The sequence below is a fragment of the Pseudorasbora parva genome, chromosome 9, assembly GCF_024679245.1.
Source record: "Pseudorasbora parva isolate DD20220531a chromosome 9, ASM2467924v1, whole genome shotgun sequence".
Lineage (NCBI taxonomy): Eukaryota > Metazoa > Chordata > Actinopteri > Cypriniformes > Gobionidae > Pseudorasbora > Pseudorasbora parva.
Genome location: NC_090180.1, coordinates 46,729,594 through 46,801,682, shown reverse-complemented (window position 1 = coordinate 46,801,682; position 72,089 = coordinate 46,729,594). Strand labels below are relative to the sequence as shown.

At 36.8% G+C, this 72,089-nt stretch overlaps 4 protein-coding genes across 6 annotated transcripts in view; 3 read left to right on the top strand and 1 right to left on the bottom strand.

Annotated features, from left to right (window-relative positions):
- The window catches only part of rab11bb (RAB11B, member RAS oncogene family, b), a 10,769-nt gene extending 8,236 nt beyond the window's left edge, over nucleotides 1–2,533 (bottom strand). Inside the window, exon 1 of the mRNA XM_067452855.1 lies at nucleotides 2,302–2,533. Within this exon, the coding sequence (XP_067308956.1) occupies nucleotides 2,302–2,341 (40 nt within the window). The 5' untranslated portion in view covers nucleotides 2,342–2,533. The remainder of the gene's footprint in view (nucleotides 1–2,301) is intronic.
- Nucleotides 2,534–18,612: 16,079 nt separating this feature from the next.
- LOC137089784 (cortexin-1) lies at nucleotides 18,613–22,443 on the top strand. The gene is made up of 3 exons (XM_067453353.1): nucleotides 18,613–18,676; nucleotides 20,166–20,375; nucleotides 20,485–22,443. Exon 3 carries the CDS (start codon nucleotides 21,291–21,293, stop codon nucleotides 21,558–21,560), a length of 270 nt encoding a protein of 89 aa, XP_067309454.1. The 5' UTR covers nucleotides 18,613–18,676; nucleotides 20,166–20,375; nucleotides 20,485–21,290; the 3' UTR covers nucleotides 21,561–22,443.
- Nucleotides 22,444–32,171: 9,728 nt separating this feature from the next.
- Nucleotides 32,172–52,493, top strand: cers4b (ceramide synthase 4b). The gene is made up of 11 exons (XM_067452867.1): nucleotides 32,172–32,560; nucleotides 33,879–34,049; nucleotides 36,571–36,688; nucleotides 40,032–40,150; nucleotides 41,203–41,260; nucleotides 42,758–42,808; nucleotides 44,504–44,596; nucleotides 46,939–47,067; nucleotides 50,087–50,193; nucleotides 50,420–50,576; nucleotides 51,879–52,493. The coding sequence occupies exons 2-11, from the start codon at nucleotides 33,880–33,882 to the stop codon at nucleotides 52,086–52,088; spliced, it is 1,212 nt and encodes a 403-aa protein (XP_067308968.1). The 5' UTR covers nucleotides 32,172–32,560; nucleotide 33,879; the 3' UTR covers nucleotides 52,089–52,493.
- A 700-nt stretch (nucleotides 52,494–53,193) lies between these two features.
- uba52 (ubiquitin A-52 residue ribosomal protein fusion product 1) lies at nucleotides 53,194–59,278 on the top strand. 3 transcript variants are annotated; one of them, XM_067452852.1, is made up of 5 exons: nucleotides 53,194–53,307; nucleotides 54,730–54,839; nucleotides 54,954–55,040; nucleotides 58,920–59,022; nucleotides 59,111–59,278. In XM_067452852.1, the coding sequence occupies exons 2-5, from the start codon at nucleotides 54,737–54,739 to the stop codon at nucleotides 59,202–59,204; spliced, it is 387 nt and encodes a 128-aa protein (XP_067308953.1). In that variant the 5' UTR covers nucleotides 53,194–53,307; nucleotides 54,730–54,736; the 3' UTR covers nucleotides 59,205–59,278. The 3 variants fall into 3 exon arrangements, with proteins under 3 accessions (XP_067308953.1, XP_067308954.1, XP_067308955.1); XM_067452853.1 differs by having other exon boundaries at nucleotides 53,277–53,323; XM_067452854.1 differs by having other exon boundaries at nucleotides 53,297–53,328.
- The last annotated feature ends 12,811 nt before the right edge of the window (nucleotides 59,279–72,089 follow it).

The following is a 72,089-nucleotide window of genomic DNA, read 5'->3' as shown; positions in this document are numbered from 1 at the left end:
TATAACGACTTTTGGAAAAGGAGCTAGGACCGGCAGCTCATTTGCATTTAAATGGATAAAAACAAAAACAGCTTTTTTGCTCACCCTCAAAAAGTGACAATTTTATGCTATAAAAATGATCTGTGGAGTATTTTGTGCGTCACACACACACACTCTGGGGACATCTGTGGTTTGTTAACATCTTGTAAAAAGGGGTGTTATAGGACCCGTTTAACATCAAGCACGTCCCGCTTTTTATATTCTCGTTCATGCATTTCATCACTCTGAAGTGTCAATACTACAGTACTATATGTTTACATATCCCCAATATACACGATATAGCAAAATCTCTAACAATAAACATTTATAGCGTTATAACCAGGGCTACATTAACACCCGCCAGCCCGCCATATGCAGGCCGATTTCAGCTGTGGCGGGTAAGGCAGCCACTCCCACAGCCAAATGAAATGGAATCGCCAAGACCGTCATATCACAAAATTACAATTCAATTACAATTTTTTTACAATTAACTTGCAGTTAGTGAAGGCATGAACACAGTTGGTTATGGCTTAAGTATACGTAAACTGGGTAATAACTGGATATGTGTCAGAATATTACGTCCATGCATTCAGCAGCCAAATGTATGCATATTAAATAAACCTACTATCTGAATATATATATATATATATATTTTTTTTTTTTTTTTTTTTTTTTTATATATACTATTGTTTTTGTAATTTGCTCATTTGCTTCTTTGTTCTTTTATATAGCCCACCAAAAATATCTCATATCATATTAACTCTATAATCTTCCAAATCTAGTCAAATGACTAAAAATCGGGTAATTTAAGCACGCCAAAGTAAACTTTAATCATATAAAATGTAATTTCCAAATACCAAAATTGTGGCCATGTAGTGAAAATGCTGAGTGGCTAGTAACTAGGGCTGTGCGATATTGAAGAAAAATGCGATATGCGATATCTTGTTAAATAATGCGATATTCGATATGCGATACGATATTGCAATTAGTGTGTAAAATCTATTTTGATTATATTTAAAAAAAAAAAAAAAAAAATTTGTTTCACATTCTTTCTGGGAAAAGAAAGCATCGCTACAACTTCTGAAAGTGACCAGCTGTGTTTTAGCCAACATTTGTGTCACACATTGTTCATTGTTTCGGTGCATGTCAAACAACGCGAGACCGCAAGTTATTGTTTTTTGCAAATTATTGCGTTTAATAACCCTTTTTAACATCAAGCAAGTCACATAAGTAACAGTAATGTGCCCAGTCTATTCTCTGCTCAATGTGTGACCTAAAATGTACACTTTTCACAATGTTGAAGTAGCCTATTAAAATCATTCACATATTGCGACCCATTGCGATATGCATATTGCGATATGTACATTTGCGATATTTCGATATATTGCACAGCCCTGGAAAACTACTAGCCATAGTGGCTGTTGAGCAAAAAAGTTAATGTCAAGCCCTGATTATAACAATACATATAATAGCATCTAAAATTAGGGGTGAATTCAGGTTGTTTGGGACACTTTTTCTAACAATTTCATTGGCAAAAAGTGTCCCAATCACCCTAAATTCACCCTATAGATCACTGGCAAGTAACAAGTGAATTTTTAACTTTTTCAGCTCTCTCCCTCTCTCTCCAGTCATTTGTTTTCAAAAGCTTTCTTCTTCTGAAGGCCCATCACTCAAGCCTTCTCCAGAACATCTGTTGTGTTAAAGCGCAGGTGAGCTGTGAAGGCGTTTGCATTGATTTCCTTCAGCTCAGGGTGAGTGAGATGTCATGAGGACTGCCTGCTGATATCCTCGTGTTGTCTTGCTAGGAAGTCGAGTCGAACTTTGTTCCTCGCATTATGCTGATCGTGTGAAAATCGAAATGCAATGTAACATTTTTAGCTAACACATCAGCTGGAGCAGGGAATATCTCAATGTGGCCTAATTATTATCATGCGATCCTAAAGCAGTGCAGAACTAAACACATTCACTATTAACATTAAATCACTTTTAATCCTCTTTTTAAGGCTCGTATCTTTAATGCATTTCCCATAATTTAGGCCCAGATATCCATATCACAGCCGGTGTGAAAGCATCCAGGCCACCACAAACAGATGTTTTACTGATCGATGGATGTGCATTGATGCCTCTGCGGGCGTTGCTATGTCAAATCCAGTCAGTTATATATGGATGTTTTTTTAAGGCTGTCATCGCATGAGAGCTTCACTGACACAAAAAACTCTATAGGTCTGAAACAATGCATGGATTATGAATGATTGACTCTGTATGAGGGAATGCAGAATTTACCTTTGAACAAGAAATCGTATTCATCATCTCTGTTGGCCATTTTAGAGAAGCCCACTCCGTCCTGTAGTCCGCCCAGAAGGAGGTAAATCAGGTGGTGTTGTATTGATAGCTCAATGCAAGAAGAAATAATCAAATTAATCCTAAAGACACACAATGCGCCAGTGCTGCTGCTGTCACACCGCAGGAAGAGCGATCTGCTCGGTCTGCATTAGGGGAGGAGTCCCGCTGATCATGACCGCGGCTCCCAGCAGAGGGCGCTGTAAACACTGCTGTTATACACGTGCTGTATGGCAAGCCGAATTAGCCCTAACATGTTCCCAGCCATGGGCGTCGGAACCAATATGTGTGTGTGGGACAACAAGACCCACCCACTTTTTACGACCAATGATATGAACCCACTCACTTTTGTCTCTAATTCAGCACATGTCTGTTTACCTACAGCTAACCGAGAAACACGTATTATTAACCATGTTAGATGCTTTATTTCCACTTTTCTAATATTTTCTCAATTTTTATTGAAAATAAATGCCTTTCTGTTCTGATAAGTGATGTAAAAAGGGAGTCGAGCAAGTTCGACAAAAGGCAGATCCGAACCTCTGATCGATTCGCGTCTAAACTTGATGCCATCCATCTTACCCCTACACCATAGCCCCCGTAAATAACTCAGTGATTTCTGTGATTTTGTCTGGCCCAATCAATCGTTTAGTAAACGGTGGTATATTTGTATTTAATGTAAATGGAATCTAATGTTACTCCAAAATAAACCACCTGGCCTGACAAGCTAGACCCACCTCAAGATGTTTGGTGTTTGGTCTGTAAACTCACCATTGACGGCTCAATCCGAGGGGTGGATAAACGGTTGTCTTTCTAACCCCCTTCTGCACGCGACAGGATAGAGCTACACCAACCAGAGCAACGAAGGTGAAGCGGAGCTAGCTGACAGATTAAACATTCGCCGTATCCGGTCGGCTAAACTCCGAACACATCTTCCCTTCTTAAGAATAACTTCAGTGCCGTTCTTTGTTATTTTCTCAGAGAAAAGCTTAACTCTAAGTCGCGGTCAATGCTGATTCGAAAGACCGCGTTCGCCAGTTTCTGTTTTTTCAGTTTTTTTACTAGAAGCACGAGCATGCGCAACTCGGCCGTCGTCATTATGTTAAGCCCCGCCCACTGACTTTATACACAATGTGATTGGCGCGACCAGAGTTTGGTGTTTACAGCTCAGAAGTGAATTGAGAGTTGCTAGACGACACTCGCGGCAAATTAGGTTTGCTGCCGCTAGGGTGCGTCTAGATTTCTAGGCTAGGATCCACCCACTTTTTATTTGCCTCCGACGCCCATGTTCTCAGCGTTACTCATCGTAATTGCATTTTTACTAGTAAGAATTCAGTTAAACAGCTCTAAAATTAAATTCTTACTTTCTTAAATTCCAATAAGAGAGCTCTATAAATATTTTTTTATGGCAAGCCATTTTAGCTTAAATTTTTGCAAGCTCAATTCGTCGTAATTGCATTTTTACTAGTAACAATTAAATTATAGATCCATCTGATTTTAATTGTTAGTAAGAATTCAATTGTAGAGCTCTGTAATTAAAAATGAATGTGTCAATGGAGAAATATGAGTAGTAAAAATTAATTTGTAGAGCTCTCTAATCGAATTATTACTAGTAAAATTGCAATTACGACGAGAAGCGAGGGGACAATTTCAGCTAATGCTGATAATTTCAGTGTATACACTACCAGTCAAGAGTTTGGAAACATTAAGGTTTTTTTTATGTTTTTGAAACTAGTCTCTTAATCTCACCAAGACTGCGTTTATTTGATCAAACATACAGCAAAAAAAAGTATTATTGTGAAATATTTTTACAATTTAAAATAACTTTTTTCTATTTGAATATATGTTAAAATGCAATGTATGTGATCAATGCTGAATTTATCCTTATTACTCCAGTCTTCAGTGTCACATGATCCTTCAGAAATCATTCTCATATGAGGATTTGATGCTCAAGAAACATTTATTATTATCAGTGTTGAAAACTGTTTTTGCAAAATAGCAACAGTTAGAAACTATACAATATTGTTAGTGAAAAATCCATTCTCTTAACTGACTATCTATTATAAATTCAACAACTAGTCAAAATGTATCACAATAAATATAACAGAACATGATAAATTCTAGTAAATGTGGTCATCGTGAGTTTAAAAAGCTTGCAGGAGGATGTTTTCCCCTCTTTTCATCATTCATTTTAGTGTATTTTTTAGATCCTGTTCGACTTTCTCTGTAGTGTTTTACTACATTCTCATAAACATTCAAATGGGACAGACATTTTATTATCAGCATCGCAGAGGAATGGCTCGTGCAAATCTTAACACTTTTGGAGCCATTTAATTAAACAATTGGGCTTCAGTAACAGTCATTGCACAGATAATTGAGCCGTTATAAAAGTGAGAAGTAGCAGATGCAAGAAAAAGTGCAGGTACGCTTACTGCCTCACTTCGAGCACTGATGCTGAGAACATTTTAAGCTACCACAGCTTGCCATAATAGTGCATTCATAATGCTGTCCTAATTATGGTAATTAGGCCTTGGAGTGTACACACCTAAAAAAAAAAAAAATTACATAAAATAAAATAAACAGAATAGAATACAATTTAACTTATTTCAGCTCATTTACTTTAACTTGAATAACTAAAGCATAGTACACTACAAACAATATATACATATTAAATATAGGCTAATGGACAAAACACAACTAAATTAATAAAATGTTCACTAAATTAAAATGAAAATAGATGTAAAAATAAAAACTATTTTAAAATATTAATAACATTTTTGGCTATTAAGATTTTTATTCAAACTAAAAAAATAAACTTTTCTCAAATAGGACACATTAAAACGGTTTCTATTGCATGCACCATTTATTTTGCTACTTGATGCTTTTATCTATTTTTATCTAAATATTTTTGTTTTACGCTTATTTTCGCAGATTTTCAGTATTAAAATATGAAAATCCATCATGAAAATATTATTGCATGTTTTAAACTATACAATAACTAAAATACTGAGGGAAATAAACATGCACATCACAAAAGAAAAAAAAAAGATTATGACCATCCTTCATTTCCACCAACAATAACTCTTAATGTAAAGTTTACCAAGGAGACGATGGGCTATGCAAGGATGAATATGTGACGTGAGCTGTGAAGAAAATCAAGGCAAACATTATTTAAGCTGAACATTTTTAGTGTCAGTCAAACGGTTTTGTCAGATTATGCAATAAGTGTGGAAAATATTATTTCATTGTGTGTATTAATAAGTATTGTGTGTATATATAAAATGTTACGAAATTATCCTTAATATAAAAAGTTCCAAAAATCTCAAGCGTTGGAGGAATCAGAGGCCAGGAGGAAATATGTGAGCTAACCTTCCATGACCTCACCGTTTCCTGTGGCAGACAGGAAGTGAGGTGTAACTGCTGAATCAGCTTCCCAGCAGTGTGAAGGAGACACATATATAATAGATTAACATAGTTAGATATTTGGGTGTTTGGAAATTGGTTTTTGACATTTTCCTAGAGCTAGAAAGCTGAAATGCATGAACCCATTCAAAGAAATCGTCAGCTGGAAAGTCCATATTTTTAGACAGCTTAGCAAAATTTGGATGGAAAGTGATGTAAGATATACATTCTGTGTGTTTCCTGAGAATCAAGCGTCAGCGCTACAGCACTGTAAAAAAAATATTAAACAAATATTAAATACTAAACATTTGAGTTAATATAATAAAAGAGATTTTGTATTAACTTAAAATTTTAGGTTCAGTGAACTCAAAATTTGAATGCACCCCTTACTTTGTAAAGTTGAAACTACGAATAATAAATTAACAGTGTGTAAAAGTCCATTAATTATATAATTCAGAATTCTATTTAGATTGTGCTTTAGGGAGATGTCCTGGAGTTGAAGAGTGTTCCTAATAAAGAAGTTATTGCATTTCTTATCTAATACATGAACATAGTTAATTGCAAGTAGGAATATATCACTTTTATGATGGTTAGATGCACTTTTATGATGAATGCCTTCATTTTTATGACAAATGGATGGACTTTTATGATGGATAGATGCACTTTTATGATAGATGGATGGATGCACTTTTATGATGGGTGGATGGATGGATGCACTTTTATGATGGATGGATGGATGGATGGATGGATGGATGCACTTTTATGATGGATGGATGGATGGATGGATGGATGGATGGATGGATGGATGGATGCACTTTTATGATGGATGGATGGATGGATGGATGGATGGATGGATGGATGGATGGATGGATGGATGGATGGATGGATGGATGGATGGATGGATGGATGGATGGATGGATGGATGGATGGATGGATGGATGGATGGATGCATTTTTATGGATTTCAAAACAGAATCAGTCATTCACTGCCATTATAATGTTTGGAAGAGCCAGGACATTTTTACTATTGCGTTAGCCTGAAAGAAGAATGTCATACACAGAGGATGACCTGAAGGAGAGTAAATCATGGGCTAATTTTTATTTTTGGGTGAACTATCCCTTTATTTATGAATTGCTTTGTCATTGGTTGGATGTGTTTATTTTCATCTTCATGAGCGTGGAGTGTGAAGTTGTCTGAGGAAGATTCTGGCATCATTGTGAGAGATTGTCAACGAGGTGAGTCACATGCCATCCCATAGTAACATGCAAATGGAGGCTGGATTTAGATGCCATCACATGACTCGATGCAAAACTGCGGCTAAAGAGTTTCTCTCTTCGAGAACAGAAGAGAACAAGACTTGAAAGGTGTGTCATATTTACTACAAACTGTCATCGTTCCATATTAAAAGTTACACATTTTGCATACCCCATAGTCCAAATGAGATCACAATTGTTTCTCCTTGACAGCAATGAGATTAAATTAAGAGAAAATTAGGATTTCTGTGTAAAAGTCTCAGACAACTTTCCTAGTGTTGCTCTTTTTATGCTTTACTACCAACAAATGTGCATGTACAAGAACATATCCCATAATACACCAGAAGGACATTTTGCATGCTTCTTAAAAAAGGGAGATAAAGATAAGAGCGTACATAACCATACATTGTTTAATAAGCATAATTACACTTTTTTTATATGAAAATGTTAAACGAACAGCATACTGTAGTTATTTTAGTTGTTTCACTGCATCATTTCATCAATGCAGATTTTTACCTCAAGCACTGTACAAATTTGAATGTATAATGAAACCAGCATGCTTGGAGTAATCATCCTTAATATGATAAGAACACATGCTTACCGGATAAGAGAAGTGGGGAATATTATAGGAAAGAGATATGAACATTAAAATATTCTCAACAATAAAACTCTTTCCAGCAACTCTGTGTTGGCATGGACTTTTGTGATACTTCCTGTTTCCTGTTCTGTCTGCCATCTTTGTAGTCGTTTTGTAGTTTTTCATGCTGTTTTTCCCTTGATTGTTTGTGTCTTGTTAAGTTTGTTAGCCCCTGTGTATACAGAGCCCTTGAGTTTCTCTTGTTGTTGTTTGCACGTGTTTCTGTTCCTGGTTATTTTGTTCTTTTGGAGTTCGATCCTCACCTCTGCCTCCCTTCTCTTCAGCTCATGTATTGGCAGGGCCAGGTTTTGCTCTTTTTCTACAGTTCTAATGGGTTCACATCTGTGTTCCTCCTGACAGACACTAGAGGGGGTAGTATGCATGTACTCAAGTGTGCTCACGTTTTACTTCTCTGCATATTTTACATGCATGTAGCATTTGATTTTCTCTGGAATGTCACAATCATGAAGATTTCTGAATGAGTTATTATTATTTTATTTTTATTTTTTGCAGTTTAGTTGCAATAAATGGTCTGGATTCATATTTTCTCCAGCTTTCTACCTAGACTTTTTAAGTTAAGTCTCTTTAAAATCATATGTTCAGGCTAGATACCATTTAAAAGAGTGGTTAATTATAATTTAAATTGTTTAACTTTAGTTAGTGTGTACTGTCGCTGTTTGAGCATAAATAACATATGCAAATTTACAATGTCCAAAGTTCAAAGCAAAGAGAGTTATTTTACAGAAATCGCTTTTTAAGAACTACAACAAAAGGCTGGTAGGGACTACAACAAGCTTCTTCATGGGTCAGTGACAGCACAACCCTAACATGTAAATAAACCCGCCCCTGGAACCATGTTGAGAAGAGGAAGAGTTGTTGTTGTCGAGCACATTTGGGTGTCACTCGAGCTGTCGTCTGTCTTTCACATTTATGGCAGTTATGACCGTAATTAAACTAAACTATTCATGTTCTCTCTTCATCAGCAGATATTCTCTGGCTCATTTTCTAATTAACGACTTCAAAATAGTTAAGTCATAAATTCATCAACTATCACTTCAGAAACGTCCTGTCTCATTCTACATGTTGTCTCTTCTTCTTGAGTCTCTCCGTCATTGTCCGCAGAAAAGGCTGAACAGTCTGACATTTTCAGTGTGTGTTTGCATGAGGTAATCAGAGCTGCTAACACAAGCTCTTGAAGCGCCACGCTTTTCTATAAACTACAGCATTTCACTTGTTTCATTACTGGATGAATCAGTGTTTTTGAACAAATCTCATGAGTGAATGATTCAATGACTCACTCATAAAGATTTCACTTGTTTCATTACTGGATGAATCAGTGTTTTTGAACAAATCTCTTGAGTGAATGATTCAATGACTCACTCATAAAGATTTCACTTGTTTCATTACTGGATGAATCAGCGTTTTCTAACAAATCTCTGGAGTGAATGATTTAATGAGTCACTCATAAAGATTTCACTTGTTTCATTACTGGATGAATCAGTGTTTTTGAACAAATCTCTGGAGAGAATGATTTAATGAGTCACTCATAAAGATTTCACTTGTTTCATTACTGGATGAATCAGTGTTTTTGAACAAATCTCTTGAGTGAATGATTCAATGACTCACTCATAAAGATTTCACTTGTTTCATTACTGGATGAATCAGCGTTTTCTAACAAATCTCTGGAGTGAATGATTCAATGACTCACTCATAAAGACTTCACTTGTTTCATTTTTGAATGAATCAGTGTTTTTGAACAAATATGTTGAGTGAATGATACGCATGCTGCATATTGAATAAGCTGCTGTCGCAACAGCTGATCAAGTATACCAGCATGAAAAAAAAAAATAATTATGTAATAATACTCTGTTTCAAATCCCTCAATTCTTGAAATCTCTGAAAAACCAAGCCAATGTTGATTCTTGTTTTATTACGAGCTCTGTCTTGTTCTCTTCTCCCAAGCAGACTTTCCTCTATTTCGCGGTTGTTTTTATTACGGGTCATTCCCCGGAGGATGGAGATTTAGCGACTCCATCTCAACCTTTTTCAACTAACCTCTGCCATCCCCACACCAGACACGTGTCAAAGCAGCCGGAGCAACTTTACTTTATTTACAGATATGAAGAGACACATACACTGTAAAAAATGTTTTGGTTTTTGTTGGTTTAACTATAAAAAGTAAGTAACCTAGTTGCCTCAAAATTTTGAGTTTACTGAAATTAAAACTTTGAGTTGATACAATGAAGGAAATTTGTTTAATAAATAGAAACTCAAAATATGATTGTATCTGAACCACATACAACATTTGATAAATCCTGAAAATAGCACAATTTGGCATGTTTCACTACGTCATCAGAAATAAAACACACACAATTACCCAATATGCTTACAAAATCTTTAATAATATTCTAATAAAGGTTGTCGAATCTTAAAGAATTTTCATTGTATTAACTCAAATTTTTTATTTCAATGAACTCAAAATTTTAAGGCAACCAGGTAACTTTTTTCCTAAATAATTTTTTACAGTGTATGTATGCAATTTTTTCCCTATCACATAGGCTATACGATCATAAATTAGGTATAATTCAAAAGTTTAATCACTTATCCAAAATTGATCCTGTAAAACTTTTTTTAAATTAAACATTGCACTACTATGGAAACTCTTTTAGCAGGCTCTGCCCCCTGGTGTCATGTTTCATATAAAAAAATATTTGGATTATTTTATAATCACTACCTTTTCTAATCTTGACAAAACACATGTTGTCTCCTAAAGTCAACCTGATGTTGATTCTTGTGTTTATTATGAGCTCTGTCTCGTTCTCTTCTCCAGCAGACTCTCCTCTGTTCAGCGTTTGTTTTAAACGGTTCATTCTCTGAAGAGGTTGGAATATTTCAAATAGGCTATTACTAACCATCACAAATTAGGTATCATTTAAAAGCTTAAACACTCAAAATTCATTCTGTGAAAACCATTTTTAAATGGAACATTGTGTTATGAAAACCTAAAACGCTTTTAATGGGCTCGTCCCCCTAGTGGGCGGTCTAATGTTTCATAAAAAAATTAAAAAAAGGTGAAATATTATCACAACTTTTTCTAATCTTGACAAAACACAAATTTATAGTTTGGGTAGTGCATTTTCACACAAAAAAATGGTGTGGGGGGTAGGGGGTGTTACAGTTATTTCCAATCTCTCTTTTTTTTCCCCATTTAAGCAATGATTTCTTTAAGAAGGTCTGTTCTGAGGGACATGAGACATTAATGATCCGGTTACTAACAGACATGCTTTGGCCATGGTAATGAATACTGCGGCAATGTGAATATGACATTATTCCAAATATACTTGAGGTAAGGCGTCTCATATCCCTCGAGCATTAACTTGCAGGAATCTAGAACATGACGTGATTTTGACATCTTTTTTTCAGTGTAAAATGGGGCAGATTTGTCATTTTAATTACCCACATAATTGAGTTATTAAGGTCTTGTATCAGAAAGACGTTCTGTTCTAGCTGCTCTCTTATCTCTGGATGAGAAATCTTTCTCTTTCGGGTTATTGTCAGGGGACTGACGTCCTCTGAGATGCTTTTATGTGAAGAGTGTCTGTCGTGTAATGTTCTTTCATTGATTTGCTCCTGAGGGGTTTCTTCAGTGCTCTGTGTTTGGCACAGCTGGTCAGGACACCTGTACAACTCGAGACGCCACACCGGATTCTGGATCCTGTCAATACTGATGTATGGCAAGCAGTACCAGGTGGCATTCAATACTGAAACTTTATACCATTAAACCTGCCTAAAGTATTTTATTTATTTATTTATTTATTTATTTATTTATTTATTTATTTATTTATTTATTTATTTATTATTTTCTACATTTCCAGAAAATTTCGGTAAATTTACGGTAATTTATGATAGTTTTAACAACAGTTTTACCATGATATTGATAAAAGTATAATCTGAAAAATATAATTTTAATTAAAAAAATTTTTTTTTATTTGTTTTATTTTAATAAATTAAAATGTGTATATATAAATATAAATATATATATATATATATATATATATATATATATATATACGACTTTTGACTTCGAGGACCTTGATAGAAATGTAGTGGAGTAAAAAGTACGATATTTGTCTTTCAAATGTAATTAAATTCTAGCCTGGATGCCAGCCGAACTCAGCCCCGCCCACAAAATGTTTAGGTCGGGCAGTTCGGTCTGGCCTCGAAACTGTTCGGACCAATGAGATCATCAGGGCGGGCTTTAGCCGATGACGGACAGATGATCAACAGTAACGTAATCATCACGTCATCAAAGGTGCTTGGGTTATATTTGTAGAATAGCTTCTCGGGGGGTTCTCCGGGAAAAAAATGCCGTTTGGGGGTAAAATGTGTGTTATTTTGGCAAGGTTGCTGCTTAAATTGCACAGATGTGGACAATAACTAACAGTGCACACCTGTGTGTGTGTGTGTGTGTGTGTGTGTGTGTGTGTGTGTGTGTGTGTGTGTGTGTGTGTGTGTGTGTGTGTGTGTGTGAGCCGGTTTATGTGGTTTATGAGGACACAAATTTGTATAACTACATGGGTATTACACTGGTATTATACTATAAATGTGGTTTATGAGGACATATCAAATGTCCTCATAATTCAAATGGCCTTAAAAACATACTAAATGATGTTTTTTTGAGAAAGTATAAATGCAGAATGTTTCCTGTGATGGGTAGGTTTAGGGGCAGTGTGTGTGTGTGTGTGTGTGTGTGTGTGTGTGTGTGTGTGTGTGTGTGTGTGTGTGTGTGTGTGTGTGTGTGTGTGTGTGTGTGTGTGTGTGTGTGTGTGTGTGTGTGTGTGTGTGTGTGTGTGTGTGTGTGTGTTCCTTGTTTGGCAATACTTGTGAGGACACAAATGTCCTCACTTATATAGTAAAATATGAAAATGACTCACTAGTAAAGGACATTGGACTGGTCCTCACTAGTTAAAAAGGCTTATAAATCGGCCAAAACAAGTTTTTATTTAAATATTGTTCTGCACATGTTTCTGGGATGGGTAGGTTTAGGGATAGGGGTTGGGTTAGGGGATAAAAAGTATGATTAACCTGATATAAAATCAATGGAAGTCTATGTAATGTCCTCACTAATATAGTGAAGCAAACCTGTGTGCGTGTGCGTGTGTGTGTGTGTGTGTGTGTGTGTGTGTGTGTGTGTGTGTGTGTGTGTGTGTGTGTGTGTGTGTGTGTGTGTGTGTGTGTGTGTGTGAGTGAGTGAGTGTGAGTGTGAGTTAGTGAGAGTGTGTGTGTGTGTGTGTGTGCGTGAGAGAGAGAGAGAGAGAGAGAGAGAGAGAGAGAGAGAGAGAGAGAGAGATTTTGTTCTCTAGCACCAGTTCTTCATTTATTATTTAGGTGTAGGGAAGGTAATGTCAAGTAAGTAATTTCCCAATAAAGCATCATCTATTTATGATTTTAATGAATATAAAATCATATACACGGAATATGTTGTTATTATTATTGCACACTGTTTTATAATACAATACACTGAGGAGCAAATAGTGCTATATATGGTCACTGCATTCCTCTCATACTTCAGTGAATGAACACATACATCTGTCTGAAATAATCCTGTTCTTTTATCTGATGAATGAATGCAAAGATAACAGAGTTTATCCCTTAAGTGAGATTAATGCAGCGATTTTCTTTTTAGAAACTCTAGAAATGTCAAAAACTGAAGTTTGAAATTTGATGTGATGTATTTCAGCGAAAGAAGGGCTGATTTGCCACTGCTGCATGTTGTATTTTTAGTTTTAGATTCTTCTGGGAGGGAAGATGCAATAAAACTGACAGCTGACATGTGCAAGTAAATGCTCACGCTGCAGATGTACAACTAAACGGAAAATTATAGTAGCCCACATAAAATAAATCTTCTTTATTGGCATTAATGTTTCCGCTGAAATCCACTAAACCAAACGTTCTTTATAGTGTAAGATTTTTTTAAATGTTCTTCACATTAAGACAAATAGTTCTTCTGAAATGCATCGCAGTTTGAAATCATTCCTTAGGAGTCATGAGATTTACTAACTGTAATGTTAATGTTCAGACACCCACTGTACATCATGTATTATTTACCTTCTCTTCACTCTTATAATGATCTTGAGTCTTTGAGTAGAGTTTGACTGCTGAGACTGAGACTCAAATCGATCCAGTGATAATGAGCAGACCTTATGTTGTTCTGTCACATTATTAAACACTCTTATGAGAGCTACACACAAAACATTATTATTTATTATTATTATATTTAAAACATTATATTATTAATCAAACTGATGAACTGTCACGTCACATAGCGTAGGGCTGAGAATCTAATCCTTCAAGATGTGTGTGTGTGTGTGTGTGTGTGTGTGTGTGTGTGTGTGTGTGTGTGTGTGTGTGTGTGTGTGTGTGTGTGTGTGTGTGTGAGCCTGTTTATGTGGTTTATGAGGACACAAATTTGTATAAATACATGGGTATTACACTGGTATTACAATATATGTGGTTTAAATGTCCTCATATTTCAAATAGCTTTAAAAACATACTAAATGATGTTTTTTTGAGAAAGTAAAAATGCAGAATGTTTCCTGTGATGGGTAGGTTTAGGGGCAGTGTTTGTGTGTGCGTGTGTGTGTGTGTGTGTGTGTGTGTGTGTGTGTGTGTGTGTGTGTGTGTGTGTGTGTGTGTGTGTGTGTGTGTGTGTGTGTGTGTGTGTGTGTGTGTGTGTGTGTGTGATGGGTAGGTTTAGGGGCTGTGTGTGTGTGTGTGTGTGTGTGTGTGTGTGTGTGTGTGTGTGTGTGTGTGTGTGTGTGTGTGTGTGTGTGTGTGTGTGTGTGTGTCTGTTTGTGAAATATCAGGACACAAATGGTATTACAGGAGAGGGTGAAATATGAGGACATTGGCCTTGTCCTCAATTTTCAAAAGGCTTATAAATCATACAGAATTATTTTTTTTGAGAGAGTAAATGTGATGGGTTTAGGGTGTGTGTGTGTGTGTGTGTGTGTGTGTGTGTGTGTGTGTGTGTGTGTGTGTGTGTGTGTGTGTGTGTGTGTGTGTGTGTGTGTGTGTGTGTGCGCGTACGTGCGTGCGTGTGTGTGTGCGTGCGTATGTATGTGTGTTTGTTATTATATTATTAACCAAACTCATGAAGTGTGATTTTTTTTTTCCGTAGATCTAGTTGTTGTATATAGTCCACGAGACCACAGCTCCAGTAGTTTTGTTATAGTGGATAAGTTTCGCTCACACCACAACACATCCTATAGTGTCAAAGATGCAGTTATGAATTCTCCTGTGGCTGACAGGATATTCATAAACTCCTGCATCATCCCGGGAACATGTTGGCCATTTCCCACAGCCTGTTCCTCTTCTCACTGTTTTCCATATTAAATTAAGAGGAAGGTGTAAAATGGAGTTGTAATATAATACTGTACCATAGCGGAGATTTGATGCTCGATTTCATTAGCTGTAAAGGCAGACGGGACAGCGGGTCAGAGTAGCGGGTCAGCTGTATCTCAGAGTCAGAGCCCTGGGGTGTTTCACTCTCAGCTAAAAATACTTCATGACAGCAGCTCCTTTGTGCTTTCCATATGACCGTATACCACATTTACAGAGCTGCACCCGGGGACAAAACACACACAATAGACCTACACCTGAATTATTGCTCAGAAATCAAATCAGACAGCCAGAGATTCCCCCGATAACAGGGAATGCTCCTGCACTTCAAGGTTCTCTCAAAGTTAAGAACAACAAACGTTCTTCAGTAACATTAATACTCTCCAAAAAAATTGCTTGGTTAAAAACAACCCAAGTTGGGTTGAAAATGGACAAACCCAGAAATTGGGTTGTTGGAACCCAGTGAATGGACCCATTCAAACAACCCAATTTCTGGGTTTGTCCCTTTTCAACCCAACTTGTTTGCTTAAAGGGGGGGTGAAACACTCAGTTTCAGTCAGTGTCATGTCAATCTTGAGTACCTATAGAGTAGCATTGCATCCTGCATATCTCCGAAAAGTCTTTATTTTTTTAATAATTATATAAGAAAGATGCGCTGTTCCGAGTCTTTCCGAAAAAAGCAGAGCGGGTGGGGGCGTGTCGTGTGAGCGGAGCTAAATAATGACGTGTGCAGCAGCGTGCTGCTATTGTGTTGAGTCGAGTGCGTCGTAAAGCTGTCTCATCCCTAACAGCGGGAAAAAAACTTTATTCAAAATAAAAATATGGCTTTTAATCAGATACAGCCATACATCTATGATCCGGAATCAGACCCAGAGGCTGCAGTTGAACAGGAGCAGCAGCAAAAACGACTAGAGCAGGACGTCTCTATGTGGTACAAGTTATACACTAACTATATAATATGCTTAGCGGCTTGTGTTATTTACATATTTATAGTTGAATTATATCGTCGTATTTTTGTCTTTGAAGGTGTACATGTGGGAAGTGCAGTTGTGCACGTGTGTTTGTGTGTTTACGCGTGGTTTGTGTAGACAGTAAGCGGACTAAAAAAAACACAGACATTTGAAGCAGTCTCACTCACCCTTCTAACGTTGGGACTGCTCCATCTTTCAGCATTAGGCGATTGGGAAAATCCGGCGTCGAGCTGGGCCTTGTTTATGAAACAGTCGGCACCGAAATGCAGCGAACAGATATAAACATTCGCGCAACTCAGTTGCTGATCCGGAAAAGCAAATTCCATCCACTGTTGCCTTAACGCGGGGTTTTTGGGGGAATCTGTGCAGGACTGTCTTGGTCTGGCAACCAAAAACGCACTTTTTTTGGTGACATTGTTATGTGCACATCACCTGTCCAGCATCCTACAAGCCAGCGCTTTGATGGGCGTAGGCTGTTGCTTTCGCTCTCTCCCTCTCTCTCTCTCTCTCTCTCTCTCTCTCCCTCTCTCTCTCTCACGCGCTTCCGGTAGAATTGTCCGTAAGGCCCATACAAGGAAATTCCGCCCCCATTAACGTCAAAGGGGACGCATGATCTCAAAAAACTTGCCGAAACTTATGACTAACCGGAAGTAGTATTTTTGACAAAGAAATACTCCCATCAAACGTCCACCTTAACTTTTGAAACGTTGTCTATGTTTAGTATGGGATTCCAAGTCTTTAACAGTGTAAAAAGATCAGTATGCATGAAACAGCATTTCACCCCCCCTTTAAGACGACCCAATTGCTGGGTTACTCCATTTTCAACCCAACTTTACCAGCAGCCATATCACCCTGTAGCCCAAGACTGGCTTCCCACTGAAGCTAAGCAGGGCTGAGCCTGGTCAGTACCTGGATGGGAGACCAACTGGGAAAACCAGGAGCTGCTGGTAGAGGTGTTAGTGAGGCCAGCAGGGGGCGCTCACCCTGTGGTCTGTGTGGGTCCTAACACCCCAGTCTAGTGATGGGGACACTATACTGACAATGAGCTCCGTTAAACCGAGGTCCTGACTCTCTGTGGTCCTTAAAAATCCCAGGATGTCCGTCGATAAAGAGTAGGGGTGAAACCCGGCATCCTGGCCAAATTTGCTCATTGGCCCCTGTCCTTCATGGCCTCATCCCCCTCTCCTGATTGGCTTCATCACTCGGTCTCCTCTCCACCAATCAGCTGGTGGGTGGTGAGCGTTTTGGCGCAATATGGCTGCCGTCTCATCATCCAGGTGGATGCTGCACATTGGTGGTGGTTGAGGAGATTCCCCACTTCAATGTAAAGCGCTTTGAGTGCCTTGAAAAGCACCATATAAATCGAACACATTATTATTATTATTATTATTATTATTATTATTATTATTATTAACTTGGGTTGTTTTTAACCCAGCATTTTTTTATAGTGTAGAATGTTCGTTCATAGTTATCTTCTAACGTTCTAACAAAATGTTGGCACAAAAACATTAGCTATTTTTAATCGTTCATGGTGCTTTTTTTAATGCTTAAAATGCTTTAGTTTGATGTTCGAGTTAACGTTTTTTTTTTAAGCGTTGGGCTAGTACACTCTAAAAAATGCTGGGTTAAAAACAACCCCATTTGGGTTAAAAATTGACAAACCCAGAAATTGGGTTGTTTGTATGGGTCCATTCATTGGGTTCAAACAACCCATTTTCTGGCTTTGTCCATTTTCAACCCACCTTGGGTTGTTTTTAACCCAGCATTTTTTAGAGTGTACTAGCCTAGTTTAAAACGGGCTATATTGGATGTCCTTCAGAAAGAAAGTTTCATGGATTTGTATAGATTTTACATGTTAAGTTTATAAAGGTGTTCATTATAATGCATTATCTTATCATAAATACAGTAAAAAAATGCATTATAATATTCACAGATTCACAGATGTTACATCTGAAATTAGCTATTTCTTGAGATGCTTTTTACTGTCATTACTCTCAGAAAAAAAGGTACAGTGCTGTCACTGGGGCGGTACCCTGAGGTACAAAAGTGAAAAGGTACATCTTTGGTATATATTTGGTACCTAAATGGTACATATCAGTACTTTAAGAGTGCAAATTAGTACTTTAAAGGTACATTTAGGGGTGAGTATAGGTACAAAGATACCTTTTCACTTTTGTACCGCCCCAGAGACAGCACTGTACCTTTTTTTCTGAGAGTGAGTGTATTATAATGTACTATTATAATTATTCATGAGATCATGCAATGCATTATAAGGTGCTTTACAAGGCATAATTAATGCATTCAAATTGTTGTATAATTATATACAATGTTTTCAATTTTTTTTTCTCATTGCCAATATTCAACAGATTTTCATTGTGACAACTTGCCCCGTATTACGACAATCTGTTAAATCTCCCCTAACAATGTAAATGTTCAACAGGTTCAGTAAGTTAGTGTCTCTGCAGAAATGTGCTTTCCGACACTAACCCTGCCTCCCGGAGTAAAAGTGTGTCAGTTAGCCCCGGTTACATGCACGCAAGTCTCTCTGGCTGAACCAGTCGCACATGCGCGCGCGCGTGTGTGTGTGTGAGAGGGATGACAGTGAGCGCGCGCGGGAGAGCTGCCAGACCAACACGCGCTCCGGACCGTCAACATGGGTATGTTACATTTCTTTCTTTTTTTAACCTAGCTTTTAATTAAGTTCTTGTCATTGTATGAAATGTTATGCGATAAAAAATTTGCCATGCAATCAAATAATTTATCTGTAAACAGAAAATAAAACTTGAAAGACTTTCTATGATAATGTATAAATATATCTTACAGTCAGACGCAAGTTTTGTAGCCACACATTTGAGATTATATTTATAATAACATACCAATATATAATATCATATAGCCTAGTGCACGTCCCTAATTTGAGTTTTGCATTATTATAAATGGACTGGTGCATATACGACTGTAGCCTCGATCACTATGTGACTATAAACCTGACAGTTATAACACAATATGATAATTAGTCCGTTTATGGTGACTGTGTTGACTATAGACCCGCTGTTTGCTCTGTTTATTGTTAACATGCGTCATATAGTTGTATCCAGTGAGGTATAGACAGCACACACTGATTTATCTGAAGTGTGTGAGTGGATCGATCCGCTCTGATATTGATCTGTGTCTATTTCTGCACAGGATTGATTCATCTGATCATGTTAAAGATATCAACCTTCATCACGTTATGAATTTGTACAGGGACAATTATATATACACACATAATTAATGCTGTCAAATCGATTAACCCCAAATAATATAAATCCAAAATAAAAGTTTGCATTTACATAATGTATGTGCGTGTATTGTGTATAAATGTTATGTATATTTGAATACATTCACATACATGTACATATTTAAGAAATATTTGCAAGTTTTTCTTAATGATATACATGCATGCATTTGTGTATGTGTGTGTGTGTGTATATATATATATATATATATATATATATATATATATATATATATATACACACACACACACACACACACACAAATGCATGCATGTATATCATTGCTGTGTGTGAGTACTGTGTGTGTAATTATTATATATATATATATATATATATATATATATATATATATATATATATATATAATAATTACACACACACACACACACACACACACACACACACACACACACACACACACACACACACACACACACACACACAAACAAACTTTTATTTTAGATGTGATTAATCATGATTACATTAGTCTGATGATTAAATATAATTATAAGTATTGTATAATATTTTTCATTTTGCCATTATTAAGCCACATTATCTACCCGCAAATGTTCATTGCTGTGATGTACAAAACAATGTTCTTCATTTAATTGTTAAATATCTACCATATAGATACTTAACAAGTATTTTTTTCTGATAAAAGGGTATTTAGAATATATATAGATATTTAACATTTGAGTATTTCTTATAAAATGTACTGCAATAATATTAGTTTTGTATATAAGTACGGTTGGTTCTAATAATATTTTTGATTGACGTTCCTCTTTTGAGGCTGTGCACTTTTCTAAATGTGTTTATAGTGTAGCTGCCCTTTGACCTGGCCTTAACCCTTCAGTTATTCTTACCTCAGCTGTCTTCGGGAGAGGAATCAGCTGTCAGCACACAAATCCTTCCTAAAAAGCCGGAGGGCGGGAGAGTCTCTACTTACTGCTGATTAACACGGGACGAAACCCAGAGAACACCATCCCATCATCGAGTCGACCTGTTGACCAGCGCCAGCTCTGACTGTCACACACACACACAGGCCTTTAATATCCCACAGGGACGCTGCGGTGAAGAGGTGACCTGATTTATGTCTCTTTTATGTGGCCGCTATTGATCCGCAATGTTTTGAGATCCCGATCGACCCAGATTTACATGACGTGTGCTGTCTTTCTCTTTCTTCACAGAGCGGCGTTTCCTGTCACGTTCCTGCTGGAAATTGCAGCTTTTCTTTCTTTCCTCCTGCCCATAATTATCTCGGCGAGTGAGACACCTGAATATGACGCCGCGTGAGCAATTAGCCACAAAAGAGCATGTTTTGTGACCTTCTGGAGTCCATGAAGCAGTTTGAGAAACATACAGTATGAGAAGAAGAATCTCTCGTTGCCATGCTGGAGAAACAACTGAGCTATTAAAGAGGTGGTTCAGTGTTTTTTTCTAGGCTTGGTTGTGTTGATGGTGCGCAGTATAACATGTCTTAACACTTCTTTTTTTTCTTTAAACGCTGTATTTTTCTTCTATTCTCCCTTTATTCCATACCGCTGTCTCCACTGTCCTTTGAACGACTCGTTTGCTTCCTGCTTCTATGAAGCCCATCCCTCTGAAAAACGCAATGGTCTTAGATTGGTCAGATGGCCAAATGTAGTTTCCTTTATTTTTATTGGCTGAAGTATCGAGCACAGTTTGTCCGGAAGCCACGCCCCTTCCCATTACGGGCAGAAGTCTCATCTGCGGAGACTAGCGAGGGTTTATGATGTCACCAACCCAGGAAGAAGCTCGTTGTAGTCCAAACCGGCCGTTTTTGTAGGCAATAAACTGCCATAACTTTAAAAGACAATATCTCCGTTTGCATTGAACTTTCAGCGCTGTAACTTTGCAGGGACTGTTTATGCTCGAGCAGCAACATTACACACTAACTAAAGTTAAGTCTCTTGCGATTTTTCCTTCCTACGTGATCCTCTCACCCTCAGACTTGTTTCATCTTTGAACTAAGATGAGTAAAAGTCCTCTGATGGAGTATGAGCTGCTGTCTCTGAGCCCAGTCTCGGGCCCCGGGGCCACCGCGGGGCTCCTGCTGCAGGCTCCGGACACTGAGCAGAGCACTGCGTTTTGTTTTGTGGGACTCCTGCTGCTTTTTCTGGTGTTCCTGCTGGTCCGTTGTTTCCGGATCCTCCTGGACCCCTACAGCAGCATGCCGTCCTCATCCTGGTCTGATCCCAAAGACCCTCTGGAGCGGGGCCAGTTTGATTACGCGCTGGTGTAGCGACACCGTTACAAAACGCAAATTATCAATCTCATAAATCGTACCAAGAACACATTTTACATGCAAATAAAAAAGGGTAATTATTTAAAGGTGCACTATGTAGGATTTTTGCAGTAAAATATCCAAAAACTATCAGGCCAGTGTTATATATTTTGTTCAGTTGAGTTCTTACAATATCCCAAATGTTTCCAACTATATGTAAATTGTGAGTAAATTGCTATTTTAACCAATGAACCGGGACGTTTGAGGGAGTCGCCTGTCAATGGCCTCATATCTGCGTTATCCTCAGTTTCTGGTTTTATTCTGCAGAAACGCTTTACTCTTAGCAGTGTGAACAAGAGTCACAGCAGCCGCTGAGCGAACGCACGGAGTAACGTCAGAACATCATTTTAAACACACTTAGATGTGTCTAATATGATAAACAGAGCTGCGTTACCTCACACTCATGACCAGAAAAGCAGAAAATGCTCAATGTCATAATAAAATTCCCGTTTCTCGCGGGCTGTGTGTTTGAGTAACAACCGCTCCAGCAGCCTTTCTCAGCTCCTCAACACTCGCTCCTGCTCTGCTTCACAGTAACGTTAATAATCACATTCATGAACATGATTTCTGCCCGAGTCCTATCCCGATTCTTTCCCACCGGCTGTGAGGTGAAGATGACAAACTTGACATCATCAAGCTACGCCTTTGTTTAAAACAGACGCCCTCTAGTGGACGGAAAAGTTACATAGTGTAGCTTTAAAATATTTAAATTGTAGTATTATTAAGACATTTTTATTTCGTTATTAAATAGCATATCTTAATAATAATAATATATTATATAATATACTGCAAGTATTATATATAATTTGAATCTTTTTAAATGTTGGCATTATTATGCCACATTATCCACCCCAAAACTATATATATATATATATATATATATATATATATATATATATATATATATATATATATATATATATATATATATATATATATATATATAGTATTGTAGTTACGGCTTTTAAATTATGCAAAAATATTTATTACCGTAATTTGTAATTTTATGCAAAATCAATTTTTTATGTGTGGGGGTGAAATATGAGCTAGACTTGTTCTTGAAACGATTTTGTGAGATTCAACCAAAAAGCTGCTTTAGAAGAGTTTTGTTTATAAAGCATGGTTTTGTGCACTCATTTCAGTTTTAGCCACATTCGAGTCTATTGTGGCGGTGGATGAGCGATTGTTTTCTCTGTAAGCATATCAAAAAATAAATAGATATGAGTCAAGTCAAACCACTCAAAACACCTTAGCAACAGCATAACAACACCGTGGCAATCATCCAGAACATCTTTAGCAACCACATAGAGATGCCCTGGCAACCATCCAGAACATCTTAGCAACCACATGGCAATACCCTAGCAACAATCCAGAACATATTATGAACCACATAGCAACACCCTGGCAACAATCAAGAACATCTCAGCAACCACATAGCGACACCTTGAGAAATCATCCAGAAGATTTTAAATACCTCATAACAACCCACTGACAACCATCCATAACAACTTAACAACCACATAGCGACGCCCTGACAACCATCCAGAATATCTTAACAACCACATAGCAACACCCTGACAACAATTCAGAACATCTTAACCACATAGCGACACCCTGACAACCATCAAGAGCATCTTATCAACCACATAGCAACGCCCTGAGAACAATTCAGAACATCTTAACCACATAGCAACACCCTAGCAACAATCCAGAACATCTTAGCAACCACATAGCAAACCCTGACAACCATAACAACATCTTAGAAACACCCTGGAAACAACCCAGTTTATCCTAGCGATATGTTACACTAGCAAACACACATTTTCACCTAGAGTTTAATTACTACATTTCAGTATAAATTCTTATTTGGATAAATGATGTGAATCTGTAGAGAATGCTAAATTAATACACATTTTAATTTATTTATGTTGCATGACTTTTACAAACTTTCTTTTTTTTTATTGTGACTGCCTTTCTCATTAGCTTTATTGTGCATGTGCAATGTTATTTATTAATATTATGATTCTTCTTCAGTGCTTTGCCCACAGTCGGTTTGTCCACTGTTTGTCGATGATAACTGGATCAAATGTGCCTTTTATTGCAGTCCAGATGTATTTTTGTATTTTTACAGTATTGATTTTCCTGTGATGTTGACAGTCGGTTTGGGATTAGTAGGTACGTTTTATAATTTTAAAAGGGCAAAACTGTGCGAGCACAGGGATATTTCTCTGGGAATGTTTCTTACTCTGTGTTTGTTTTTAGCAAAGGAACATTTGCTCAATAAATGCCTTTTTCTCTCAGTGTGTATTGTGTGTTGCCTGGTTTTCTCATTCACGATTAATCAGGCACGTCTGAGGACATCCCACATGGGACACAAACATCACCAGTCTATTAATCTGTTTATTGATTTATCATGAAAAAAGCACCCTGTATGTCAAATGCTCATATAACACCATATGAAATTTAGCAACTATTTTCTTGTGCGTCATGTCAATCAATACAAATTTGCTCAGAGTTTTTTACAAAAACAACATTGTTCCCTTAGGATTCACACAACCCTTAAAATAAGCTTTGGCATATGCCGCTGTGGTTTATGTTGGGTCTCTGATTAAGAGACGCTGTATTGATTGTTTAATTGATTAAAGTGTGCTGTAAATCCTACAGGTATCGACAACAGCTGGGGCTGGAAGAGGGAAGCAGCTGCAGAGGCAGGTCATAACCCAAATATTAACAAAAACATAATTTGTATTTGTTTTGTATTGTTTTTAGCAATGTACAAATCATGCAAAAACTCTGATGCCATAGATAGTGCTGAAGAAGAGCATATTCTAAGGCAGGGGTTTTCAGACGGGTCCAGGGACCCTCAGGGGCCCGCAAAGCAGTGACGGGGTCTGTGGAAAAGTCTAGAGAAAAAAACATTAAAAGAATTTACATTCATTATTCAATAACATTAAAGGAAATAAGTTAAATGAACATGTAAATGAACATAATTTAATAATACAATAAAATAAATAATACAGTCAAAATAAGTAAATAAATAAGTGTGCTTTAATATAAATATAATTAATTTCTTATTTATACATTTGCCTAAAAGTCGAGACAATAAATCGAAAAAGGTATATAAATAAATAAATAAATAAATGAGTATTAAATTACCATAAGATAAAATATGTAAAATAAATAAATAAAGAAGGATTAAAATAAAATCAATTAGATTAAAATAAATATAAAGAAATACATAATTTAGATTATGTATAGATATATATATATTTTATATATCAATATAACACATTTTTCTTAAATATATACATGCATGTGTTTGTTTTTATATACCGGTACATAATATTTATACCTACACACACACACACACACACACACACACACACACACACACACACACACACACACACACACACACACACACACACACACACACACACACACACACACACACACACACACACACACACACACACACACACACACATATTCTCGTTTGCACGTTTATTTAAGCTAATTTATTTATTTAAAAAAATTGTGCTGTCAAACAATTAATCGCGATTAAACACATTCAAAATAAAAGTGTGTGTGTGAGTGTGTGTGTGTCCGTGTGTCCGTGTGTGTGTCAAATAAAGAATATATATATATATATATATATATATATATATATATATATATATATATATATATATATATATATATATATATATATATTTAATTATTTTTTATTTATTCTTTATTTGACAGGGACAGTGGACAATAAAATATTACCCCAGAATTATCTACACAGCTAAATGTCATCTGTTGTCCCTGGGCAGGAGTACACCAAATCATCAAAAACATACCATACAGATTAAATACACTCAGTAAAAGAACATGTTAAAAAATCGTTTACCTTGTATAATTAATGATCCCAAACCTGACTTGCCTTTAAAAATCTTTCCAAATGCAATTTAAACTGGACACAGGTAGTAGCTACACTGTCTAAGTTGGTAAACTATTCCAGTTATTAACAGCCTTTACAGAAAAGGCTGATCGACCAAAATCTGTCTTCCTAAAACGCGCTTCACAGTCAGCTCTTAACGAGGCTCTTGTCTGTCTTAAACTGCCATTGCGCAATGTAACAGACATCTTTAGAGGTGGAGGTGCATTATCATTCACAATTTTATACATTAAACTACAGTTGTGAAGGTATTAAAGGTAAAAAAAAAGATGATGGTTTTGAATTATAAGACAAAAAAAGCCTGTTCTAGGGCATCTGAATGTTTTTCTTCATGTTGTGTGTTTATCCAGATAAAGTGATACTGTTTTAGAGCTCAACCTCCGGTGTTTGACTCATGATGATCCAAATAATACAAGCTGATTATTCAGTACCAGTTCTTTGCCTTCCGGCGCCATCTCCTGCTGGAAATGAGTATGAGTGTGTTGGTGCGATGTGTGAAAATGTCAAACTTCCACTAACTGGTCAAACAAAAACATAAAAATCACATTTAATATAATAATATTACCATTTTGATAAACCCAATGGTCATATATCCTAACATCTGCAGTTATGAGAATATGAGCAAAGATGAAATAACCATTCATAGTAAAATAATAACAATTCACTTTTTTCAGGGTTTAAAAGAGGAATAAAAAATAAAAGCTCTCGTAAAGAAACGAGTTGTAAGGCTGCATGTCTTTCAGAGAGACGCCGTGAGCAGTTCAGACTCATTAGCAAACGCTCCAGACACACAAAAGAGTTCTGCTTCACTTCACATCGACAAAACACAGCAATCTGACACACAACTTCATCCTGCGAAACACACACATTCACACTCAACACATCATATACGAGTATACGAGTGCTTTAAAAAAATACTTAATTCATAATAAACACTTAATTGCATGCAGTTTACAATACAATGAAAATGCATTATATAATAAATATATTTATATTTAAAGCAATTAACTAAAGTTTTTTTTACCACTTAAGAATCTTTGTATTTGCTTTCATAATTTTTTGAAATATGGTTTAAAGTGGACTCTTGACAAACTAAAATGTACTTTAATATTACTGCTTTTGAAAATGGTATTTACATATTTAAGTGGCCTTTTATTTATTTATTATTATATTATCTGTAAGTAACTTTTTAAAATATTTAAGATTTGAATTACAATGTAACACTTCAGTTAAGCACACTTTTTCACGAGTTGCAGTATGACTTATGGGCTGCTTTGTTTATTAATATAAATGTTTTACTCAATTCTTTTTCACAAAAACTACCCAAACACTGGGTTATGTCTGACCCAGGATCTGTGTAACAAAAAAACTACCCAAACACTGGGTTGTTACATCTGACCCAGTATCTGAGAAACAAAAACTACCCAAACACTGGGTTATGTCTGACCCAGGATCTGTGTAACACAAAACTACCCAAACACTGGGTTGTAACATCTGACCCAGTATCTGAGAAACAAAAACTACCCAAACACTGGGTTATGTCTGACCCAGGATCTGTGTAACACAAAAACTACCCAAACACTGGGTTATGTCTGACCCAGGATCTGTGTAACAGAAAACTACCCAAACACTGGGTTATGTCTGACCTAGGATCTGTGTAACACAAAACTACCCAAACACTGGGTTATGTCTGACCTAGGATCTGAGTAACACAAAACTACCCAAACACTGGGTTATGTCTGACCCAGGATCTGTGTAACACAAAACTACCCAAACACTGGGTTATGTCTGACCCAGGATCTGAGTAACACAAAACTACCCAAACACTGGGTTATGTCTGACCTAGGATCTGTGTAACACAAAACTACCCAAACACTGGGTTATGTCTGACCTAGGATCTGAGTAACACAAAACTACCCAAACACTGGGTTATGTCTGACCCAGGATCTGTGTAACACAAAACTACCCAAACACTGGGTTATGTCTGACCCAGGATCTGAGTAACACAAAACTACCCAAACACTGGGTTATGTCTGACCCAGGATCTGAGTAACACAAAACTACCCAAACACTGGGTTATGTCTGACCTAGGATCTGTGTAACACAAAACTACCCAAACACTGGGTTATGTCTGACCCAGGATCTGTGTAACACAAAACTACCCAAACACTGGGTTATGTCTGACCTAGGATCTGTGTAACACAAAACTACCCAAACACTGGGTTATGTCTGACCCAGGATCTGAGTAACACAAAACTACCCAAACACTGGGTTATGTCTGACCCAGGATCTGAGTAACACAAAACTACCCAAACACTGGGTTATGTCTGACCTAGGATCTGTGTAACACAAAACTACCCAAACACTGGGTTATGTCTGACCCAGGATCTGTGTAACACAAAACTACCCAAACACTGGGTTATGTCTGACCTAGGATCTGTGTAACACAAAACTACCCAAACACTGGGTTATGTCTGACCCAGGATCTGAGTAACACAAAACTACCCAAACACTGGGTTATGTCTGACCTAGGATCTGTGTAACACAAAACTACCCAAACACTGGGTTATGTCTGACCCAGGATCTGTGTAACACAAAACTACCCAAACACTGGGTTATGTCTGACCCAGGATCTGAGTAACACAAAACTACCCAAACACTGGGTTATGTCTGACCCAGGATCTGAGTAACACAAAACTACCCAAACACTGGGTTATGTCTGACCTAGGATCTGTGTAACACAAAACTACCCAAACACTGGGTTATGTCTGACCCAGGATCTGAGTAACACAAAACTACCCAAACACTGGGTTATGTCTGACCCAGGATCTGAGTAACACAAAACTACCCAAACACTGGGTTATGTCTGACCTAGGATCTGTGTAACACAAAACTACCCAAACACTGGGTTATGTCTGACCTAGGATCTGTGTAACACAAAACTACCCAAACACTGGGTTATGTCTGACCCAGGATCTGAGTAACACAAAACTACCCAAACACTGGGTTATGTCTGACCCAGGATCTGAGTAACACAAAACTACCCAAACACTGGGTTATGTCTGACCTAGGATCTGTGTAACACAAAACTACCCAAACACTGGGTTATGTCTGACCCAGGATCTGTGTAACACAAAACTACCCAAACACTGGGTTATGTCTGACCTAGGATCTGTGTAACACAAAACTACCCAAACACTGGGTTATGTCTGACCCAGGATCTGAGTAACACAAAACTACCCAAACACTGGGTTATGTCTGACCTAGGATCTGTGTAACACAAAACTACCCAAACACTGGGTTATGTCTGACCCAGGATCTGTGTAACACAAAACTACCCAAACACTGGGTTATGTCTGACCCAGGATCTGAGTAACACAAAACTACCCAAACACTGGGTTATGTCTGACCCAGGATCTGAGTAACACAAAACTACCCAAACACTGGGTTATGTCTGACCTAGGATCTGTGTAACACAAAACTACCCAAACACTGGGTTATGTCTGACCCAGGATCTGAGTAACACAAAACTACCCAAACACTGGGTTATGTCTGACCCAGGATCTGAGTAACACAAAACTACCCAAACACTGGGTTATGTCTGACCTAGGATCTGTGTAACACAAAACTACCCAAACACTGGGTTATGTCTGACCCAGGATCTGTGTAACACAAAACTACCCAAACACTGGGTTATGTCTGACCTAGGATCTGTGTAACACAAAACTACCCAAACACTGGGTTATGTCTGACCCAGGATCTGAGTAACACAAAACTACCCAAACACTGGGTTATGTCTGACCTAGGATCTGTGTAACACAAAACTACCCAAACACTGGGTTATGTCTGACCCAGGATCTGTGTAACACAAAACTACCCAAACACTGGGTTATGTCTGACCCAGGATCTGTGTAACACAAAACTACCCAAACACTGGGTTATGTCTGACCCAGGATCTGAGTAACACAAAACTACCCAAACACTGGGTTATGTCTGACCTAGGATCTGTGTAACACAAAACTACCCAAACACTGGGTTATGTCTGACCCAGGATCTGAGTAACACAAAACTACCCAAACACTGGGTTATGTCTGACCCAGGATCTGTGTAACACAAAAACTACCCAAACACTGGGTTGTTACGTCTGACCCAGGATCTGAGTAACACAAAAACTACCCAAACACTGGGTTATGTCTGACCCAGGATCTGTGTAACACAAAAACTACCCAAACACTGGGTTGTTACGTCTGACCCAGGATCTGAGTAACACAAAAACTACCCAAACACTGGGTTATGTCTGACCCAGGATCTGAGTAACACAAAAACTACCCAATCGTTTGAAATATTTCCTAATAAACTGTCAGTTTTTCATTGTGGAAGTCAGTGACATGAACAAACGTGAGCATTCACTCAAATCAAAGCAGTGAAATGATTTTAAACTCACCATTATGTGCACTTATAAGCCTTGCATTGTTCAGTTCATGTGTCATGCATGGAATGTAGCATGGAAACAAACCCTGCCACTTGCCTTGTGTTAATGTGTGTAATCTACAAGAAGAGGCATGCTGGGCATGTGATCAGAGGTGAAAGTGATTGCATCTTATCACTCTCATCATGTAAGGCATTATCTGGGATCTAATACTTTCTATGGCACGTTTCACCCACAGTGCATGACATTAGCATACAGTACAAGCTTACTGTACATTACACAATGTAAAGGGATGGAATTTAACCCACACAGACTGATGCATTCATTTATTAAGGGTGAATTTACCCAGAGGGGACTTCTGTTCGAGAAAAAACTAGGACATGGGATCTGGATAAGGGGTGAGATTGATTCAGACAGACCCTTAGAAAACAGTGACAGTGATATCGGGTGGTGTTTGGTCCCTAGAATTGTCCCTTTTGGCCAGCTAACAAAAATAAAATGTTCTGAAAACATTTTTCTAATGTTCCCATGAAAATTGTATTAAGGGCCTAGCACCGTTCTTCTGGCAGCCCAGAACCCTATGGTAAATGATTGTGAACTTTGTTACACAGATAGAAGATAGTCTGAGCTTTACCAATAGTAATTTTGGAGTCTCTAACTCAATCCCTCTAGCGCCACCAGCTGTCCAAAGTTTTGCTTACATTTATGCTAATAACTTTTGAACCCTAAGGGCTAGAAACTTCATTTTTAATCTGAGACTCAATATGATTCGAGTCCACCAATCACCATTTTGAACTTTCCGTCTCGTCCTAGACGGCTTGTCCGATTGTCACCAAAATTGGCTCAGATCATCTTCAGACCATGGCGAGCAAAAAACATAGAAATCAAGTTGATTCGCAAGAATGTTCTGCTTAAAAGAAGAACAACATGCTTAAATTTGGCAAAGAGCACACAAAGGGTTATATCTCTGCAATGCTTTAGCGTATTCTGACCAAACTTGATGTGTGTTGACCTGAGGCTCAGTTTCAGCACAACACCACCTAGTGGTCACAAGATAAGCATTTTTGCTTCTAACTTCTAAACAGTTTGAGCAAAAATCTCACACACACACACAAAATCTCAAAAAACACCCAGCACCTCTGACCACCGCAGACCAATTTGGTGTAGGAGTCACCTAAAAGCAAGTCACATTACAAGTGATTGTATTTATGAGTTTTCAACCATTTTGCTTAAAAGTGTTTCCAAATGTCTTCATTTTTACAGATCATGCAAATCATGCTGTTTTGATTTTTAGCTCCTCATTCAAAAATGTTATGAACACTCAACTACTAAAAAAAAAGTTCCATGAACAACGTTTTGAGAACACTATTAAACACCAGATAACTGAACAAACATATTAATATTACTGAATGAAAATTTGTTCATAACTTGTGAACCTTCAGAGCGTCTGAGAACGTTGTTAGCTGTAGCCTATATTGTCCTAAGGGGCTGTGTGATTACCATATTTACCATGGTATTAACAAACTAAGGAAGGGCCTACCGGATAGCCATAATGTCTAAAAAACACGATAAAAACCGTTTTATTTCTGTTAAAAAATGACCATGCCTTGGTAGTGCTAGCTAGCTGTTTCATCGAATCAGTCAAAAAGGGTGGAAACAGAACATTACTACGTAAGATCTTTTATTATGCAGAACGTATACGACGAATTATGTCTGTATACGGTTGATGAAACGTTTTGGTTCGAATCGGTTCTGCTTAGTGAATCGGTTTCAGTGAATTGCATCAGTTAGAGCTGAACTCGAGGGCTATGCGACTTATTCCGGTTATAAATGACAATTAACTGTTAATAATTTTAATTATTGCTACTGTATAACAATATGGACAAGTCGTTAGACACAAAGGTAACTGTGGATGATGTAAAACGCGCGTTTTGTTCGAAACACAACTGAGGGGATGATGCCTGAAACAAACAAAGTCACAATCGTATTTTATCACCCACAATGAAAAATAAACAATGTTTTTATGAGATAAGGACAAAATTATAATCACACTCGGGCGCTAAAACAACATTATCCTTACAGCCCTGTACTTGTGTGTAATATTATGAGAAAAACGAATAACTGAACCAGCAGTCAAGCGAGCAGTTCAAAAGAACCGAATCGCCTAAACGAGTCGCATTATCTGCTGGACCAATAGTAGACTCGACACACCCACAGACAGACTCCAGTCTCTCGTAAAGAGCAGACGGTCTCACTTTTATCAGACAGACAGGGTTTATACTGCACATTTGTCTGAAGATATAGGAGGATACCGAAACAAAAATATTCTCTTTTTTATTGGATATTTATTTCTAAACCATCTTGCGCAGCGATACCAAGGGTGGGTTCAAGAGAATGTGGTTTGATATTTTTTAGTGTTATATTTTGCGATTGCATTATGAGCAATATTCTGGATGCAAATCTCCATGGGAATTAATTTGCGTAAAATCCGCTGACCAGAAACTGCGCGCATCATCATACACACCGTCACACATCACAGCCATCCTTTAGCAGGAAACCCGGCGGAGACCCAGAGGACACAAGCAGGTCTGAGACATTTTCATAAAGATTTGATGCTTTTGCAATGCCTGATGTTGTTTGTGTGTGTGTGTGTGTGTGTGTGTGTGTGTGTGTGTGTGTGTGTGTGTGTGTGTGTGTGTGTGTGAGTGTGATATCAGCTGTCATCTGTCGGTCAGGTGATGCTTCAGGCAGGCGTGCAATGAAAAACATTTACTACATATGAGAAAGATAACTGACATTACGTGTGCAAATCTTTATCTGATGGACGGGATGATTGTTCTCATGGCACATCAGCAGATCATGTGTTTGTGCTGTCTGATACCATAACTGTCACAAACTGATTTTGTTTATGCATTTTATGCCTGTCAGTAATGTGTGCACTTATTAAATATGTATTACACGTTCAAATTCATAAAATGTGCTTTCAATGCTTTCTAAAGACTGGTCGGTCACAAATCAAGACATTATTTGGCAGAATTTTTCTCATGATTTCTTAATAAAAAAATTAAACACACACACACACACACACACACACACACACACACACACACACACACACACACACACACACACACACACACACACACACACACACACACACACACACACACACACACACACACACATAGTGTTTCCATGTTTTATGGGGACTTTCCATAAGCGTAATGGTTTTTATACCGTACAAACCGTATTTTCTATCCCCCTACACTGCCCCTGTCCCTAAACGTATCCATCACAGGAAACATTTTGCATTTTTACTTTCTCAAAAAAACTCATCCTGTATGATTTAGAAAGATGTTTTCCTTATGGGGACAAAAAAATGTCCCCACAAGGACAAGTATTTCGGATATTGCCATCTTTGTGGGGATATTTTGTCCCCATAACGTAGTGATTACAAGCCCACACACACACAAATAAAATATTTAAGAGTTCATCTCATGCACATTATCTTAACTTAAATTAAATAACTGGAAAATTTACTTTAATTTGGAAACAATTATTATAAATGCATTTGAACACACATATGCAGACAAAAATACAACATGATACAGTATCCTGTTTGTTGTTTGTCTTATTGTAATAATTTATACACTAATAAGTATAGAGAGATTGGAGTAATTTTACTCAATCTCTTGTTCAATGATTTCTGATAAATCAGAGCTTATCCATCAGTGATCATGAATGATTTACAAAGCTGATGGAGATCCATTGGTCAGAGCGGAAGTGGGACATGAATATGGTTATGATTGAGAATAATGCTCTGCATGGCTCACTGTTCTGTGGAATCACGGCACTTCCCGTCAGATCTGATCTTTCGTTGCTTTTGTTGTCTCGGCTCCTGAAGGATGGAGCTGGTCAGTCAGTGGCTGTGGAAGCAGGAATACTGGCTTCCTCCAGGAATCAGCTGGGAGGATATGGAGAAGATGGAGGGCTCTCTGCGTCCTCTGCCCCGGGATCTGCTCCTGGCTCTGCCTCTCGCTGTGGGATTCATCCTGCTCCGCTACGCCTTCGAGAGGTGAGTGACTGATGGCTTTATCGGGTTAGTTCACCCAAAAATCAAATTCATGTCATTAACTCCTCCCCCTAATGTCGTTCCACACCCGTAAGACCTCCGTTCATCTTCACACACAGTTTAAAATATTTTATATTTAGTCTGAGAGCGTATGCAAGTGCACACTATACTGTCCATGTCCAGAAAGGGAATAAAAACATCATCACAGTAGTCCATATGAGACATCAGTGGGTTAATTAGAGTCTCTTGAAGCATCCAAAATACATTTGGGTCCAAAAATAACAAAAACTACGACTTTATTCAGCATTGGCTTCTCTTCCGGGTTTGTGTTCAATCCTCAAATAAAGATTCAAACGGTTATGAATCAGCGGATTGATTCGGATCGTGTGTCAAACTGCTGAAATCACGTGACATTGGCGATTATTATTATTAAATATATTATTAAATACCCATTTTATATTTTACAGTACAATATTACTTTCTTTAATTTCTTCATTGGTGTTTGATTTTTTATTATTTAAATAATAATTAAATAAAATATTATTTTGAATAATATTAATAAATTACTATGGCAACCACATAGCAGCTCCCTGGCGTCCACCCCTAACACCCTAACATCACGCTGGAGGATTTTGCATGAGTACACACAATGGCCCTCATTTATCAAAAGTGCGTACACCAAATTTCCAGCGTACACCTTGCCTACACCCAAACCCACGGTGACTTTGAGATTTATCAATATGGACGTTGGCGTACGGCACGCTCAAATCCTACGCCAGCTCAGGAGGTGGTGTACGCACGTTTGAGTTAGTGGGAAAATGCGCAGAAAAGCAATTCCTAACACCACAAAACGCACTGACAAGATATGCTATATGACCCACTGTTAAAAACCACAACAACAACATTCAGTGTTTATTTTTGTGTAACATGAACGTCAATGTTTAATTTGTGTGACTTTACCAAAGCGTTTGATCTGTAGGCATATGTATTCCTCCAGTCGCGAGCCTGTGCGCTTTATCTGACGTTTCAGGCCCGCCTGGCCCAGCAGCTGCGCACGGATGGGACTAAAATAATTCAGACTGACAAAATAATAAAAATGACCACCTTCTTTTAAATAATAATAAAATCAATAAAAACGACATTCTTCTTCTGAATAACAAGCGTCATTAAGAATAATCATCATAATAATAATAATAATCTTACAAATTGTCATGTAAATATTATTGTGAATGAATGGTAGTACTCCACATCACATCATCATCACTATTGTACACCCCAATACATGTGCCGTGATACGAAATTGCTAATTTTTTCAAAACGTGCTGTAAAATAATGCATTGTAATTTATCATCCAAACAGCTTTAAACTGCTGGAGTGCGCTTCTCAACCTCCACATTATTAAGAGTACTCGTAATTTGGGTCCATATTTTGTTTTTGTCTGTGCCTTTAATCCCACTCTTTAAACTCCCAAATAAAACAATTTAGTTTTTGTTTTTTTTCACTTCCCTGGTGATGGTCTCGATGGGCGCGTCTCAATCATCTCTCTAGTTCAGTAGTCAGAGCACTGATCAGGGAGTCAGCCCGTTGACTTATGTCCTAATCAGTGCCCTGACTAGTGGACTAGTGAGATGATAGAGCGCGCCCAATCTCCACGTCGGAGAAGTTTCGCTTCTTTGCCGTCTTCTGTGTGTCCATGGCGTAAAATGAGGGCGTGGGAGAGGCGGAGACTTGAATATATAGGGGCGTGTTATTCTAATGACGATCGTTTTCAGCCGCCGCATTTATCAAGGCTAAGTATTGCGTACACCTGGATTGCAGAGGTGCGCACAGTTTCATAAATCAGGCGGTGAGAGGAGTGTAAGCATAATCTTACGCCAACATATACGCCCATTTCTACGCAAGATTGATAAATGAGGGCCAATAAGTAGGAGCTGTGTAAAAGAGTGTAAAAGTTTCTGGTGTGTGAAATAGTTTGTTAGTTGAAGTACATTAGCCTATCACGTGCACGTGTGCTTGAATCTGTTCTCCCGCTGTATCATGCAATCAGTCTTTTTGTTTAGTTTTGCGCGTTCAGCGTCTGCTGTAGTGTAACTTTACACTCTGTCTGCTTGGAACAGGTGTGTGTGTGTGTGTGTGTGTGTGTGTGTGTGTGCCCGAGGGAGCAGCTTACAGGTAGTGCGCTATAGGAGGGAGGAGACGCTGAATGAACAAACAGCAGCAGGCAGACACAGAGCATGTGTGTGTGTGTGTGTCGTTGCTGCAGCAGCTAATCGCTATAGCGACACAAAGAGTCTGACATGTCAGCTGATGCCGTGACCCCTCTGACCCATGTTTGATCTCGGATCATCTTTCCATTGTCTAATTAAAGTCCAACCAATGCAAAGTTGCAAACACATCCATATCGAAAGAGTATTTGTATAGGTAATATTACACATAAAACAATAATCATAACACTGTGAGGCCATTACACAGTGTAAATAAAGACACTGAAGAAACGTCCTGTGTCCTGTGTCTCTCCTTGCAGACGTGTGGCGTTTCCTCTCAGCAGAGTTTTAGGAGTGAAAGATCAAGTTCGTTTGAAAGTCACTCCTGCTCCACATTTGGAAGCATTTTACACTAAAAACAGCAGACAGCCTACACAGGTGAGCACACACACACACACACACACACACACACACACACACACACACACACACACACACACACACACACACACACACACACACACACACACACACACACACACACACACACACACACATGTTGGTCTATGTGGTTTACAGGGACTCTCCATAGGCGTAATTGATTTTATACCTTACAAACCGTATTTTCTATCCCCTTACACTGCCCCTAAACCTACCCATCACAGGAAACATTCTGCATTTTTACTTTCTCAAAAAAACATCATTTGATATGTCCTCATAAACCACATTTATAGTATAATACCAGTGTTATACCCATGTAGTTATACAAATTTGTGTCCTCATAAACCACATAAACAGGCTCACACACACACACACACACACACACACACACACACACACACACACACACACACACACACACACACACACACACACACACACACACACACACACACACACACACACACACACACACACACACAGCCCCTAAACCTACCCATCACAGAAAAAAATTCTGCATTTTTACTTTCTATAAAAACCTCCTCCTGTGTGATTTATAAGCATTTTGAAAAGTGGGGACATGGGTAATGTCCTCATAAGTCACCCTCTCCTGTAATACCTGTGTCATACCCATGTCATTATACACATTTGTGTCCTCATATGACACAAAAACATGCCCCCCCACACACACATCTGGCATTATCAGCATCAGTTTATAAACATCTGCTCTCGGCTGATTGACAGATGTCCTTCATTAGGATATTTAAGAAACATTATTTGATGTATTAAGAAGTTTTCATCCACAAGTGTATACTGAGGACAGATTTGCACCTAACACATGCACACCTGCACGTTTACAAACACAGATATGAATCTAGAGATCATTCTCCAACAGTTGTTGTTTTGCATCCTACTTTCCTGGAAAAAGGCCATACTTTGCAAATGAGTGTGTAGGTGTGTGTAACCACATGCGGGAAAAGAGGGGATGTGTGTTAACAGACATACAAATAAACCACATCCAGTCTGTGGCTCATCTTTATTATTCCCTGATTAATTAAACAAGATTCAAAAAATGACTGTAAAAATGGTTGAGGTTGCGTTAAAAAAATGCTGTCATGTTGTCTAATTGAATGGGTCTAAATATTATTTAATATGACTGAATCAGTCCAATGGCAACAAAAGGTCAGTTTTTTAAAGTGAGCTCTAAAATCTGATTCATATTCATCTCACATTCAGTGCTATAAAGGCAGTATGGAAAGGAAATATAGATGCATATTTCATACTGTAAGAGGAAGCCGCCCGTAAGGAACCTGATATTGTTGACATTTCTTTTGTACGTGGACTTATTGTGCTCCCTATAAAGGGACTGAGGGCGTGTCTTCCTGGAGTTTACTTCCATCTTTTCAGATCTAGTTGAGATGGAACTACTTTTCGTGGCGGATGAATTTCTGGTTATAATTTACATAATTTGTATGCAAGTTTGCTCCATGTGAACAGACTTTATAGATAGTAACGAGTTAACAACAGTCTGTGGTGTAACGTTAAAATCCTTTTTCAAATTATGCAGCCAAAATAGAATTCAAAATAAAGAAGGACACAATTCTAAAAGTTGTTAAGAAATGTTAAGAAATGTGTCTATTATGGGTATTTTTTCATAGGTATGTCTGCAATTTACTAATAAATGTTGTATGGTGTTTGGAATGTCACAAATGTATCTTCTTGAAATGTAGTTTAGTTTAGTTTTAAGTAAGGAATAATTGATGGCGAGCCGTTGAATTATTCAAAAATAATGCACACCGGAGTCCTGATAAGGCCACAGCCCAAAGCATTATTTCTAATAATTCGACAGACCGTCAATTATTTCACTTTTTACCATTATTCCACGGTTTTACCACACTGTTCAGGTGATGTATTTCAAGACATTTATCAGGTCTTTTTCTGGTGCTCTGTGCCATAAAAAATTACAGTTTTTTCTTTTTTTCAGTGAATTAAATGTACTTTATTTTAGTTTTGATAATGTTTTTCAATTCATATTTAGTATTTTAGGAGATTTTATGGGTCTAAATTATATTTATGCATTCGTTATAATCCATTTATTCACTTTTTGAGCATGAACCTGAACTTTCCAGCTTAAACTATCATACATTTTGAATGTTTTGAAACACAGAAAAATTGTGTGGTTGTGGGTTTTGGTTATTTTGCTGTTGTTGGCTGTAAAGACATTTGAAACTGAAATAATTTGGTGGAGTGATATGTAACTGTAATGTGGTCAAAAACTGCCCGGAACTACTTTATCCTGAAACTAATTGCACACCTTAGAATGTTCATCAACCAATCAGATTCAAACATTTAATAGGTCTGCTATTTTTGTCCTGTAGAAAGGTGTGGCCTTTAAAGGGTTAGTTCACCCAAAAATGAAAAGTATTTAATTAATTACTCCCCCTCATGTCATTGGACACCCGTAACACCTTCGCTCATCTTCAGAACACAAATGAAGATATTTTTGTTGAAAGCTGAGAAAGGCTTCAGAAAGGCCTCCATTGGCATTCAGTCCATTCCCACTGACCCACTCACAAGACCCATAAAGGCACTAAAGACGACATTACAAAGTCCATCTCACTACAGCGGCTGTACAATCATTTTACGAAGCGACGAGAATAGTTTTTGTGCGCCAAAAAAATCAAAATAATGACTTTATCCGCCAAGTTATTGTCTTCTGTGTAGGTCTCGAACGTGAACTCAGACGATAGCGGCGCTCCTCCTCTTCCGGGTCATGAACGGTGGAGCTGCGTCATATTCTCGCGCATGGGTCGAGTTCACGTCAATAACTTGGTGGATAAAGTCGTTTTTTTTATTTTTGTGCGCACAATAACATTTTCGTCGCATTGTAAAATGATTGTACAGCCACTGTAGTGAGATGGGCTTTGTAATGTCGTCTTTAGTGCCTTTATGGGTCTTGTGAGTGGGTCAGTGGGAATGTACTGAATGCCAATGGAGGCCTTTCTGAAGCCTTTCTCAGCTTTCAACAAAAATATCTTCATTTGTGTTTCGAAGATGAACGAAGGTCTCACAGGTGTCCAACGACATGAGGGTGAGTAATTAATGAAATAATTTTCATTTTTGGGTGAACTAACCCTTTGACAGCTGTAAGAATCAATGTATTATCAATGTATTGTTTTGGTTTAAGACTGAGGAAGTTCAATTGACTGAAACGTAACTGATAAAAGTTTGTAATGATGGAAGTTTGAGTAGTGTGTGGCATTTTATAAATATGAGTTAACTTGGACTATTTTGGTTCAATCCCACATAATTCCTCATGTTACTGCATTAATCCTTCTAGAATGAGATCACTAGTCTGGTTAACCAGTGCAACCTGACCCAGAGACAAGTAGAGACCTGGTTCCGGAACCGCAGAAACCAGGACCGACCCAGCAACAGTAAGAAGTTTTGTGAGGCCAGGTAAGTTCTCTTCAGGTATGTGCTTTTAATAATAATATCACAATCGGTTACACTTTTTAGTTTCGCTTTAGAAAACCATGTGCTGTAGCTTTAAGGAACCCAGCAACCAAAACACTGATCTGAGGGTTCCAAAATGGAACATTCAGAACTTTTTTTTAACTTATAAAAGAACTATAAAACAATTAGTCTTTGTAATATGCAAAGTATATTAGACAACTATCCGGTTGTTAAGGCTGACGTCACGCGGCAGCGCTTCCGGGTCCAAACTCTCTATCTTATACCACAATAAAAACTACAAACGGTGCTAATATACACACACAATGTGGTGAAATACTACAAAAAAAAAGTTATACTAATAACCTTTTTCTCCATACCAAAATTCCAGATGGCCAGACAGTGATTCATCTTTTATAAATCGTTTAAATATTAATGTATGTGACGCTGTGACCATAGAGAATGTTGTGTAGACTGTAAGTATTTTAAATGTTTAACTTTTTTAAATGTTTGATGTTTAATATGAAAAAATAGCGCTCATAAACGGGTGTCAATGGCATTCTCAAGTGAAACGAGTTGAGGCTTGGACCCAGAAAGGGCGTTCCTTACGTCACGAGGCTCACGACTTAACAAACGGATAGAAAGCTAGAGACGATGAGACATGCAGAGTAGAAATAAGTGTTTTTGTGCAATAATAACACTCTGAAAAGATACTTCATTGGGTTTCGAGGAGCTGGTTGCACCAGTTAAGAGTTTTGATTTAAAGCGCTAGTAAATATTTTTGCATTGCACCTTTAAAATTAGCTGAAGCATAACCGCATAGAATATGAATAATATGTAACTGTATAAACCAGACACAAAATCTTTGAAAAATATCGAGATACATTTTTTGTCAATATTGCACACCCTTAATGTACAGTGTTGATTTGTATTTCTTCATGCATTAAAAAGCCTCAAATTTTACTTTAAACATGTGATTAAGAACTAATTATCAAGAAGAATGCATGATAGTGAATCTGTGTTTTTATGCCGTTTTTCTTTATCTTTTGTTTCCCCAGCTGGAGATTTGTGTTCTACCTGGTTGCTTTCGCCGCCGGATTTGCGTCTTTAATTAACGTGAGTCGTTGTTTGAAGCTTCATTCCCACGTGAACCCAAGTGTGTCTTGGGGTTGGTGTCTTTTAAATCACTGACTAATTACAGTTCCCTAGTTAAAGTCCTAACAAGAGATGGCTTAGTCAGAAGCATTTAAAGTCCCACTGAAATGCCTTGAAATGTGCAGCATTATTCAATGTGTTGGTTTAATTTCCACTGAAACAGGACGACAGGGCGGGGCATATCGAACAACTCCTTCCCTTTTTCAAACAGCCAATTGTGTTTCGTTTATATCACAGCTCGGCCAGAGTAGTTAAAGGGTTAGTTCACCCAAAAATGAAAATGTGATGTTTATCTGCATACGTCAAGTGCAGCCAACATGTAGGTGTGTTTGTTTCTTCAGTCGAACACAAATGAAGATTTTTAACTCCAACTGTTGCTGTGTGCCAGTCATAATGCATGTGAATGGGTAATAAGTCTATGAGAGCAAAACGAACATGCTTTGACAACGGGCCCAAAAACCCTGCTGCTCGTGACGACACATTGATTTGTTTAGACACAAACCGATCGGTTTCTGTGAGAAACACAACAGTATTTATGTTATTTTTTTTACCTCATATCCCGACGAGTCTCATCTAGTGTTCCCATCGGCTATTACTTCCGTCTGGTAAGGTCAAACTGGTGCGATCATAGATGTATATTATGTAGATCCCTCATTCAGCCAATCCGCGCAGGCACTAATGAGTAATCTATATAAACATCTAATTTTAATTTTTGGGTGAACTAACCCTTTAAGCTCAGTAAAGCCGCAGTTTCCTCCTAATCTCTAACTGTTTCTCCTACTAATCTCCTTCACATCACTTTAAAATCTCATTTTGTGCAGTATTCAAACGGTCCGATGCGTTTTCTGATCTGCACCGACTCTATCACATGATTCGTTCGTGCTCGTCTAATTGTTCCCTATCCCCTATATATTGCACTATGTGCCGTTCACCACGCAGAAAACATTAAACGTGTGAACATCTGAGCGATTTCAGCCACAGCTTCAGCCTCTGTTTATAATGTAGGGGCGGGGCTTCAGATTCTAGAGAGCATTTGATTGGACAGAAAATCTGATGAGAAGGTGAAGAGTGAGTGATGTCATCAAAATCATTGATCCCTATTGGCAGATGTGAGAGAGTAAGTTTTAAATACCTATATATATTCTATCTGTGAATTTTTTCCTTTTTTTGGAGCGCAATAACTTATATATAACAGTGAGGAAAACATATTCATACTAAAGGACAAAAAACTTGGCGACAAGGCGTTAAATTACTGCATTAACTTAAAAGAACAAGCTTCAACTTTGCTGTTTTGAAGGCACACATGTTTTTCTGAAACACAACACTGGCCCTCGGGACTCAGTATAGCTTTCTCTGTATGACTGCCTCTTTTGTTGTCAGGCGGTTAAAGGAAGAAGTGTGTTGTTGACTTTTAACGGTGGTTTTCTAAAGTGACTGCAGTGTTCCTCTTCCTCATAGACGCCCTGGTTCTGGGAGCAGAGAGAGTGCTGGAGAGGATTTCCTCAACAGGTGAGCTCACCTGTCTGAATCACACGTGTCACAACAAACACGCCACTGGACACATGCATTGCCTATTCAAGATTCAAGATTCTTTATTGTCACTATACCAAGTATAGAGAAATTTAGTGCAATCCATTCAGTGCCATCACATATATTTAGTGCGACTAAAACATCTAAATGGCATACACAATATAACACAATACACACAAAATTGTAATTACAATAAGACAATACGACGAATTGTCAATATTGCACACAGATATTGCACAGTAAGCAGTACGAACTGCATGATATTGCACACAAAATAAGTATGTGTGTATGTGTGTGTGTGCTTGCAGTGTTCAATTCCCTTATGGCGCTGGGGTAAAAATGTTTTTTGAGTATGTTGGTCCATGTTCCCTTACGAAAGGAAAATATATTTACCAATATATTACTTGAAATATATTATAATATATTGTACATATATGGAATAATATATTGATGATATTATACAATATATTATATATTCCTGTAATATATTGCAAAATATACAAATGATTGCCGCTTTCATATATTGCAATATATTGGAGAATATAAATATTAAATCCCATATATGTGAATATATTGCCTAATGTATTAAATGATATTTTCCAATATTCTGCAATATATTTTGTTTCGTAAGGGATTTAATGGACCTAAAACGTTTGCCGGAAGGCAGCGATTCGAACAGATGATGTCCAGGTTGGGACCGGTCCTTTAAAATGTTTTCCGCTCTACCAAGGCAGCGTGTGGTGTAAAGTTCCTTAAGGGAAGGCCGAGGGCATCCAATGATTTTATGGGCATTCTGTATGTGATAGCAAAGCATACAAGATGTATAGAGTCTATGGCTGCATCCGAAATCACATCCTTGCCTACTACACAGATCAGACATAACATTATGACTAATATTGTGTTGGTCCCCCTTTCGCTGCCAAAAACAGCCTTGACCCATTAAGGCATGGACTCCACTAGACCCCTTAAGGTGTGCTGTGGTATCTGGCACCAAGATGTTAGCAGCAGATCCTGTAAGTTGCGAGGTGGTGCCTCTATGGAACGGACTTTTTTGTTCAGCACATCAGACCAGGCCACCTTCTTCCATTGCTCCGTTGTCCAGTTCTGATGCTCACGTGCCACTGTTGGTGCTTTCGGCGGGGTCAGCATGGGCACCCTGACTGGTCAGCGGCTATGCCGCCCCATACACAACAAACTGAGCTGCTCTGTGTATTCTGACAGCTTTCTATCAGAACCAGCATTAACTTCTGGAGCAGTTTGAGCTCCAGTAGCTCGTCTGTTTGATCGGACCACACGGGGGTCAGGGCTGTTTTGGCAGCAAAAGGTGGACCAACAAAGTGCTGCACAACAGAGCTTTACTGCTAAAAAAAAAAAAAAAATTAATTGTTTTTAATAATATTTTATTATTATTATTAGTGTTAGTATTATTATCACATTGAGACGAAGTTAAATTCTGCTGTACAGTAAAATATTTCTGTCACAATTTCTTTAAGTTTAACCAAACTTTTATTTTATTGCCGTAAAGCGCTTTCTGTGTTTTTGATACGATGATCTATATGTGTCCAAATGTGGACAGGAAATTCCTCATATACCTTTTATTCCCTGTGTTTAAAACAATCTTCTGCACTGTTCACAAGCCTGTACTCTTCACTGTCTGTGTCTGTGTTCCTCCAGCCGGTGCAGGACGTTCATTACTGGTACTACATGCTTGAGCTGGGCTTCTACTGGTCTCTGCTGCTCTGTGTGTCTGTGGACGTCAAGAGAAAAGTAAGATCTCGCACAGTTGATTCATTTGCTTTCTGAGTGTTACAAGGTCAGAGTTTCTCTTTTGAAGCCAATGTCCTTTTAAAGATGCTTAATTATTTACTTCCCCAGCTGCTCACCTGTCAGTTTTAAAAATATGTATAACAATAATATTCAAGTTAATATTTTAGGCAAGATTCTATTTTCATTGTTATCAACTGTTATTAGGGGTTGAAGTGCATAGTGCTAAAACCATTATGTTAAAATTTTAAAGGATCACCATTCTGCCTTAAAGGGTTAGTTCACCCAAAAATGCTAATTATTTCATCAATGACTCCCCCTAATGTCGTTCCACACCCGTAAGACCTCCATTCATCTTCACACACAGTTTAAGATATTTTATATTTAGTCCGAGAGCGTATGCAAGTGTATGCACACTATACTGTCCATGTCCAGAAAGGGAATAAAAACATCATCACAGTAGTCCATATGAGACATCAGTGGGTTAATTAGAGTCTCTTGAAGCATCGGAAATACATTTGGGTCCAAAAATAACAGATACTACGACTTTATTCAGCATTGGCTTCTCTTCCGGGTTTGTTTTCAATCCTCAAATAAAGATTCGAACGGTTATGAATCAGCGGATTGATTCATGATTTGGATCGCCAATTTCACGTGATTTCAGCAGTTTGACACACGATCCGAATCATGAATCAATACGCTGATTCATAACCATTTGAATCTTTACGTGAGGATTGAACCTGATTTGAGGATGGAATCAGATTTTTTATGGACAGTATTTTGAATGTCTTTTGTGTATGTGAGAAAGACTAGCTGTGTTCTTGGGCATAGCTAACGGGGATCCGAATAAATAATCAAATGATTCTATAGAAGCATGCAAGAAGGTGTAATAAAAAGGGTTAAAATCCTGTGTTTATATGGCTGAGAATGGACCTCTTCCTGCAAAATTTGTATAGAACTTCACAAAATTTTGTATGCACATCCATCACATGATTCTAAAGGAGTGTGCAAACCTTTAGGGACATCGGGCCATAGCAGGCACTTTAACTGTTACAAATGTGAAAAAACTTTTCCATCTATGATCTAATAAGTAATTACAGGCTTGCTAAATACAACAGAATACATTTTAACGCGTATGCTGAAAGGCCTCAAAGCGCTTAAACCCTGATAATTGCTATGTTTAATTTCTGTAATTTCATCTATGTTTACATGCTGACCCATCTCTTAAACCTGTTCCTAACCTCACCCGTATCCACCTCAACAGCAGCTCAAGTGTTTTGCAATACAACATGAACACAATAAGCACATTGTTCTAATTTTTTTTATGTCAGTAATAGTAGTTAAGGACGTCTAATATAACCAATATTTGTAATATGAAATGCCAGGTTTATTAGACAACTTTGTAACTTGGTTGCTGGTTTTGATCACACCTTTTTTTTTGACCACAAAATTTAGACGCTTGATTTTAAAAACCTTCTGATCTAAAGGCTTCTGCCTGAAGGTTAATAATAATAATAATGCATGTTATTTAACAGCACCTTTCAAAACATTCTGTAAAGTGAAACACTGGTCACTTTACAGGAAAAAACAGCAATAACAATATAAATGCATAAATCAACACATGAACAGAGACAGAAAAGTAAGTATTAAATCATAAAAAAGCCTGTGTAAAAAGGTAGGTCTTAAAGCTACACTGTGTAACTTTTTTAGTTTATTCTTAGCTAAAAACACTTAGTTCTTTCGAAAATATATGTGCTCATTAATGTATATTTACTTCTTTCAAGTAATAAAGTATTCTTGTAAGTTTATAATATGCCATTGAGGGTGTATAATATACATACGGGTGAGGGGTTCGAATGCCTGTCGCCATGTTGGCCCTTCATTTTGAAAGTACAGTAGCCAAAGAGGGACATACCCGTAAATTCAAGCTTCGCCTTTCGCGTTTTAACACTCGATGGCACCGTGTCGAATGTGAAGAGGGGGATTGCCATGTTAATCTTGGACTAAATCGGCCACCGTAGGAGTTAAAACGAAATCTAAATTGAGAGGAACAGAAACTTTTATTTACTGGATGGTCATATACCTTTACACCGCTAGATGGGGGAAAATATCACACAGTGGAGCTTTAAGACGAGATTTAAAAGTATGCAGACCGTCAATTTTGTGTGATTTGAGTGTGTCAGGTACTTTACACACAGCCTCACTAAATGCAGATTGTCAGCACGTCTATTGTCTATGGATTTGTCATTTTTAGTGTTTCAGGTTACATTTCCTCAGTGCCGCCCAGCGTGATATCAATGAATCTTTTGTCTTTCTGTGCTAATCTGGATCGTGTTCTGTTTTAGGATTTCAAAGAACAGATTGTCCACCACTTTGCCACTATTTTCTTGCTGGGTTTCTCGTATTGCTCCAACTACATTCGGATCGGCACCCTGGTGATGCTCGTCCACGACTCCTCAGATTTCCTCCTCGAGGTACGAGCTCAACCGCAGAGTCACGCGTTTATGGTAAAAAAAAAAAAGAGCTACAAAATTCCCCAATGATTTCACTTTTATTTCCTGTTTTGCCCTCTTGTGCTGTCTTTTTTTATTTTTTATAATTCTGTGAAAAATGACCAAACCTCACAAGAGTGTCACACCAAACTTAAAGAGAAAACTGTAAATGGGGAGTAAAAAAAGCAAGTAAATTAAGTTAGAAATATCAAGTTAGTTTAATGTCAACTCTAAGTAATAAACTGAATGTTTACTAATGTTTCTTAACCCTCATCCTTCCCTCACGAGTCAAAATGACCCAAAGCCTTAAAATATACTTCTCGTCGCTTATTTAATTTAATTTTGATAATATTTTTTCTATTTATAATGCAATTTTTGGGAGAGATTTTTTTAAATTGATCTACCTTTAAACTTCTAGATTGTATTAATAAACAATTATTAACTAACAATGTAAGCACATTCTTCACATTCTTTCAACTTAAATTCAAAATAACTCATAATTTCATGCAGAACCCTTTTAATCCAGCCAAGAAAGTCTCACATTGGATGTTTTTACTGACCTCTTGTGGAAAAATAATAATATAATACATGATATTTCACATGATATTTATATGGCCTTATAGCTCTATATGGAGCAGATGAGCTATTCCGTTGGGTCCTAAAGTCAGTTTTCCTACAGTGTGCATTCAGATACACATGTAGACATTATAAAATCAGTTTTTGGTAACATTTTAGCAGTTTTTGTTTTAATTTTGAACATTTTTTAGGTTTCTATGTTTGCTGTAGCATTCCTCGCATTCCATTAATTCCTAAGGAGTCATATTGACCCGTGAGGGAAAGATTTGTTACTTTTTTAAATTTCAACCACAAAACATTTCAGACATTTTTGTGTGTATTTGTGGTTCAAGTGCGACAAAAGTCCAAAAAAAAAGAATACTTTTTTACATTTTTTTTTTTTTTTTTTAAATGACCCGAAGGAAGGATGAGGAAAGATTATTTATTAACAGTGCTATATTTTGTCCTAAATTATGTTATTCTGTCCATTATGATCTATGGAGACTATATGAAATAATTTATGAAATAAAATAATTTTCTTCAAGTAAAGTCCACGTCCTTTCTGTATTTTAACTTGTACTGTATGTAAGGCACTTCCTAGCTTACAAAAATATGTTCTAAGAACGTTCTGCTGATGTTCTCATTAAGTTATGAAAACATAATTTCTGAATTTTCTTGTAAATGTTTAAAAACATTCTTGGTTACATGAACGTTCTATTTTATCATTCTTTAATTAAGCATTCTGACAATGTCACTTTTGAACATTCCGAGACCAGCAACATTTTTAAAAAATTACTTTTGAGAAAAAAACATTCCATTAAAGGGGCGGTGAAACACTCAGTTTCAGTCAATCTCATGTCAGTCTTGAGTACCTATAGAGTAGTATTGCATCCTTCATATCTCCGAAAAGTCTTTAGTTTTATTATATTTATAAAAGAAATATGGGCTGTACCGAGTCTTTCCGGAAAAAAACGAACGGCTGGAGGCGTATCGTGTGGGCGGAGCTAAAGAATGACGAGCGCGCAGCTACAGCACGAGAGCTTCTGAAAGCTGACATCGTCATGCGTGGAAAAGAAAACGTTACCCTAAATAAACCATGGCTATCGATCTCAGCTAATACAGATATGATCCAGAATCAGATCCGGAGGCTGAAATAAAGTGAACAGGAGAAACAGCAGCAGCAGGACGTCCGTCTCTGTGGTATGGACTGTATTTAGTGGCCTGTCAACATTTGTGTGTGTTTACTCGCAGTTTATGAGGACATGATTCGGTTTATGGACTATTGTATGCGACTAAACCTCAGCAGTAGCAAGCAGAACGGTTTTGCACGTCAGATAGTGTATAAATAAACAATGGAGTAACGTTAGCGCATTTAAATGAAGAAGCACGCTCTGTGAGAACGTCCCCTAGCCTAGGTTTATGTTTGGGTTGTTTACAATGAACAAACTGACATTGGTCAGCAGGGGCGTCGGACTGGGGGGGATAAAGGGTACCGAGTAACCAGAGCCTGAGGCAGGGGGGGCCCTTAGAAGTCAGTTTTCCATACATACACATACATGGTACGGGAGCCCAGTAATATGGTTTGTACCCAGGGCCCAAAATTTGGTGCTACGCTGCTGTTGGTCAGCTAAACAAATGTATTTAAACACACACCATAGATTGCATGCTCCATTGATAAATTAACTAACGTATACACGATCGTGTTATTTACTGATGTTTACTCATGCGACGAGCGCTCCGTCAAAAACACACTTCTTGTTCTGGGAGAAGAGCCCGTACGGCCCATACAAGGACCTTCCGCTCTGTCGACGTCAAGCCGACCCATACTCGAAAAAAACTCTCCGAAACTTGTGAGAAACCGGAAGGAGTATTTTTGACACAGAAATACTCCATCAAACGTCCAACTTAGTGTTTGAAACTTTGTCTATGTTTAGGATGGGAATCCAAGTCTTTAACAGTGTAAAAAGCTCAGTATGCATGAAACAGCATTTCACCCCCCCCCCCCCCCCCCCCCCTTAACGATTTATAGATGTTTTTGTGATAATGTTTTGAGAACATTGTTTAAAGCTAGGGTTTGGCAATGTTTTTTATAAATATTTTTGTTATACTGGTTGAAACTCTCTTCACATCCTGAATCAATAAATAATAAAAAATGTACATATATCTTCTGTGGAATTCTCAGGACCAAACCAATGTCTGTCCAATCATTGCATTTGGTCTGAAATTGTACAGCCTAGCTTTAAAACCAGAGAACATTGAACAAACGTTCCATTGATGTTTCTGGAAGAACGTTTATTAATAGAAGTTCGGAGAAGTTTGAAATGGTCAACTATGTATTTTGTAATAATAGCTTGAAAACTCTTTTATTATTAAAACTATGCTTTTGTGCTCTTGCACAGTATGAGTCTAAAGCTTTGAGTAATTGTAGTGTCTGCTTTTTCCTCAGTCTGCCAAGATGTTCAACTATGCCGGGTGGAAGAGAACCTGCGATTCATTGTTTGTGATTTTTGCGGCTGTATTCCTGGTTACGCGCCTGCTCGTGTTTCCGACCAAGTAAGAACTCTGGCCACTGCTCTTTAAAACATGAAGAATCAGATAACTTCGTCTCAAGTTACCAAATTAAACACTTCACTATTAACGTCACATGATCTTGTTGTTTATTCAGAAGCTGTAATAGAGTTAACCTACTCCACTCAGTTTCTACAGTCGGTGCATGTGTGAGGTATTATGTTTCTCTCAGTGTTTAAGCGTGTGTGTGTGTGTGTTTTCTCTCCTGTAGGATCATCTACACCACTCTGGTTTTGTCCATGGAGGTGTTCGAGCCCTTTATGGGATATTATTTCTTTAATGCACTGCTGCTGGTGCTTCAGGCGCTGCACGTTTACTGGGCTTATCTCATCCTGAGAATGATCTACAAGTTTCTCTTCTTAGGAAAAGTAAGTCAGTCCATCACCCATCACATCTGCATCCTCCTGGTCACACTTAAAAATGTCTGAATTTAATTGCATAGCTGTGTTATTTTAGTATTATTTAACACTTTACAGTACGGTCCTGTCAGTTGACATTAGTTAATGCATTAACTAACATTATTTAACAGTGAGCAATATATTTGTTACAGTAATTTATTAATCTGTGTTAACATTATTTTTTGAAAATACTGTTCACTGTTAGTTCATGTTAGCTCCGGTTCATTAAATGTTAACAATAAAAGTAAATTAATGTTGATAATTATTACTCAGGAATGATTCAGGAATGTTGTTCATTGTTAACTAATGGAACCTTATTGTAAATGTTAGCAGCATTTATTAATATTACAAAGCTTTATTTATTCTTTATTTATTATTTTTACATTTCTATTTATCTTTAATTTATTTTTATTTCAGTTTGTGTTTGTCATTTTTGTACTTCAACTTATTTATTTCAATTAGTGCAACATTTCTAAAAATTAATTCGATTTTCTTTATTTAAAATATTTCATATTTATATTTTATTTTATTTTGGATGTTTTTTACTTACTGAAAATGCAACTCTACTATATAGTGTTTATATACACACACATTTATTTTAGTATTATTTATATACTTTTATGATATTTATTAATAATAGCTTTTATTTTCATATTTTCCATTGTCATTTTTATTTTAGTTTAAGTTTTAGTCATTTTATTTTGTGCTTTTGTCAAATACATTTTTTACGTTTCTATTTAACACTTTAATTTATTTTTATTTGGTTTTTGTTTTAGTCATTTTTGTACTTCAATAAATGCATTTAATTTTATTTCAGATATTTTTTTTTTTTAGTTCTTTCTTAGTTTATATACCAATACAGCGGCACATTTTTATATATATATAAAATAAATAAATAAATAAATAAATAAATAAATAAATAAATAAATATATATATATATATATATATATATATATATATATATATATATATATATATATATATATTTATTTATTTATTTATTTATTTATTTATTTATTTATTTTTAATTAATTAATTTATTTATTTTGATTTCAGGTTTTGTTTTAGTCATTATGTACTTATTTATTTCACTTTTTATTCTCATTTATTGCCTTTTTTAGTTATAATTTCAATTTAAATGTCACTTTTCCTTGACCATTTTATGAACTGAATTGAAAAGCATTATGCTTGTGATAAACGGTCATATATTGTCAATATATTGGTGAATGAAGAAATCAGAAGTGCTTTAACCCGTCTCACTTTGACCTCAGCTGGACAAGGACGAACGCAGCGATGTGGAGAGCGACCCAGAGGAGGAAGAGAATGAAGAAGAGGAAGAGGAGGAGGAAGACCAGTCATCCTGGAGGAAGAGGAAGGTGGTGCTGGACTCCAGGCTGGCCATGCTCAGCTCCAGCTGCGTCCTAAATAACCTGACCAATCAGAAAGCGGACGCCAACAGAAGACTTCCTAAAGCCAGATAGCAGCAGACGGAGACCTGTCCACACACTGGGTTTATTAGAGACACTGAAGAACACCATCACTCCACTGCACGTGTGTGTAATCTCATTCACACTAATAACCCAAGTATTTAAGTCAAGAGCTAGATTACTGAATGTATTTCTGTTTTTACACCTCATATTGCTACTAAAAGAGAAGAATACTTGCTGATAAATGCACTTAGTTCACAACAGATCAGCAGTGCAAAGCTCTTCAGTCTCTGAGTGATAAATGACTACAGATGACTTTAACACACTGTATTGATTATGAAAATACTCTGCGAGAGGTCTGTATATGAAACGGATGATTTGCTTTGTAAATAGAGTGGTAGAATATCACTGTGGAATATGTTTCCTTGTAGAATATAAAGAAATATATTGTGAAATATCTTGCTTTGTCTTTTGATATATTTACTAGTACACACATATAAAATGTGATGAATAAATTCATTTAAATGAGTTCGTTTAGTATGTATGTACAGATTTATGCGTGCGTGTGTATGTGGTGTGTGCATATATATATATATATATATATAGATATGTGTGTGTGGGTACATATATAAGAGTGTGCGTATATATTTATGCGTGCATGTACACATATGAGTGTGTGTACATGTGTGTTTGTGAGTGCATAGATATGATAGAGTGTGTGTCCGTGCGTGTGTGTGTGTGCGTGTGTGTGTGATTTAACAGCAGTAATATAATTATAGTTTTTACGTTCCTCTATTTTGACTGACCAAACCGCTGACATTATTGTTAGATATCCTTAATTTATTACGCAGAATTAAAACATATTTATGTAATTTTTATATTTATTATTATTATTTTATGTTTGTATTATTTCCCCCATCATTATTATATTTCTGCTTTTTGCACCCTTTGCACTATAGGCTTGAAACAGCTTAAATTGTATCTAACGTTTCTTGTGCATTTTTAGTAATTGCGTGTTTCAGACATAAATTCACACAGTATACATTAAAGCGTGTCATTAAAAATGCTGCAATCGATTATGCAGTTACATAAAACAAGCACATATTTCGCTATTTAAACTCTAAAGACTTTTAAAGTCTAAAGAACCGCGTGTTGCAGTTCCGCTCCAAACCTGCAGGCGGCGCTCAAGCCGCTCTGGCGCTCAAATACACGCGATATTACCACACGAGGTACGCATCGGTCTTTTCCGCCCGGACCAGCAGCAACTGCGAGGGTGAGTACTAGCGTCCGTAAGGTTGCTTGATTTTCTCATCTTTTCCCTCTTTATTCACTCGCGCGATTTGATGAATAATGCTCATTAAACGTTTATGCTCGTAAACGGTACGATTAAAGCTTGTTATACGGGAGATTTAGACGCTTTTGTGTGGTTTGAAGTTTAATGTGTCGTGATGGAGTGTCATGGCCGCGTCTGCCATGTGTGAGAGAGAAACTCCAGTCATGAAAATGCGCGTAATGGACGCTTAACATACAATACACAGCCTGAAACACATTAATATATTACCTGGAATCGCTTAATTTGTGTGCTAACTGGACATATAATAGAGTTTACAACACTAGGTCCCTGTCAGAAATGTTCGATCATACATAACGTTACGTATACACACAAAAATTAAAGGGTCTATCTATCTATTACAGATTACCATGATATATAATTGTTAATCTATACCAAATAGGTCCCAATATTATGTGAAACAGATATTTCTGCTACTTCTCTTATTGCGATTCTGTATTTTGGTTACAGACACTGATCAGTAACCAGGTTTGGGAAGGGTACTTTTAAAATGTCTTTCACTACAGATTACAAAATTCATGCATTAAAGAGTAATTTGTAATAACTTTTGTAATCTACTAAAATACTTGTAACTTAATCTGAATACATTGGACTGTTAATAAGGCATGTAACACGAAGGGACCACCAAACATAAGCCTTGGCTTTCCTCTGCGTATTACTTTAAACAACATCAGTTTTTCCACAATATTTCTTGAAGCAAAAAATGCAGACAATCTTGGAAAAAATATAATATTGATTCTAGAAATCAACGCAGTGTTTTATGATCTGGGGTGTGTAAACTTTGAGCTGGATGAAGAGGATTTAACTTTTGTCTTCTGGGAAATGTTATTATTAGCTTCTGAAGGCTGTACTAAAAAATGAGAAATATGATCTTTGATCAAAAGAAATTGAAGCATAATCCTGTTCAAAAGTTTTCACCCCTGCTCGTAACTTTTTATCTCATAGCATGGATAATTTTTCCTCTCAAAATTGAGATTTAAACTAACAATTGCAAGTTATAAAGTCAGAATCATGAGAAACGCGCAGTTCTGAAGAAGTGTCAGTCTTTTCCCCCTTTTCTCAGAAAAAAAGTCAGAATGGTGAGATGATAAAATGATTTAAACGAGAGACTCACAAACTTGCACAACATGAAATCAAGAATTTTGAATGGGCAATTTGTATAAATTCAGTCATTTTGTCTTGTGTACTGTATGTAAGGATTCAATGTGTGAAACAGCTAATTCAGGACGGTGCTAAATAAAAACATGCAATTTTTATTGTTAATATAAAAAAAAAAAGTCTACACTAACTGAGGTCTGATGCTGAGAGTCTGTGTGAATGATACTTCTTTTCTCTTTATGACAGTGGCAAAATGCAGATCTTTGTGAAAACTTTAACCGGTAAGACCATCACCCTCGAGGTCGAGCCCAGCGACACTATCGAGAATGTGAAGGCCAAGATTCAAGACAAAGAGGGTGTGTATGAACGTTTACAGATAGTCTGTATGAATGTGGCGTTTGTTTAAAAATACAGGCTAAAATAAGTATGATGTTTATTGTTCGGATCACTAATGTGTGTTTGTTCCTCAGGCATCCCTCCTGACCAGCAGCGTCTGATTTTCGCTGGCAAACAGTTGGAAGACGGTCGCACGCTTTCAGACTACAACATTCAGAAAGGTGTTTTTCCAATGTCTTTATATCTTCCTGAACCTCAGATTTTTTTTTATCCATGTCTTCACGTTGTTTAGAGCAGAGATCGACCGACATTTGATTTTTATAACCAATCATTTGCATGTTTTTAGGCCCAAGAACCGATATTTGTGTTATTTCAGTTTTTGACCATTATAACAGCAGCACTGAACAAACTACTGTCATTTTTGCAATTTCATTCCCTCCTTGCATACAAAACATGCTTCTAGATCTATAATTAGTCTGAAAGAGTGCAAAAACAAATACTGAAGTCAATAAAGTGTACTTTTAAAATCGTTAAAAAGGCAAACAAACAGGTAGCCTTTAAAAATAATAGCTTACAACGTTCTAAACCGCTTGAATAAAAAAAAAAAAAAACATTAAACTGCTATTATATCTTTTTATTAATAACAACAGGCAACAACTTTACAAAGTCTGATGTTTTCAAATGGAGAGCATAAATGACAGGACTCAGATCAACTCCCCATAAATATAAGCATTTGTTTTAAACGGCAGTTTTAAAAGGTTCATGTTTGTGATAGGCAATAGAGAAATCTTTTTTTCTGGTGTCTTGTTAAATATCTTAATTTGGGTTTTGAAGTTAAATGAAAAACTCATAGGTTTTAAAGGACATGAGGTTGAGTACATGACAATTTATATTTTTAGGTGAATTATACCTTATAAATACAGTAAGCTGAGCCTTGGATAAAACTTACTATCGCGAATCATAGTTTACATTAACAATACATTTTTATATCGCAATCTCAATATACGATGTATTGTTACATCCCTATTTAATGCACAAAATAAGCCACATTTACACTGCATGGTTCAAGTGACCCAATTCGATTTGTTCATCTCATGAGGCACAGATCGGATATGACGTGTGAACGTGTAAGCAGGAAAAAACTCATGAACTCTGATATCCTCAGATCAGATTCAGGCCTCACTCGTGTGGGAATAAATCCGATATGATTCGGATACGTGCATTGGCTCGTATAAAAAGGTTCATGTTTGTGATAGGCAATAGAGAACGGGACACACTGGAATATTAAACAAAACCAGCAGTCACTGCAACTACAGAGACCATCTCATCTGACATGTTATTAAAATTATTAATAATCTTTTTGTCTGTCAAGATTAGTAAATACCATGGCTGTTTTTATCTGCACGTTAACACAGAACGTCTCTCGCTGACATAACCCAGTTCCACAGAGCTGTAATTATTTAAATGTTTATTAGCAAAGTAAAGGTTTATATAATTCGAGGAGTTTTAAACGAGTGTATTGTGAAGTGTTCCTGATAATCACCCCGGTGAGTGAACGGCACTATATAATGATGAGCAGACAGAGAGAGAGTTCAGTAATTTAAATTCCGAGCACTCATTAATGGCTGTTTTTAGTGCATGTAAAGTTTCGTATTTATTGGGACATGACTTGACCAATTCGGTGACTCCATAAGTTTGTCTCTTCTTTTTTTAAGCACCAAGTTTAATCTACATAAGCATGTATGTTACATCTAAGGCCACATTACACTGCAGGTCTTGATGCACAATTCCGATTTTCTGACTTTCCGTTTTGTTTTTTGACGACCCGCTTGAGCCATCTTTTAAAAGCAGCCCGTATCTAATATTTGTATTTACACTATACACTGGTGAAACGGCCCAAGTCGTTATGATCCAGAAAAGTAAAATGGCACGATATGCTATGGATGTAGATGAACTGATAATTCAATGTTTTGCTTTTAGCATTATCTTTAAAGCTCAGCAAAATATCGCCTTCCATTGCCCCACTAGTGTCATGTGATCACATTTCGTATCCAGCTGAGTTAACGTCATTCGCCTCAGTCCCTTTTTCAATGACATACGACTCGCATTTTTTGGGGGAATATCCGATTTGACCGCTTGCATGGCAGACGCTAATCCACGTATCCGAATCATATCGGATTTATTCCCACACGAGTGAGGCCTGAATCTGATCTGAGGATATCAGAGTTCATGAGTTTTTTCCTGCTTACATGTTCACACGTCATATCAGATCTGTGCCTCATGAGATGAACAAATCGAATTGGATCACTTGAACCATGCAGTGTAAATGTGGCTTATTTTGTGCATTAAATAGGGATGTAACAATACATCGTATATTGAGATTGCGATATAAAAATGTATTGTTGATGTAAACTATGATTCGCGATAGTAAGTTTGATCCAAGTTTTATAAGGTATAATTCACCTAAAAATAAAAATTGTCATACACTCAAACTCATGTCCTTTAAAACCTATGAGTTTTTCATTTAACTTCAAAACCCAAATTAAGATATTTTACAAGACACCAGAGAAAGATTTCTGTCCCTCCATTTAAAGTCCGTTCCTCTCAAACTCTCAAGATCCAAAATGCCAAGGCATCGTAAAAATTATATTTATAATGATGAACAGATTTACTGTAGTAAACATGGATGTTCAAAATGCTTGTGTGAAAACATGAGTGAGTAAATGCACAACTAAACATACACAGTTTGGGGATGGTCATTTTGACTATCTGATCATCTGATCACATTTAGTTTTAGTAGTATGATTATTCAGAGTATTTTAGGTGGTTTATTCTTAAAAGTATAGTGCATTAATATCAGGAGGGGTGGGTCATGGCGAGCACCGGGAGTGTGTGTGCCCGGCGTAAGACATCCAGTGCCTGTACTATATAAAGAAAGGAGAGTTGACATTGAAAGTGTGAGGACTGCGTGAGGGGGAAAATAAAGGTTACGGATTTTGTGATATTACTACATTAAATAACTAGTATAGTGATGCAATGGAGGAATATTTGTGTCCTGATAGTAATTTCACAATAAATATAATATCGTGAGTTTGGTATTATTTGGTATTGAATTGTGACAGGTGTGTACCGTTACACCCCAAACATTAATGGCTCTTATGTTACATATAGTTTATCAATTAAAGGATGCAAGTTATTTTACCCTTTGAACTGTCGTTGACTCATCTCCCCTCAGACGCATGCAGAGCTTTAATGGCGGGTTTGCGTGCAGTTCTCAAAACTGCCACAAGATAGAGGCATTTATATTATAAAACCAATACCCGATTTTGGGGAAAAGCTAAAATGTATACTAAAATAAAATGAAATGACTTGACGTTACTTTTTTTTATTCACCAATCAATTTTTAGGTTTCAGGATTTTTTTTTTACAGATTTTTTTATAAATATGATTCTTAACCATGTTAAGGTAAAACGGAATTAATTTGTAAAATGGCTATTCCCATTCAATACATTATATCTATCTATACACTATCTTATTTCCATAATATATAATGCAAAATAATAGCGTTCTTGGGGCAACATGTAATGAAAAGTGTAATAATTGGCAACGTTTTCATATGTAATATTTCACTTGAATATTGGTATATAATTTCACTTGTCTCCCAATATGCCTGATAAACATGATGCAAGAAATCAGTGCCCTGTTTTGTAACAGGAAGTCATTTTGATTGGAAACCCCATAACAATTTCCTGAGATTTGAAAATTGTATCAGATTTAAATAATTACAAAATATTATATTTCCATGAGTGCTAAATTTGATCTCATGTAAATTTTAAAGACAAAGTTGTTGTCATAGTGAAACCTCCAAATGTTTGGAATCTCTGAAAAGCCAACAATGTGCTCTTTACAGGACATCCAGACTTAAATCTGATATGTATTTTGTCTGAAAAAAAAATCACTACAATAAATAATGTCCACTACAGAGGAAAATAGTCTATTCCTGGTCCCAGGAGGATATAGGGGTGAATTCAGGTTGATTGGGACACTTTTTCCCAATCATCCCAATCTGCTGTTGCTCACAATTTGATGTTCTTCCTCAGAGTCCACCCTCCACCTGGTTCTGCGTCTCAGAGGAGGAATCATCGAGCCTTCCCTCAGACAGCTGGCTCAGAAATACAACTGCGAGAAGATGATCTGCCGCAAGTAAGACCGCATGCTTTTCCTTCAAAGTCTAGCGATGGATGGACTGTTTCAGTTTGTCCTCAGTGACTGACCGATGCTCTGTTCTCAGGTGTTACGCCCGTCTGCACCCGCGTGCCGTCAACTGCCGCAAGAAGAAGTGCGGCCACACCAACAACCTGCGCCCCAAGAAGAAGCTGAAGTAGACTGTAGTAGCATCGATGTGTTTCAGGAACACCTGGAGATTTTGTGTTCAAATAAAATCTTGTTGAAAACCGTTGCCTTGAGTTTTTCCACACTTATGTTGTGCTTTTTTCAGTGTAGAAAGTTACAGCAATGGACACTGTTTGCACACTAGAGATGACCTTCATGGACATTAATTTTTCTAACCATCAGAGGTGGACAGTAAATAAGTACATTTACTTGAGTACTGTACTTTAATACACTTTTTGAGTATCTGGACTTTACTTGAGTATTATTATTTCTGGCAACTTATGACTAACTTCACTACATTTCAAAGACAAAATGACAAATATTGTACTTTTTACTCCACTACATTTCTATCAAGATCCTCAAAGTCAAAAGTCGTCTGTAGCAACATTGAAAGTCAGTGGATGATTTTTCTTCTGTAAAAGGTGTTTGGGTTTTTGCAGAAAGCCTTTCAGGAATCACTCTTGTAGGGTCACGAAGTTCAATGACTTCACAGCATTTTTTGAGCTGCTTATAACACTGATCAGTTTATAGTAAAATGGAAGAAAGCAGATGTCAAAATGTTCATTTTGGTGAGTAATCACATCAACAAAGTTGATTATGTCTCAAGTTATGTCAGGTGGAGCATCACTGACTGGCTTAAACCATGATGGCATGGTGTATATGGTATATTAATATATGGTCATAAGTCTAACAAGGGTGGCAAACTGGTCTAAAGAGACTCATTCCGGTAGAGTTCATCTCCAACCCTGATAAAACTCACCTGCATGTAGCTTCCTAGTAACCCTTCAGAACTTGATTAACTTTTTCAGGTGTGTTTGATTAGGGAAACTAGTGTTCAGGGTTGCTTGATAATTAGAGACAGGTATGTTGGAGAAGGGTTGGAACTGAAATCTGCAGGATTGTAGCCCTCCAGGAGCAGAATTGGACACTCATGGTCTATATTATGGTATAATATTTGGTCATAAGACTATAGTATGTGGCATGACATTTAGTGATAAAACTATAGTATGTGGTATGACATTTAGTGATAAGACTATAGTATGTGGTATGACATTTGGTCGTAAGGCTATAGTATGTGGTATGACATTTAGTCGTAAGACTATAGTATGTGGTATGACATTTGGTCATAAGACTATAGTATGTGGTATGACATTTGGTCATAAGACTATAGTATGTGGTATGACATTTAGTGATAAGACTATAGTATGTGGTATGACATTTGGTCATAAGACTATAGTATGTGGTATGACATTTGGTCATAAGACTATAGTATGTGGTATGACATTTGGTCATAAGACTATAGTATGTGGTATGACATTTGGTCATAAGACTATAGTATGTGGTATGACATTTGGTCGTAAGACTATGTGGTATGACATTTGGTCATAAGGCTATAGTATGTGGTATGACATCTAGTGATAAAACTATTGTAACGTTCTCAGGCAATAATGAGACGTGTGGGTGAAAAGGGGTGTTTATTTGGGCTGTTGTAGGCCACAACCCACGCCGTACACACCCCGACTGGAACAGAGAACGGCACTTGAAACAGCGAGGCACTCCTCTCCCTTTATTTCCGCTTTTTCCCAAAAAAAACCCTAGGGGGTGGAGCCTCTTCGCATATTTAACCCGAACCTCCAATAACAGGTAATGAAGTATGATAACAGTCCACAACACCAAAATGAACAGTGTCACATAAACATTAAACTCCTTGTCCACTAAAACACAATAACATTTAGAACATGTTACACTATAGTATGTGGTATGACATTTGGTCGTAAGACTATAGTATGTGGTATGACATTTGGTCATAAGACTATAGTATGTGGTATGACATTTGGTCTTAAGACTATAGTATGTGGTATGACATTTGGTCATAAGACTATAGTATGTGGTATGACATTTGGTCGTGAGACTATAGTATGTGGTATGACATTTGGTCATAAGACTATAGTATGTGGTATGACATTTGATCATAAGACTAGTATGTGGTATGACATTTAGTGATAAGACTATAGTATGTGGTATGACATTTAGTGATAAGACTATAGTATGTGGTATGACATTTGGTCTTAAGACTATAGTATGTGGTATGACATTTGGTCATAAGACTATAGTATGTGGTATGACATTTGGTCATAAGACTATAGTATGTGGTATGACATTTGGTCGTAAGACTATAGTATGTGGTATGACATTTGGTCATAAGGCTATAGTATGTGGTATGACATTTGGTCGTAAGGCTATAGTATGTGGTATGACATTTGGTCATAAGGCTATAGTATGTGGTATGACATTTGGTCATAAGGCTATAGTATGTGGTATGACATTTGGTCGTAAGACTATAGTATGTGGCATGACATTTATTCATAAGGCTATAGTATGTGGTATGACATTTGGTCATAAGACTATAGTATGTGGTATGACATTTGGTCATAAGACTATAGTATGTGGTATGACATTTGGTCATAAGACTATAGTATGTGGTATGACATTTGGTCATAAGGCTATAGTATGTGGTATGACGTGGTCATAAGACTATAGTATGTGGTATGACATTTGGTCATAAGACTATAGTATGTGGTATGACATTTGGTCATAAGACTATAGTATGTGGTATGACATTTGGTCAGAAGACTATAGTATGTGGTATGACATTTGGTCATAAGACTATAGTATGTGGTATGACATTTGGTCATAAGACTATAGTATGTGGTATGACATTTGGTCGTAAGACTATAGTATGTGGTATGACATTTGGTCGTAAGACTATAGTATGTGGTATGACATTTAGTGATAAGACTATAGTATGTGGTATGACATTTGGTCGTAAGACTATAGTATGTGGTATGACATTTAGTGATAAGACTATAGTATGTGGTATGACATTTGGTCGTAAGACTATAGTATGTGGTAAGACATTTGGTCATAAGGCTATAGTATGTGGTATGACATTTAGTGATAAGACTATAGTATGTGGTATGACATTTAGTGATAAGACTATAGTATGTGGTATGACATTTGGTCGTAAGACTATAGTATGTGGTATGACATTTGGTCATAAGGCTATAGTATGTGGTATGACATTTAGTGATAAAACTATAGTATGTGGTATGACATTTAATCATAAGACTATAGTATGTGGTATGACATTTAATCATAAGGCTATAGTATGTGGTATGACATTTGGTCGTAAGACTATAGTATGTGGTATGACATTTGGTCATAAGACTATAGTATGTGGTATGACATTTGGTCATAAGACTATAGTATGTGGTATGACATTTAGTGATAAGACTATAGTATGTGGTATGACATTTGGTCATAAGGCTATAGTATGTGGTATGACATTTGGTCGTAAGACTATAGTATGTGGCATGACATTTATTCATAAGGCTATAGTATGTGGTATGACATTTGGTCATAAGACTATAGTATGTGGTATGACATTTGGTCATAAGACTATAGTATGTGGTATGACATTTGGTCATAAGACTATAGTATGTGGTATGACATTTGGTCATAAGGCTATAGTATGTGGTATGACGTGGTCATAAGACTATAGTATGTGGTATGACATTTGGTCATAAGACTATAGTATGTGGTATGACATTTGGTCAGAAGACTATAGTATGTGGTATGACATTTGGTCATAAGACTATAGTATGTGGTATGACGTGGTCATAAGGCTATAGTATGTGGTATGACATTTGGTCATAAGACTATAGTATGTGGTATGACATTTGGTCGTAAGACCATAGTATGTGGTATGACATTTAGTGATAAGACTATAGTATGTGGCATGACATTTGGTCATAAGGCTATAGTATGTGGTATGACGTGGTCATAAGACTATAGTATGTGGTATGACATTTGGTCATAAGACTATAGTATGTGGTATGACATTTGGTCAGAAGACTATAGTATGTGGTATGACATTTGGTCATAAGACTATAGTATGTGGTATGACGTGGTCATAAGGCTATAGTATGTGGTATGACATTTGGTCAGAAGACTATAGTATGTGGTATGACGTGGTCATAAGGCTATAGTATGTGGTATGACGTGGTCATAAGACTATAGTATGTGGTATGACATTTGGTCAGAAGACTATAGTATGTGGTATGACATTTGGTCATAAGACTATAGTATGTGGTATGACGTGGTCATAAGGCTATAGTATGTGGTATGACATTTGGTCATAAGACTATAGTATGTGGTATGACATTTGGTCAGAAGACTATAGTATGTGGTATGACATTTGGTCATAAGACTATAGTATGTGGTATGACATTTGGTCAGAAGACTATAGTATGTGGTATGACATTTGGTCATAAGACTATAGTATGTGGTATGACATTTGGTCATAAGACTATAGTATGTGGTATGACATTTGGTCATAAGACTATAGTATGTGGTATGACATTTGGTCGTAAGACTATAGTATGTGGTATGACATTTGGTCGTAAGACTATAGTATGTGGTATGACATTTAGTGATAAGACTATAGTATGTGGTATGACATTTGGTCGTTAGACTATAGTATGTGGTATGACATTTAGTGATAAGACTATAGTATGTGGTATGACATTTGGTCGTAAGACTATAGTATGTGGTAAGACATTTGGTCATAAGGCTATAGTATGTGGTATGACATTTAGTGATAAGACTATAGTATGTGGTATGACATTTAGTGATAAGACTATAGTATGTGGTATGACATTTGGTCATAAGACTATAGTATGTGGTATGACATTTAGTGATAAGACTATAGTATGTGGTATGACATTTAGTGATAAGACTATAGTATGTGGTATGACATTTGGTCGTAAGACTATAGTATGTGGTATGACATTTGGTCATAAGGCTATAGTATGTGGTATGACATTTAGTGATAAAACTATGGTATGTGGTATGACATTTAATCATAAGACTATAGTATGTGGTATGACATTTAATCATAAGGCTATAGTATGTGGTATGACATTTGGTCGTAAGACTATAGTATGTGGTATGACATTTGGTCATAAGACTATAGTATGTGGTATGACATTTGGTCATAAGACTATAGTATGTGGTATGACATTTAGTGATAAGACTGTAGTATGTGGTATGACATTTGGTCATAAGGCTATAGTATGTGGTATGACATTTGGTCGTAAGACTATAGTATGTGGCATGACATTTATTCATAAGGCTATAGTATGTGGTATGACATTTGGTCATAAGACTATAGTATGTGGTATGACATTTGGTCATAAGACTATAGTATGTGGTATGACATTTGGTCATAAGACTATAGTATGTGGTATGACATTTGGTCATAAGGCTATAGTATGTGGTATGACGTGGTCATAAGACTATAGTATGTGGTATGACATTTGGTCATAAGACTATAGTATGTGGTATGACATTTGGTCAGAAGACTATAGTATGTGGTATGACATTTGGTCATAAGACTATAGTATGTGGAATGACGTGGTCATAAGGCTATAGTATGTGGTATGACATTTGGTCATAAGACTATAGTATGTGGTATGACATTTGGTCATAAGACTATAGTATGTGGTATGACATTTGGTCAGAAGACTATAGTATGTGGTATGACATTTGGTCATAAGACTATAGTATGTGGTATGACATTTGGTCGTAAGACTATAGTATGTGGTATGACATTTGGTCGTAAGACTATAGTATGTGGTATGACGTGGTCATAAGGCTATAGTATGTGGTATGACATTTGGTCATAAGACTATAGTATGTGGTATGACATTTAGTGATAAGACTATAGTATGTGGTATGACATTTGGTCATAAGACTATAGTATGTGGTATGACATTTATTCATAAGACTATAGTATATGGTATGACATTTGGTCATGAGACTATAGTATGTGGTATGACATTTGGTCGTAAGACTATAGTATGTGGTATGACATTTGGTCATAAGACTACAGTATGTGGTATGACATTTGGTCGTAAGACTATAGTATGTGGTATGACATTTGGTCATAAGACTATAGTATGTGGTATGACATTTGGTCATAAGGCTATAGTATGTGGTATGACGTGGTCATAAGACTATAGTATGTGGTATGACATTTGGTCATAAGACTATAGTATGTGGTATGACATTTGGTCAGAAGACTATAGTATGTGGTATGACATTTGGTCATAAGACTATAGTATGTGGTATGGCGTGGTCATAAGGCTATAGTATGTGGTATGACATTTGGTCAGAAGACTATAGTATGTGGTATGACGTGGTCATAAGGCTATAGTATGTGGTATGACGTGGTCATAAGACTATAGTATGTGGTATGACATTTGGTCAGAAGACTATAGTATGTGGTATGACATTTGGTCATAAGACTATAGTATGTGGTATGACGTGGTCATAAGGCTATAGTATGTGGTATGACGTGGTCATAAGACTATAGTATGTGGTATGACATTTGGTCAGAAGACTATAGTATGTGGTATGACATTTGGTCATAAGACTATAGTATGTGGTATGACGTGGTCATAAGGCTATAGTATGTGGTATGACATTTGGTCATAAGACTATAGTATGTGGTATGACATTTGGTCAGAAGACTATAGTATGTGGTATGACATTTGGTCATAAGACTATAGTATGTGGTATGACATTTGGTCAGAAGACTATAGTATGTGGTATGACATTTGGTCATAAGACTATAGTATGTGGTATGACATTTGGTCGTAAGACTATAGTATGTGGTATGACATTTGGTCATAAGACTATAGTATGTGGTATGACATTTGGTCATAAGACTATAGTATGTGGTATGACATTTAGTGATAAGACTGTAGTATGTGGTATGACATTTGGTCATAAGGCTATAGTATGTGGTATGACATTTGGTCGTAAGACTATAGTATGTGGCATGACATTTATTCATAAGGCTATAGTATGTGGTATGACATTTGGTCATAAGACTATAGTATGTGGTATGACATTTGGTCATAAGACTATAGTATGTGGTATGACATTTGGTCATAAGACTATAGTATGTGGTATGACATTTGGTCATAAGGCTATAGTATGTGGTATGACGTGGTCATAAGACTATAGTATGTGGTATGACATTTGGTCATAAGACTATAGTATGTGGTATGACATTTGGTCAGAAGACTATAGTATGTGGTATGACATTTGGTCATAAGACTATAGTATGTGGTATGACGTGGTCATAAGGCTATAGTATGTGGTATGACATTTGGTCATAAGACTATAGTATGTGGTATGACATTTGGTCATAAGACTATAGTATGTGGTATGACATTTGGTCAGAAGACTATAGTATGTGGTATGACATTTGGTCGTAAGACTATAGTATGTGGTATGACATTTGGTCGTAAGACTATAGTATGTGGTATGACGTGGTCATAAGGCTATAGTATGTGGTATGACATTTGGTCATAAGACTATAGTATGTGGTATGACATTTAGTGATAAGACTATAGTATGTGGTATGACATTTGGTCATAAGACTATAGTATGTGGTATGACATTTATTCATAAGACTATAGTATATGGTATGACATTTGGTCATGAGACTATAGTATGTGGTATGACATTTGGTCGTAAGACTATAGTATGTGGTATGACATTTGGTCATAAGACTACAGTATGTGGTATGACATTTGGTCGTAAGACTATAGTATGTGGTATGACATTTGGTCATAAGACTATAGTATGTGGTATGACATTTGGTCATAAGGCTATAGTATGTGGTATGACGTGGTCATAAGACTATAGTATGTGGTATGACATTTGGTCATAAGACTATAGTATGTGGTATGACATTTGGTCAGAAGACTATAGTATGTGGTATGACATTTGGTCATAAGACTATAGTATGTGGTATGGCGTGGTCATAAGGCTATAGTATGTGGTATGACATTTGGTCAGAAGACTATAGTATGTGGTATGACGTGGTCATAAGGCTATAGTATGTGGTATGACGTGGTCATAAGACTATAGTATGTGGTATGACATTTGGTCAGAAGACTATAGTATGTGGTATGACATTTGGTCATAAGACTATAGTATGTGGTATGACGTGGTCATAAGGCTATAGTATGTGGTATGACGTGGTCATAAGACTATAGTATGTGGTATGACATTTGGTCAGAAGACTATAGTATGTGGTATGACATTTGGTCATAAGACTATAGTATGTGGTATGACGTGGTCATAAGGCTATAGTATGTGGTATGACATTTGGTCATAAGACTATAGTATGTGGTATGACATTTGGTCAGAAGACTATAGTATGTGGTATGACATTTGGTCATAAGACTATAGTATGTGGTATGACATTTGGTCAGAAGACTATAGTATGTGGTATGACATTTGGTCATAAGACTATAGTATGTGGTATGACATTTGGTCATAAGACTATAGTATGTGGTATGACATTTGGTCAGAAGACTATAGTATGTGGTATGACATTTGGTCATAAGACTATAGTATGTGGTATGACATTTGGTCGTAAGACTATAGTATGTGGTATGACGTGGTCATAAGGCTGTAGTATGTGGTATGACATTTGGTCATAAGACTATAGTATGTGGTATGACATTTAGTGATAAGACTATAGTATGTGGTATGACATTTGGTCGTAAGACTATAGTATGTGGTATGACATTTAGTGATAAGACTATAGTATGTGGTATGACATTTGGTCGTAAGACTATAGTATGTGGTATGACATTTAGTGATAAGACTATAGTATGTGGTATGACATTTGGTCGTAAGACTATAGTATGTGGTAAGACATTTGGTCATAAGGCTATAGTATGTGGTATGACATTTAGTGATAAGACTATAGTATGTGGTATGACATTTAGTGATAAGACTATAGTATGTGGTATGACATTTGGTCATAAGACTATAGTATGTGGTATGACTTTTAGTGATAAGACTATAGTATGTGGTATGACATTTGGTCGTAAGACTATAGTATGTGGTATGACATTTGGTCATAAGGCTATAGTATGTGGTATGACATTTAGTGATAAAACTATAGTATGTGGTATGACATTTAATCATAAGACTATAGTATGTGGTATGACATTTAATCATAAGGCTATAGTATGTGGTATGACATTTGGTCGTAAGACTATAGTATGTGGTATGACATTTGGTCATAAGACTATAGTATGTGGTATGAAGTTTGGTCATAAGACTATAGTATGTGGTATGACATTTAGTGATAAGACTATAGTATGTGGTATGACATTTGGTCATAAGGCTATAGTATGTGGTATGACATTTGGTCGTAAGACTATAGTATGTGGCATGACATTTATTCATAAGGCTATAGTATGTGGTATGACATTTGGTCATAAGACTATAGTATGTGGTATGACATTTGGTCATAAGACTATAGTATGTGGTATGACATTTGGTCATAAGACTATAGTATGTGGTATGACATTTGGTCATAAGGCTATAGTATGTGGTATGACGTGGTCATAAGACTATAGTATGTGGTATGACATTTGGTCATAAGACTATAGTATGTGGTATGACATTTGGTCATAAGACTATAGTATGTGGTATGACATTTGGTCAGAAGACTATAGTATGTGGTATGACATTTGGTCATAAGACTATAGTATGTGGTATGACATTTGGTCGTAAGACTATAGTATGTGGTATGACATTTGGTCGTAAGACTATAGTGTGTGGTATGACGTGGTCATAAGGCTATAGTATGTGGTATGACATTTGGTCATAAGACTATAGTATGTGGTATGACATTTAGTGATAAGACTATAGTATGTGGTATGACATTTGGTCATAAGACTATAGTATGTGGTATGACATTTATTCATAAGACTATAGTATATGGTATGACATTTGGTCATGAGACTATAGTATGTGGTATGACATTTGGTCGTAAGACTATAGTATGTGGTATGACATTTGGTCATAAGACTACAGTATGTGGTATGACATTTGGTCGTAAGACTATAGTATGTGGTATGACATTTGGTCATAAGACTATAGTATGTGGTATGACATTTGGTCATAAGGCTATAGTATGTGGTATGACGTGGTCATAAGACTATAGTATGTGGTATGACATTTGGTCATAAGACTATAGTATGTGGTATGACATTTGGTCAGAAGACTATAGTATGTGGTATGACATTTGGTCATAAGACTATAGTATGTGGTATGACGTGGTCATAAGGCTATAGTATGTGGTATGACATTTGGTCAGAAGACTATAGTATGTGGTATGACGTGGTCATAAGGCTATAGTATGTGGTATGACGTGGTCATAAGACTATAGTATGTGGTATGACATTTGGTCAGAAGACTATAGTATGTGGTATGACATTTGGTCATAAGACTATAGTATGTGGTATGACGTGGTCATAAGGCTATAGTATGTGGTATGACATTTGGTCATAAGACTATAGTATGTGGTATGACATTTGGTCAGAAGACTATAGTATGTGGTATGACGTGGTCAGAAGACTATAGTATGTGGTATGACATTTGGTCAGAAGACTATAGTATGTGGTATGACATTTGGTCATAAGACTATAGTATGTGGTATGACATTTGGTCATAAGACTATAGTATGTGGTATGACATTTGGTCATAAGACTATAGTATGTGGTATGACATTTGGTCGTAAGACTATAGTATGTGGTATGACATTTGGTCGTAAGACTATAGTATGTGGTATGACATTTAGTGATAAGACTATAGTATGTGGTATGACATTTGGTCGTAAGACTATAGTATGTGGTATGACATTTAGTGATAAGACTATAGTATGTGGTATGACATTTGGTCGTAAGACTATAGTATGTGGTAAGACATTTGGTCGTAAGACTATAGTATGTGGTATGACATTTAGTGATAAGACTATAGTATGTGGTATGACATTTAGTGATAAGACTATAGTATGTGGTATGACATTTGGTCATAAGACTATAGTATGTGGTATGACATTTAGTGATAAGACTATAGTATGTGGTATGACATTTGGTCGTAAGACTATAGTATGTGGTATGACATTTGGTCATAAGGCTATAGTATGTGGTATGACATTTAGTGATAAAACTATAGTATGTGGTATGACATTTAATCATAAGACTATAGTATGTGGTATGACATTTAATCATAAGGCTATAGTATGTGGTATGACATTTGGTCGTAAGACTATAGTATGTGGTATGACATTTGGTCATAAGACTATAGTATGTGGTATGACATTTGGTCATAAGACTATAGTATGTGGTATGACATTTAGTGATAAGACTATAGTATGTGGTATGACATTTGGTCATAAGGCTATAGTATGTGGTATGACATTTGGTCGTAAGACTATAGTATGTGGCATGACATTTATTCATAAGGCTATAGTATGTGGTATGACATTTGGTCATAAGACTATAGTATGTGGTATGACATTTGGTCATAAGACTATAGTATGTGGTATGACATTTGGTCATAAGACTATAGTATGTGGTATGACATTTGGTCATAAGGCTATAGTATGTGGTATGACGTGGTCATAAGACTATAGTATGTGGTATGACATTTGGTCATAAGACTATAGTATGTGGTATGACATTTGGTCAGAAGACTATAGTATGTGGTATGACATTTGGTCATAAGACTATAGTATGTGGTATGACGTGGTCATAAGGCTATAGTATGTGGTATGACATTTGGTCATAAGACTATAGTATGTGGTATGACATTTGGTCATAAGACTATAGTATGTGGTATGACATTTGGTCAGAAGACTATAGTATGTGGTATGACATTTGGTCATAAGACTATAGTATGTGGTATGACATTTGGTCGTAAGACTATAGTATGTGGTATGACATTTGGTCGTAAGACTATAGTATGTGGTATGACGTGGTCATAAGGCTATAGTATGTGGTATGACATTTGGTCATAAGACTATAGTATGTGGTATGACATTTAGTGATAAGACTATAGTATGTGGTATGACATTTGGTCATAAGACTATAGTATGTGGTATGACATTTATTCATAAGACTATAGTATGTGGTATGACATTTGGTCATAAGACTATAGTATGTGGTATGACATTTATTCATAAGACTATAGTATGTGGTATGACATTTGGTCATGAGACTATAGTATGTGGTATGACATTTATTCATAAGACTATAGTATGTGGTATGACATTTATTCATAAGACTATAGTATGTGGTATGACATTTATTCATAAGACTATAGTATGTGGTATGACATTTGGTCGTAAGACTATAGTATGTGGTATGACATTTAGTGATAAGACTATAGTATGTGGTATGACATTTGGTCGTAAGACTATAGTATGTGGTATGACATTTAGTGATAAGACTATAGTATGTGGTATGACATTTGGTCGTAAGACTATAGTATGTGGTAAGACATTTGGTCATAAGGCTATAGTATGTGGTATGACATTTAGTGATAAGACTATAGTATGTGGTATGACATTTAGTGATAAGACTATAGTATGTGGTATGACATTTGGTCATAAGACTATAGTATGTGGTATGACTTTTAGTGATAAGACTATAGTATGTGGTATGACATTTGGTCGTAAGACTATAGTATGTGGTATGACATTTGGTCATAAGGCTATAGTATGTGGTATGACATTTAGTGATAAAACTATAGTATGTGGTATGACATTTAATCATAAGACTATAGTATGTGGTATGACATTTAATCATAAGGCTATAGTATGTGGTATGACATTTGGTCGTAAGACTATAGTATGTGGTATGACATTTGGTCATAAGACTATAGTATGTGGTATGAAGTTTGGTCATAAGACTATAGTATGTGGTATGACATTTAGT

Bases quoted from the DNA above. Each gene is read 5' to 3' on its own strand.
- LOC137089784 (XM_067453353.1), top strand. From the start codon at position 21,291: ATGAGTAAAAGTCCTCTGATGGAGTATGAGCTGCTGTCTCTGAGCCCA.
- cers4b (XM_067452867.1), top strand. From the start codon at position 33,880: ATGGAGCTGGTCAGTCAGTGGCTGTGGAAGCAGGAATACTGGCTTCCT. The intron at 44,597-46,938 runs GTAAGATCTCGC...GTTCTGTTTTAG, and splicing joins CTGTGGACGTCAAGAGAAAA to GATTTCAAAGAACAGATTGT. The intron at 50,194-50,419 runs GTAAGAACTCTG...TCTCTCCTGTAG, and splicing joins CTGCTCGTGTTTCCGACCAA to GATCATCTACACCACTCTGG.
- uba52 (XM_067452852.1), top strand. From the start codon at position 54,737: ATGCAGATCTTTGTGAAAACTTTAACCGGTAAGACCATCACCCTCGAG. The intron at 55,041-58,919 runs GTGTTTTTCCAA...GTTCTTCCTCAG, and splicing joins AGACTACAACATTCAGAAAG to AGTCCACCCTCCACCTGGTT. The intron at 59,023-59,110 runs GTAAGACCGCAT...CTCTGTTCTCAG, and splicing joins GAGAAGATGATCTGCCGCAA to GTGTTACGCCCGTCTGCACC.